General features: G+C 33.9%; 4 protein-coding genes and 1 pseudogene across 9 annotated transcripts in view; 3 read left to right on the top strand and 2 right to left on the bottom strand.

Moving 5' to 3' along the window:
* The window catches only part of LOC143541142 (calcium-dependent protein kinase 20-like), a 3627-nt gene extending 3293 nt beyond the window's left edge, over nucleotides 1-334 (top strand). The window contains exon 7 of the mRNA XM_077034037.1: nucleotides 24-334. Coding sequence (XP_076890152.1) covers nucleotides 24-104 — 81 coding nt within the window. The 3' untranslated portion in view covers nucleotides 105-334. The remainder of the gene's footprint in view (nucleotides 1-23) is intronic.
* Nucleotides 335-32100: 31766 nt separating this feature from the next.
* On the top strand, nucleotides 32101-34633 carry LOC143541168 (fasciclin-like arabinogalactan protein 15). Its single transcript, XM_077034059.1, has 3 exons — nucleotides 32101-33391; nucleotides 34228-34323; nucleotides 34421-34633. The coding sequence occupies exons 1-2, from the start codon at nucleotides 32110-32112 to the stop codon at nucleotides 34290-34292; spliced, it is 1347 nt and encodes a 448-aa protein (XP_076890174.1). The 5' UTR covers nucleotides 32101-32109; the 3' UTR covers nucleotides 34293-34323; nucleotides 34421-34633.
* Nucleotides 34634-42428: 7795 nt separating this feature from the next.
* On the bottom strand, nucleotides 42429-45656 carry LOC143541143 (uncharacterized). Of its 5 annotated transcripts, none has more exons than XM_077034042.1 (7): nucleotides 45270-45656; nucleotides 44381-44706; nucleotides 44005-44051; nucleotides 43822-43903; nucleotides 43654-43725; nucleotides 43458-43565; nucleotides 42429-42855 (listed from the first exon to the last, which is right to left on the bottom strand). In XM_077034042.1, exons 2-7 carry the CDS (start codon nucleotides 44702-44704, stop codon nucleotides 42523-42525), a joined length of 966 nt encoding a protein of 321 aa, XP_076890157.1. In that variant the 5' UTR covers nucleotides 44705-44706; nucleotides 45270-45656; the 3' UTR covers nucleotides 42429-42522. The 5 variants fall into 5 exon arrangements, with proteins under 5 accessions (XP_076890157.1, XP_076890156.1, XP_076890155.1 ...); XM_077034041.1 differs by having other exon boundaries at nucleotides 43822-43906; nucleotides 45270-45654; XM_077034040.1 differs by having other exon boundaries at nucleotides 44366-44706; nucleotides 45270-45650.
* Nucleotides 45657-47017: 1361 nt separating this feature from the next.
* On the bottom strand, nucleotides 47018-50374 carry LOC143541144 (calcium-dependent protein kinase 26-like). The gene is made up of 7 exons (XM_077034043.1): nucleotides 49516-50374; nucleotides 48943-49086; nucleotides 48700-48852; nucleotides 47812-47927; nucleotides 47570-47737; nucleotides 47261-47485; nucleotides 47018-47185 (listed from the first exon to the last, which is right to left on the bottom strand). Exons 1-7 carry the CDS (start codon nucleotides 50372-50374, stop codon nucleotides 47063-47065), a joined length of 1788 nt encoding a protein of 595 aa, XP_076890158.1. The 3' UTR covers nucleotides 47018-47062.
* Nucleotides 50375-63229: 12855 nt separating this feature from the next.
* On the top strand, nucleotides 63230-67470 carry LOC143541180 (uncharacterized; annotated as a pseudogene). The gene is made up of 4 exons (XR_013136718.1): nucleotides 63230-63983; nucleotides 65300-65455; nucleotides 65723-66366; nucleotides 66476-67470. The product of XR_013136718.1 is annotated as an uncharacterized LOC143541180 (transcript).
* The last annotated feature ends 2401 nt before the right edge of the window (nucleotides 67471-69871 follow it).

The following is a 69871-nucleotide window of genomic DNA, read 5'->3' on the forward strand; positions in this document are numbered from 1 at the left end:
TTAACCCGTTTTTGTTGGTTCAGGATGGAAGGATTGATTACAGTGAGTTTGTGGATATGATGGAAGAGAGTGAGTTCGGAAAGAACATCAAACCCGGAGGCTAAGTTATGGGAGTCTTTAATGTTGTCAAGATATGTATTTTTTTAATCTAATGTTAGGCTGATTTTCAATAACTTTGGTTCTTCAAGAACCTGGCTTGTGTTTTGACACTTGTTCTGTTGTAACTATTGAAATGATTTTGAGAGAAGAATATGAATGAAATTATTAGATAATATTAGAATATATATATCTTGTATAAACTTTGTTTTTGTTGAATTCCTTAAGTTATAGGAGTTTTTATTGTAAATCCGTTTATGTGGGTGTTTGGGATTGCTTATTTTCAACAACTTATGACTTATAAACTTTTTGAAAAGTAATAAGGTGTTTGGAATTGCTTATATTATGAGAGGAAAAGTTCCATAAGTTACACTTTTGTAACTTATTAACTTAATGAAAAGTTATAAGAAAGTAAAATAAGGAATCTCAAACACCCCCATATATACTACATCAATCCTCAATAGTTTGTGAGGTTGATTTACCAATACTCGACCTACAGCGTATCGACTGTTTAAAAGTCTTTTCTTGGGCATATCTTCATGTCGACTTCTTCTTCTCAAGATGGTCGCGGCGTGATATATACTCTAATACTCTTGCTTCGGACGTGACTATAGGAGCGTTACAATTAACTCATTAATACCATGGGTCAAGAGTGGCAAATGGACAAATCACGATCCCAAAGACAAAACCTAATGGATGCGCAAAGGCAACCTAGGAAATGGGCTACGGACAAAGTGAGTGAGTAATCACTCGATAATCAGTGTAACGGGTTAAGCCAGGGAAGTCGCAATGTTGGAACTAGTTGGTATGAAAGTTTTATTAAATCGCAATCTAAGGCCGCACGTGAATCAAATAAATCACTCCGGCCATGACACTTAGCGTATTTCTAAACGCTATTGAGCTGACTCGGTAAATATCAGATATTCAATTACTAATTTAGCCTTCACATACATTTGATAATTTTAAGTTTTAACAACCTTAAAGCACCCTAATTTGTTTTAAATATTACAAAATATATTAATTAATATATTCAATTTTAATGTAGAAAAATAAGTATGTGTCGGTTTTAAAGACGAATATCACCTCATATCATACACATCCTAAACTCGTAAAAGGAATTGTAACCAATTATTACCGTACCCGAATATCCATTCAAAAAATGTTGCAAGAAAACATTTACAATTTTTTTATTGTTTCATCATAATATAGATATATTTTCTTCATATATATTAAACACGTATATTATAAGAAGTTTACTCAACTACTCATTCATAAATTTAGTAATTCTTTAACGAGAAATTTGGCAAAACATGAAATGTATGAATGACACATGTGTGGTTAACCGGAACCTACTTAATTGGGAAGTAGTTCACTCCTCATGACTCTTGCCTCACATTATAATATTCGAACAACCAAAACAACAATCCGGTAATCGGATATGGCTCTCCGAGTTGTGTATGTTGTCGCGTTCATCTCAGCATCGTATGCTTTCTTCACGCTACTCCACCTTGCCCTCCAACCTGTCTTCTATTCCACCGATACATGACCAATCACATCAACCCACCGCACTTTTCTTCTCCAGCAGTGGTGACTCGGATGCTTCTATATTTTCTTAACATTTTGTTTTGATATTGATTGTCTCTGTTGCGCATTGAACACGTATAATTGTTACTATTATTTGTGTGTTTGTTTGTCAAATTGAGTTTGATGTTGCATATTTATTAGAATGAATTCATGAGGTTTTTGAGTTCATGTGGAGCCAATGGCAATGATTTTGAAACATTATTGTACTTGCAATATCTAACCATAACTGCAGGTTCAATTTCGGTATCCAGGTTACAAAATGATAAACTTGAGGGACCAATATTAACAAATAGATTATAGTTGGTTATCTTTTCTAATTAAAATATGTAATCTAATTGTATTAAAATAAAACTGATAAAATCTTACTAGCCAGTTAGATTAATCTATATAAATCAAGCCGAGTTATGTTAAATATTAGGGCTTGACGACGTGTAGATATTATTTTTAAACGGTGAAAGGGGATCGACACTAGCAATGAACTAGATAAAAAATACAGTTAATAAAAAATTACATGTTGGATTGTTGGCTAGCTCGTGCAATCAATAAAAAAAGATCTGTGTTAAGCAAGCTTTGTAAATTAAGAAATAGTGGTTCTCCAAGAACTACGATAGGACGTGGATCAACCATTACGAGAATGGAGTTCTTTATAATATAGAAAGAGTCACAGACCAATTCTACAGGCTTTCTCCCTTATCTACCAAACGAAAGAGATATGAACTCTATTAAGGCGATTAAGGGCTTGGCTTGTTCCTGTGTTCTCGGGTAAGAGGCGAAAAATGACAAAGTCCGTCATTCAATGGTGGGCGTATTGTTATAAAAGAAGGCGTCATCCTAAGAGTGGCAGTTTTTATAAGAGTCTCGCTTGGATGTTGAGAAGATCGATAGATCTAGTTAGGGTCCCCTTTAAACAAATAAATTTACTAATTGATGAGCACCATAAAGTGTATATTGAGTCCCATTTTTATTAGCACCTCTTGTAGTTTCACTTTTGTTGAAATTTTGTTAAGAAAAACTCTCCAATATAAATAGTGACATTTTTTCAACAATGTGCATGGTTCTCCTTATAAAACAAGCTTTTCATTTAAAAAAGTGAACATAAAACCAAACATTTGTAGGTAGATTTACCACCAAATTACAAACATATAGTGTTCCAATATCTAAAATAAAATATGATTTAATATAAAAGTTATTGGTTCTTAAACCTCCATGATTTAATATAAAAGTTATTGGTTCTTAAACCTCCACCCCTCATTTCACCACCACCCCTTATAAACCTATAACATGTTCTTTCAAACCTCTCATCACCTCCATTCTCCATTTAAATGCAATGCAAGTTCGTCAATTCCCAATCATGATTTTCCCTAATCTTTATTTCTTTAAACCCCAACAATTTCCATTTTTTGTAGGTTTATACCCGAAGATTTGACGGGTTATTTGAGAGTCGAAAAAAATGGATATACGAACAGGATTCATGACGGTTTTCGTTGTATCCAGAAGTGTTGTGATTCTTGCTCATCAAATTCATAAGCGTCTTCTATCCGATTTCATGAGAAAGATAGAATTTGAACTGGGTATTCGGTTTTATGACCAATTTCATTCACTTTATGATCATATACATATGTTCATTATTTTTTAAAAGGGAGGGTTCCTAGACAAGGTCATTTGTTCTTGACTTGCATGCATGATTATGACATGCTTTTATGGTTTTAATTATAATTGTTGAATCCACGGTCATCTTAGAGATTTCAGATGTCCCATACAAGTACAAAAAAGCAAGGTCATCTTAATCTTTTTGGAGACCTAAACCGCCTAATAAATTAGGGCCTTTTTTATATGAAAAAATGCTTTTGATCATGTGACTCCTATGTCTCTATGTGCATATATAATTAAAGACTACAAACCCTGTTGTTAAACAATCTTAAAACCATACATACCTACGTATCATTTTTTTACTTTCTAGATTTTAAGGCACAAAAGAAGTGTGGGCCTAAAGCCATAACAATAAACAAAATCCTACCGTGGGCTTAAGTTAATTCAAGCTCTGAATAAATAGTTGCCCATATATGTTATAAAACGATTGAGTTTAAGTTGGTTAAATAGTTATAGAAATAGGATTAAGTTACTTATAATTTAAATAATGGTCTAATCTCTTAGTGTTTTTTTTTAATTAAATAATGGTCTAATCTTTTAGTGTTTTTTTAATAATACCCCCCCCAACCCAACCCAACCCAACGAGGCAGGCCCTAGACGGTGGCTAAGTCTTGTGTCCCTCCCAGACGGCCCTGGTTGAATCAAGCAAAAATATAAGTTAAATTATTTAAATGTATCAAAAGTCTTATATGTGCATGCATTATAGGTCCATCCAAGAGCCAAACAAAGAAGAAAGTGAGATTTTTTGATGAAGAATTATTGGACGGAAAAAAAGTAGACTCGGTGAAGTTGACGTCAAACGTGGTGGTTTCCACCATGGAGCGTGGCGGCGACAATAAGAAATGCAGGAAGACGATGCCTCTCAACTGGCAGGTTATGTATAAAGGGATCATAAACTACAGGAATTCAATTTATATTCAGTAAAATGTTTTATCGTTAAAGAAGGTGGTGGTTTTTGTGGTGGAATATCAATGACAGGGAAAATTGTATATTTATTTTATTATATGGTGGTGTGTTTTCTATTTTAAATGAGTGTATGTATTAAACATTGTGTTTTGATGTTGTAAATACATTTAAATTTAAAAGAAAAGAAAACCAATTATTATTTTACTTTGGAAAATACTTATAGGCTTATGTAATTTTAACCCATAAATCTCAGCCCACTGCTACTTGCAACACAAGATCGTTAGAGAAAATGCAAGTGCAACAAAACATATGGGGTCGCAAAAGTTATAAAACCAAGTAAACATTACAGATATAACAATGGAAAAAGTTCATGAGAATATGGTTAAAGAAATACATATTGAGAATTCCTTAGGCGTTTACGAAGGGGTTGGTGATAATGTGATATTAGTATCATCAAGCTATTTTGAGGAATCGCATTTAACTTGAACATCAACATATAAATTATGATAACGGTTGGGTTTCAACGGTGGTTCGGAACGAAAACGGTCAAATATTTTTAAACCCGTTTTAGTTAATTATTTCGTTTCGATAAACATTAATCAATATTAATATATAAATATATAAACGAACTATAAAACGCAGCGGATTAATAAACGATTTAAACGAACCAAAACCGAAACCCAAAACCCGGATCCGATTACAACGTTACACGAGTAGGATTAAACAAATAACAAACAACCATAGATCCAGTTAAGTTATTGTACCTCGGTTATCGAAACCGGGAAGACACCGAGGGCTTAACGAACTAAGCTAGATGGTGACACAATCAAACAACCAAGAATTCCGGTGGCTGCAGGTGGTCGTGGCTGGTGGCGGCACTCCGGTGAACGGCGATGGCGCGGCGGCAGTCGGCAATCCACGGCAGCAACGGAACAGCAGCAGCTGAGCGGTGGTGTTCCATGGTGGTGCAGATCCAGTAGCCGGTGGTGGCAGTAAACAACAGCAGCAACAGATCTGGCCGGAAAATACTGACGGCCGGAAAACCGGGTCACCGGAAAAACGAGCTACGGTTGTTAGCGGTGATGAGGAGCAACACCGGTGGCTGTAGTAGAGCGGTGATGATGGTTCCGGCGGCTAGGGACCAGCGACTGTGGCAGGGAGGCGGCGGCCGGAAATTGGCTGCCGGCGGCGGTGGTGATATATGGTGGCTGCTAGGGTTTTTCCTTTTTGAGTTAAGGTTATCTTTAATAATAATATCTTATACTTTATATAGTAATAATATTAGGGTTTAACAATTAAACCCCATTGGGCTTTAAGCCCAAATGTTAAACCAAAGCCTAATCCACCAACTTATCCACTTGATTGATTGTGTCGGTCCCAGTTAACGTTAACGTTTAAGTGGGTTTATATTTCGTTAACCCCGGTGTAACTCATACCGGGTCACATTCGGGTCGGTCCGCGTTGACTTGACCCGAACCGACCATTAAATCCAACAGTCTCCCACTTGGACGGATTTGGGTCAAGTATCACAACGCTAACAGCTAGAGGCGTTCTAGCTACACATAGCTGTCCCCAACCAAATATGACATTTTTAAATCCACAACCAAAGTATCTTGGAATACCTTATTGCAAGATAATGAATTTATAGTAATCGTTGTCATCTATCCTTTCTATATAAGACATCAATTGAACAATGAGACATGGATCAAATCAATCTCATATAGTGTTCAATTACTATAGTTCTCGATATAGAGTCAAAGTGGTCCAATCAAACACACATTTAGTTTGGGTGAGGCCTCACACTTTACCATTTTGAATCAACGATGGCGCCAATATGTCTAATTGTTACATTTTAATGTAAGAGTACAGAATCCCATCTTGACTACATACAACTCCCACTGAACTCCAGAATTCCCAATTAATGCCTTTATGGCTGGCAGTTACGCAACAGCGGTTGACATGATCAAAGAATATTCCTCGGTAAACGAAAGTTCTAATATGTATCTCAGGTCTAAGGATACTAAATGAGCATACTATTATCAAAACATCTTATGATCAAGATCCATGAAGATTATTTGATGCGAGTTACATCCAACATCATTCATAATGATGTCTGTGAGTTTGGAAGTCAACTGCTTGAGTCCAAAGTCAGAATAGTCTTAATTCAGAATCGTTCCCACGAGTCTAATCGACTACGGATAATTTAGAATACAATATTCATGGATTAAACGTATTAAAATGAACACAGTTGTATTATTCAACGTTTGCATTTAACCATTAAATCAAAAGTGAACAGAGAAGTACAACTGATTAAACGTTCATACATCCAAATACTAAATCAAAATAAAACACTAGCAAGTATAAGCCCGATAGCATCTGTATGCTTGTCCTGAGTCATCGGCTTAGTGAACGGGTCAGCTAGATTTTGATCTGTGTTTACTTTGCTTATTATGATGTCACCTTGTTCCAGTATTTCTAGTACATAGTGTAACTAAAAATGTGCTTGGCCATGTGATGATTACTGGGCTCTTTGGCTTGAGCAATAGCACATGTGTTATCACATATTACGTCGATCTTTTTCCTAAAATTGAAACCAGATCGAGGTTGGCTATGAATTTCTTCATCCAAGCAGATTATGAGTGAGAAACATCTCGGTCATTCTGGAAGCCAGCGTCAGTGTAACACCTTACACTGAGCTCCAGTTCCACTCCTCCAAACACGCATACGAGATGTCTGGTCTATGAAATTGCTTGCATATGCTTCGTCTCAATGTCCGTTTTCGGATATTGCGATTTGCTAATACGGTTCCTTTAGCAATGGAACAACTCCTATCTTGGAGTTGTCCATTGAGAAGCGTGTCATGACTTTGCTTATGTATGTACTTTGACTTAGCCCTAGAAGCCGCTTAGATCTATCTCGGTAGATCTTGATTCCCAGAATATAAGCAGCTTCATCAAGATCTTTCATTGCGAAACAAGATCTCAACCAGTGCTTAACATCCTTAAGCATAGGAATGTTGTTTCTAATGATCAGTATATCATCCACATACAAGATTTGGAATGATATAATGCTCCCACTAGCCTTTCTGTAAACACAGGGCTCATCTTCATTTTTTTATAAAATCAAACTCTTTGATTATTCTCATCAAAATGTAGATTCCAGCTACGAGATGCATGTTTGAAAATCCACTTGCTCCCTATTGCCCGACCTTCGGGGGGTAGCTCAATCAAGTTCCAGACTTGATTGCCATGAATAGATTGCATCTCGGCGTTCATGGCTTCACGCCTTTTCTCAGATTCTGGATCCAAGATTGCAGATTTGTAGTTAGTAGGTTGGTCGTTAGACTCGGCTACTAATAAGAGTTCGGGACCATCTAAATGCCATAGGTATTTAGAATTTGGTACGGAAGTCCTACTACTTTCGTGAACGCTCGTGTTCGTGTCTAATGTATTAGCAACAACAACTTATTGATCAGACGCTCCAACTTCCTCAGCGGTTGATTGTGGTTCTTGAATTTCTTCAAGATCGACAATGTTATCTCCAGTTCCTCGATCAAGAAATTCTTTCTCGGGGAAGTGGCATTTACTCTTGATAGAAATCATATTTGTATCAAGATGAAAGAAGTAATAACCGCTTTGGTAGTAGTATTTGACGAATGCGGGAGGCGGTTATAAGGGCGAAACTCCAAAAGGAGTGAGGTAAGTTAGTTCTACATATCATCGTTGGAACCATGTTTAGCAAAGTTCGATTCCTCCTCTCTCTCTCTCTCACGCCATTATGTTGGGGTGTGCCAGGTGGAGTGAGCTGTGAAACAATTCCACGCTCTTTTAGATGAGTGATGAACTCTGAGCTGAGATACTCTCCACCTCGATCTGATCTAAGTATCTTAATGGTTTTACCAAGTTGGTTTTCCACTTCGTTTTGAAACTCTTTGAACATTTCAAAAGTTTCATGCTTGTGTTTCATAAGATACATATAAGCATATCGACTATAATCGTCGATAAAAGAAACAAAGTATCTTTTATGGTTTCTAGACACGGTTCTGAAAGGTCCACATACATCAGTATGTATGAGTCCTAACAGATCTCTTTCTCATTCACTTTTATGAGTGAATGAGTCTTTGGCGAGTTTGCCAGCTAAGCAGGACTCATAATATCAAAAGAGTCTGGTCCTGTGGATTCAAGAATCCCTTCGGATTGGAGTCTTTTAACTCTTGCCTTGCTTATGTAGCCAAGTCAGCAATGCCATAGAAATGTATCATTGATGCTATATCTGATACGTTTTGAAAGATTATATATACGTTATTATTAGTTTGAACATCAATCTCATAAATACCATTTCGAGGTTTAGCCTCAAAATAAAAGATATCATTTAAGTAAGCAGAAATAGCCATGCCATTAAGAACATACTTAAATCCTTGTTCAAACAACAACGAAACTGAAATGATGTTTCCGGTCAAGCCAGGAGCATACAAACAATTATTCAAAGGAAAAACTAGACAATGGACAAGTAAAATGAAATACTCCAGTTGCCAAAACTGGTACTCTCTTCCAATCTCCAACGATGAGTTCCATACTGCCTTTATTCAGTTTCCTCCACTTCTCAGGCTCCTGCAAGACATTAACGATGTGGTAACCACATCCGGTATCAAATACCCATGTGTTGCTAGAGACAGTGAAAAGTTCAATAACATATATGGAAATACCTCGAGAAGAGCCTTCACCATTGGCTCTTTTCATCTTGATCTCAGCAAGGTATTCGGGACAGTTTCGCATCCAGTGTCCCATTTGGTTGCGTCGGTAGCATTGGCGCTCCTCAGGAGGTGGCGGTGGTATCTTTGGAACCCCTTTGTTAGCATTGGTGGCACGAGGGGCAGCAATGGTAACATTATTCTTGCCTTTACCCTTATAACCCCGGTTCTTGGGATTAGGCTTCTTGACACCAGCAGATCGGATCATAAGAACTTGATGGTACTTGAAGGAATGTTCATCTCAGCCGTCTTGAGCTTGTTGTGAAGCTCCGGCACTGTCTTCACCCAGCCATTCATGTTGAAATTCATTAAGAACTGGTCGTATGAGCTGGGAAGAGAGTTGAGGATGAAATCAGCTGTCATCTCATCAGGCAGGGGATAATCAAGTTTCTTGAGTTGATCGATGTGCCCCTTCATCTTAAGAACATGCGCACTGACGGGAGACCCTTCTGCCATCTTGCAACTAATGAGTTGTTTCATGGTGTCGAAACGTTCTTGACGGGCTTGTTTCTGGAACATGCCCTTGAGTTGCTCAAGCATCTCATAGGCACCAAAGTCTTCCAAGCCTTTAGCAAGCTTAGAAGTCATGGTGGCTAGCATAATGCAGGAGACATCAGTCGAGTCATCCTTATGCTTCTCAAGAACTTTTCGAGCAGCGGCGGTGTTGTTTTCAGGCTCGATTGGAACAGGTCCATCGAGAACATACAGGCGCTTTGCCATAGTGAGAACAAGTCTCAAGTTGCGGTGCCATTCGATGAAGTTGGTACCGTTCAGTTTATCCATCTCAAGGATAGTCTTAAGGGCGTAGGGTGAGTTTTCGTTTGACGACATCTGATTAATTAAGCAAAAGTAAATTTAATTAGTATTTTCGACGTTGTATTCCCAATATTAATGACCCAATAACATTAATGAAATAGGAGCATGAGAATCCGGCTTCCAGTTATTAAAGGCAGCTGTAGCACACAACATTAATAAGTGGTTAGGCAGACTGACAACGATTGCCAATTGTGAATAGAGCACAACTCTCGGTTATGAAGCCTATAGAGACAACGTTTGTCTGTATAGATACGTTTAGCCTCATCTTTGCCCACTTTAAGTCTCCAGACAACTTTAGCACGTAACAGGAGAGTAAAGTAATAGTTGTCCTAGTATAGGGACATGTGAAAGGGCCGAATGTGTCTACGAAACGCTTTCACCTTGATGGGATAGGCTAGAAAACAAGTGCAATGCTGCAGCTCCAAACACTCGAAATTTCGCAATATGCCTCAAGTGTGAATTGGCATAAACTATTGGTTTTAAATTGGGATTAATTTTAAAATTACCAAATATAGTAAAAGTCAAATTTTACTGTATTTATTATCGAGACGAATAGATGAACCATTTCATCTCTCAGGACACTTAGTTTTAAATAACATATTAAAAACTAAGTTTATCGTGATACGACTAACCAATTTTAAGTTAATAGAAATCTATTAAGTTATTAGTTTTGGAAATTAAAACGCTTTTAATTTGCAAAATATAATCGGTTAATAAAATGTTTATTTTCAAATTTATTTGGTATTAGGTCGGTGATATTATAATCATATTATAAACAATCCAAGCAACCACAATAGCAAATAATAATATGTAAATCCTTATGGCCAAAAAGTGATTGGTCTCGCTAGAGCCAATTAGGGAGACCGGTCTGGTCAAGGGGTGGACTTCTTCGTGCATCCCGTCATCTTGCTCGAACTCCCGCTAACTCCAAGAAATCCTTGAGCTCGTCCTCGGTTATATTCGCGTCTTCTTAATTACAAATTTATAAACTAACAATAATTTGCCCTATTACAAATTTGAACCATCTTTATGGCCAAAAGAAAACCGAAAAATAGGTAATAACCGTTTACAACTTTTGAACCATCCATATGGCCAAAAACAAGCTCAATAACCAAACACAACCAAACAAATATAGGTCGGGACCGGATTTACATATTCAAAATAAATAAAATTTCGGGTCGTTTTGACTTGGTCAAATAAAATAAACAAAATTTTGACCAAATCAAAATCACCTGAAAACAAATTTAGATCTATAAACTTTAAACGATTTAAAGTTTAAGATGTAGATCCGGTTTTAAACGAACCGGTATCGACTCGTACGTTGTAACCGCGGCTCTGATACCACTGTTGGGTTTCAACGGTGGTTCGGAACGAAAACGGTCAAATATTTTTAAACCCGTTTTAGTTAATTATTTCGTTTCGATAAATATTAATCAATATTAGTATATAAATATATAAACGAACTATAAAACGCAACGGATAAATAAACGATTTAAACGAACCAAAACCGAAACCCAAAACCCGGATCTGATTACAACGTTACACAAGTACGATTAAACAAATAACAAACAACCATAGATCTAGTTAAGTTATTGTGCCTCGGTTATCGAAACCGGGAAGACGCCGAGGGCTTAACGAACTAAGCTAGATGGTGACACAATCAAACAACCAAGAATTCTGGTGGCTACAGGTGGTCGCGGGTGGTGGCGGCACTCCGGTGAACGGCAGTGGCGCGGCGGCAGTCGGCAATCCACGGCAGCAACGGAACAGCAGCAGCGGAGCGGTGGTGTTCCGTGGTGGTGCAGATCCAGTAGCCGGTGATGGCAGTAAACAACAGCAGCAACAGATCTGGCCGGAAAATACTGACGGCCGGAAAACCGGGTCATCGGAAAAACGAGCTACGGCTGTTAGTGGTGATGAGGAGCAACACCGGTGGCTGTAGTAGAGCGGTGATGATGGTTCCGGCGGCTAGGGACCAGCAACTGTGGCAGGGAGGCGGCGGCCGGAGATCCGGTGGCCGGAAATTGGCTTCCGGCGGCGGTGGTGATATATGGTGGCTGCTAGGGTTTTTCCTTTTTGTGTAAAGGTTATCATTAATAATAATATCTTATACTTTATATAGTAATGATATTAGGGTTTAACAATTAAACCTCATTGGGCTTTAAGCCCAAATGTTAAACCAAAGCCTAATCCACCAACTTATCCTCTTGATTGATTGCGTCGGGCCCAGTTAATGTTTAAGTGAGTTTATATTTCGTTAACCCCGGTGTAACTCATACCGGGTCACATTCGGGTCGGTCCGCGTTGACTTGACCCGAACCGACCATTAAATCCAACAATAACCACTTATACAAGCGTGGAGATGTGGAATACACGTCCATTCAACATTATAATGACTTCGATACTAACTAACTTCTAAGTTTTATGTGGGGCGATGCCCCTAGACCAGGCATAGTTCCGGGTTCCAAGGTGGCACTGCCCTTTGGTGGGGCCCGGACAGCTCCCTGGCGGAAATTTTGGGGCTAGCGCCCCGTGGATCTAAAAAGCAACGCTGACTTAAAGATGCTTCATCGAAAAGGCTTCGGATCGGCAATGGCAAGGATGATCACTAAAAGTTGCATGGAATTATGGAAACTAGATACATTCTCCATACTTTAGACTAGTCTAAATTTCCTACTCTAATTTAATTACAGGAATCAGGATGATATAAGAGCTTTCTAACATAATTGATGGCCAAATCAATTCAGCTTTCTAATATGTACAATCTTATTTACAAAGTGGCACTAACCGTAAATTTTAAAAACCGGAGCATTGCAGATATAAAATCAGGCATCGACACTTAATTCTAAAAACAAGGTCAAATTAGAATCATGCTCCGATCCTAAATGTCTGAATTTAGAAACTGAAACCATAAAATGCAACAATGATATTCAAGTCCCGATCGATAGACAAACACGGACTAAACGGCTAACTCTCGTTTAATATTAATCAGAAAATATAACTCAAAAAACTTATTACAATATCTCAAATCCCGACTTGGGTTTTCTTTCGTTTTGTCTTCACAATCCCTAACTTGGTTGCCCCTATTTATAATGTTGACTCTAAATTAACTAAAGAGAAAACTAATAACCTTAACTTGATGATTAAGCAACTCATTAATAACCTCTTTTATTCTTGAGTTAGACCATACACTCCGACCAAACAACAATTGAGCCAACAGATATCAAATGAAAACAAAAAAGCAGGTAATGAAAGTTAGAAAAGAATAACCTTTTGGTGCATGAACCAGACCAATAGCTTTTGTATCTAATCAATGGTTCCATGCTTCCTCTTTTCTTCGTCATACTTCACACTTCAAAAAAAAAACATTATCGTATACGTGGAGACCGGTAATATTTTGGAAAGTGAAACTATAATGAATCTTGGACCACACTCTATATAATAATAAGAAAAAAAATAGAAAAATAAAAGTTAACTTTAAATATTGTCTTAAAGCACATTTTTATTTGTTTATATTTTATAACACTTGGTCGGCTCTAAAGGCCATAACACTGTTACTATATCACCTTTTTGTAATGTCTTTTTTTATTTTTTAAGGTTTGGTGAAAACTGACAAAGATATATTTACTACTACAATCCTTAGGCTGAGGGGTGTGGGGCTTCAACGGGGGCGCTAGAGCCCCTCCGCTCGCGCCCCCAGGCGCTAACACCACACCACCGGGGCGCTAACCGGGGCGCAAACGGGGCGCTAGCGCGGAAAAACATGCAGGCGCAAGCTGGTTAGCGGGAGAAGAGAGAGAAAAGCACGGGATTTGATGGTTTTTTGACCGTTGGGAGCCGACCAAACCCAAAAAAAAAATACTTTTCCTATATAATTATACCCCATTAAAGCCCCCCATACCAGGCTCCAACGGGGGCTCCAACACCCCCCTTATCTAGTTTCTCTCTCTGCCACACGTCATAATATTATTGGTTAGAGCCCCCACTGGAGCCCTCATTAGAGCCCCCCACACCCTTCAGCCTTATGCTGCAGGCTTTCGGTTGTCTACGTGCAAACCACTTGCACACGTTTGACTAAAATAGGACCACTGTTTCTGTAGCTTCCAAAACCACGTGTCCATCTTATCATTAAATGATGACTCATACATCCACGTCAACCTCAAAATTTTTCTATATTGTACTACCATCAGTTTTTGTTTCAAGGAAGTTTTATACGTGTGCATATTCTTGCCAAATGAATATTAATAGTATTAGAAAATCAGATGTCGACCTGTAAAATAGTTAGTGATCGGAGTTGCAGTCATCAACTACAACCAATGGTTTTAGAGCGTGATTGAATACGAAACCGGTTATTTTATTATTTAACTGATTAATGATCATATCGAATGTTAAGTGAAAAAATTTATTCTATAACGACACCTGACGACCCTCGTAACAAGGAATAAGGACATATTATTGCTATATAGGTTTCAAAACTAATGAAACTTTATGGTGTTGTTGCTATAGGTTAAATTATCTTTATTTCGATTGTCTTTTATTACCGATGAATAAATAATGAAAGAATGTTTCACCTATGACCATGGACGGCTCGGGCATAGGGCGATGCGGGCGACCGGCTGGGGTGGGGGCACAACTTTTTTTATATATTTATCTTTATGAAAAATAAATATGTATATTTAATGTTTTACTCTAATTATACAATAAATAGATTAGTCTAGTAGTAAAGGGGTATGACTTCTAATTAAAAGGTTGCAAGTTCTTTTATCACATGAGACATTTTTAAATTTATTTTTATACACAAAGTTTTTTACACAATCTAAATCATAACCAAGTAAACCTATTTAAAAATTTAATTGTTTGAACCAAAAAAAAACTCATTTACAAAAGGCTTAAAAATTTTTTTGCTTATAATATTTTGTTACTCGTTAAAGGCTACGGGCCTTTTTATTTCGACTCGGCCGAGGCATATAAATTCTCGGAGATGGCCCTGCCTATGACGACAAAAAATGTAGATACAACGTGTTGTTGCTATAGGCCTTTGTTGTATCATTGCTATAAGTCTAAATTCGTGTAGTGTTAAGTTCGTAAATGTACTCTAGTGTCGTAAAGGTGGTGGTCTATATAACAACTCATGGCATTATACCCATGAGGCACGACGTGAGACGAGACACCTCACGAAACCGTAAACATGTTTAAATAATAATAATGTTATATTGAGATATTTAGACCTTCAAACACATAGTTAAGTTCTTTCGAACTAGAACAGAGAAAATAGGCAAATAGCAGATAAACCGAAGTTCAAATTAAAAATGGAAAAGGTGATTTTGTTTATGGCCAAAGGTCTTTGGTTTAGAGACATAATATTTTTAAGGGAAATAATAGGACAATAAATTTCATATATAATAATAATAATAATAATAATAATAATAATAATAATAATAATAAAGCGTGGCGTCATTGTCTTTGTTTTAAATGCATTTTATATAATCAGCTTATGCTTAACAATAATTGAAGGGTCGTAGTCCAGGACTCCATGTCAGCTTATATTTAATAAATGGTTAACATTTGTTAGTAAAAGTCACATATATATTTCGTCATTATATCCGAATTCTTCACGTACCAATTTCTTTGACAATTTTGATTAACAAATATTGATCAGGTCAGTAATTGGAAAGCGATAAAATAAAACAACATAGATGTGTTGGCGCCAGATAATATTAACTATTTTCTGGAGGCATTGAATTTTAGGGTTTAATGTAGTTTTTCCTTCTTATAAAATAATTTTATATTAGTGGTACCGTATTGTGTCACTTCAATTGTTAAAAAATAATTAAACATTTAGTTCATAAAATAATGTTTTACATTTTAATGTATAGAAATTCTCTGTGTAAGTTAAAAAAATTAACAGGTTATCGGTATCACCAAACCCGAATAGTCTTTTAACGGTAACATCTATTTAAGGGCTATCCGAGTTTGATGAGCCCCTTGACACACGAAAATTATTGTTTGGTGATGAAAAAGGTTTACAAATAAATGAGATATTATAACATATTTAATAGCTATCCGACTTTGGTAAAATTCATGACCTGCGAAATTATTGTTTGCTAATGAAATTGTTTCACATATAAATGAGATGTTGTAACTCGTTTAAGTACTATCCGGGTTTGGTGAGACTCGTTATCCGCTTATTTTTTTTAACTTAAACGGGTCAAATGCATAGAAATCTCCATTCATGAATGAAACAACACAATGAATCCCAGTTAAAAGCGAAACGGATAAACACATGTTGATTCACTAAAAAAGTCTTCCATTTTTAGAAACATTGCCTAATTCCGCTTTCAACTCCAATTGGCCTGCAAAAGCTCATCGTCTCTTAGCCCAATAAGAAATGACACTCTTATAAGGTCCACACAAATGTGTTTCCCTCTTGCTCACCCAAACACCAGGACATCAGGCGCCCGTAAAGTAGACCTCCCTTCGAATGAATCCGTAAAAAAGTTCACGAGACCTCCTTTTTAGCAAAAATTCATTCTCGTTTAAAACATTACATAGAATGTCCTTAACCAAATCATGTACTTAAACTCCAGTAACTCATTTCAATAGACGGCATGCTTGCCAAAATAATCCAAAAATACCTTGCGCTAAACTCGACAAGGCTCATCAACCGGAAATTTATTTAAATTACATTTTACATATATTAATATCATAGATTAGTTCTTTTCTTTTTTTAATGAATTTTATTTATACTATAATTTTTTTTACACTTTAACCACATCAAGCACTTCTTAATTAAACCTTTTCTTTCCGAAAATACCTCATATTTGAATTCCAACGTGTTTAGCTATACATGTTAATTCAAGTTCAAAATAGAAATCATCATACACCATTAACTTTCCTTTCAAATAGTTATTAATAATAATAATACTTCCACATTAATGACTATTAAATAATTTTTCATCCAAAAATACTATTAAATAAATCCCATTCCGTTACGCCACACCAACCATTTCCTCTGAAATCCCTCATTTCACAACACTCTGGGCCCCACCGTCTAGTCACTTCTGACTGTGGATGAGGAGTTTGTGGAGTTGGAGAATGAGATGTGGGAGACGTTTTGATTGATTGAATTGGGAAAGGTGACGTTGTATTGTTGTTTGTGCTTGTACTGTACAAGTTGGTGAAGATGGAGATGAAGATGATTAGATGAAAGAATCCGTAAATGTGATTTTGAAATGTTAAATGTACATATTTACCCTAGTTACTGATGAGATATTCTTACGATTTGTATGAGTGAAGAGGGGCAAATCCGCAATTTGGGTTTGTTCCGGGTTAAATCAAAAATTAGATTTTTTGAATTGTTATTTTTATTGTTTTGTTCAATAGTGAATAGGGCTAAGATATTGATGTGCACGGTTTACTTTGAGTCGGGTTTGTGCTTATTAAAAACTAAAACTTAGGTTTTTGAATTTTTAAAATTGTTTGGGTTTTTGATTTTTTAGTTTTTATCATTTGAATTTGAAAATTTTACACTTAAATTTTTTTTTAAAATACTTAAACTACGTAATTATTGAATTATTATAAATTACTCAAAAAGTAAATAAAATTTATATTCGATTTGTTTAACATTTAAAACATAAAATCAAATCATTGGTTTTTGATGGTTTTTTTTCCTGAATGCACACTATCTATACTCATACTTTCTCAAATAATTATTATATTTATCAAATACTTAGGCTGTTGGGTGTGGGTGCTGTTTCACCGGAACTGCCTAGGTGGCAATCGGTGCAGCCGGCAAACACCATTTCCTTTAGATAGGCACCGCTCAGCGGGGAAGATATGGTGGAATATCCACCGCTCAAGCTGCCGCTCAAACTACAAATATATACTATTAATTTTACTATTTAATTTAGCACCTTAGTTCATTTTTTGTAAATAACTTATTTTTTTAGTTTTTGTAAAATAACCAAATACACAGGTTTGTATAACTTTTTTTTATTAACATCACGATATAAATTTTAACGAAAACGGATTCGTTTTGAAAATAAGATATTGCTTATTTTTATTATTATTTCGTAAACGACTTTGACACGCTTTTTGACAAGTGTGGCGAAATATTTACATTTTCTACTACCCGACAACGATGAGAACACGAAACTTAATATTTTTAAATATTACGTTTATACTTTTTTAATCATTAACGAGTGTTTTCAATTAAATTTAGCTGTAATTTTTGTAGCATTAAACTATTAATGAATGTAATTTTATTTATTTTATTATAATTTAATTTTTAATTTTAGTTATATTAAATTAATTTTATTTATATAAATGTTATTATTTTATATGAAAAGGGTGGGAAATAGTAAATTGGTGACCGTTTTCATAATGTTATGAAATATAGTGAAGTGGGGTGAGATATGATATGGCGCTAACGTGACACTTTAAAATGGAAATGTAAAATGGTATGTACACCCTTTAGTCTTAGAGCACCCAAATAGAGGTGCTGAGACTATTTTAGTGTTTTTGATGATGATGTTGTGTTCTAGTTCGCTTTAGCTGCTGTGTTGGTTTTAGTTCATTTTCAGAGTGGTGTTTTTATTATGTAATGGGTTCAAATGACTTTGTAAAAAAATTTAATGTTTTTTAAAGGGTTAGGTTAAACATACCTCCCTTGTGTACTTGTCATACTCCCTCCCTTAGACTTTCAGTTCCTTCAACAATTTTATTTGGCATACTATTACCCTCTAATATTTTTAGTCATTTTAAGTATCCTTTAAAATATCAAATTAAATACTATAAAATTTATTTATTTTTATTTTTTTTTCATTTTCTATCTTTTTTGTGTTTATTGTTCTTTATCATAAATAATAATAATAATAATAATAATAATAATTATCATTATAAAATGTATTTTTAGAATAATGATATAACGTATTTATAAAAACGATAAAACGTTTTGTTTATATTAATCTTATCATATGCCTCACACCCAACAAAAAGATCATTTAGATATTTTTTATAGGTTCGAATGCATGAAATTAATGTCATATGAGAAAAGAACCAACTTGTTGATCAAGTCTTATGTTGTTTAATCTGTTTTATTGATTAAAAAAAATTGTTTTTTTACAGTAAGCGATCTTTAAAAAATATTTAAAAAGAAATACACACCATAATAATATTAAAACACTTATAGAAAAAAAATGTTTTTTTTCTTTTTAAATTAAAAAACGTTTTTTACATAAACAATTTTTGTTATTTAAAAAAACAAAAAAAACCTTTTAATATGCAAAACAAAAAAAGGAAAAGAAAAACTATTTAAATAATCTTTTTTTTAATTAATAATGATAATAAAAAATGATAAAATGACAAAGAATAAACATAAAGATTTAAATTGTATTAATGTAAAACCTGAGGGAGAGGGTACGCTTAATAAAAATAAAAGGGAGGGGGTATGTTTAGCAACACCATTTTTAAATAATGGATGTTTTTGTGATGTAGCATGACACATTTTTATGAGTTTTTGTTTGGGATACTAGCAAACAATAAGCAAATATATCCATTATAAACCTCACATAGGATATGTGTCATAAGAGAATGTAAAAGATAATGCAAAAATTACAAATCTCGACACGTAAATATTGATATGGCAAAGGTGTTTTTACATTTCGCATTTTTAACATGTGTTATTATAAAGTGAGGTTGAGTGAAATAATTGGTTTAATAATAAATTAAAGTTAAAAGAATCACAAAGCAAATGGGCATCGCACGTGACATATTTCATGAGCAAATGGAGGGCACCGTTTCAGTTTCGCGGTGGTGGGTTACGTTGTACCTCCAAATCTTGACCCACGAGGCGTGTGGTGATTCTCATAACAAACACTCTAATAAGTTATTCTTGTAACTTATTGCACATGCTATTTGAATTATATTCGATGCATGTTCTAAAATTAACACTTAGAAAAATATTTATTTAACACGTTTTATGAAAGAATATATCAAAATAAAAAAAAACATATATTTCTCTTTTGTAGTAGCTAATTTTGATGGTTGCAAAAGATGGAAAAGAGATTATTGTGCCATAAATGTGGTCAAACTACCACTTTACATTTCGATCTTCCTTTGTACTTCCTCGTGGACCCCTTTTCACTTTCTAGTACCATTCATTTAAGTTCACAATGAAAATAAAAAAGCGTGTCGACTTATTTTTACAAAAATTTATGTTGCAAGAAAATATGTTATAAATTCTCAAACGTCCATTCTTTCGAGTGGTTTTAGTTGGCGTGAATGATGAACTCGTCTCTAATCAGTTTCATGAGTGTTTTGTGTTTCTTTCGAATTTACTGACAAAAGAATAACATCGATATGCGAACAACGGATATTGTCACATACACATTAGCCATGTATGTTACAACAGCTTAGGGATGAGTGTCGATAATTTAAGGGACCCAAAGAGACGGCTTTTTTTATATATTACATGAGTTATGAGTAAAATGAGAAAAACATGAGTCTTAGTCATGTACATTGTGTATTTACATGTGCAATCAAAAGATAGAATAATTAATAAACAATTCATCATAAGATCAACTAAGACACGGGTTATGCTTATATGAATATAAGACACCTAGAAAATAACTTGCTACGATGTTCTTATTAGTTGCTTATTTCAAACTAGTAACAAACACAACAAATATAAGTTTTCTAAAAAGTTTGAACATTTATATAATTTTTTAACCACTAAACCAGTCATTTTTAACCTTTTTTTTTTGGGAATTTTAGAGCAACTTATTTTAGTATTCTATTAGGCATCGAATTTGAAATAGTTAAAAACATTTGATAACCGGTTATGGACAAAAGTGGTCATCTTTAAATTTCGACCTACGATATGAATCTCCAGTCATCGAAGATACGGAGAGTTTGGTTTTTAATAATTTATTTTCAGTCTTTTAAATACTTATTTATTCTAGTTTAATCCTATAATATGCACCAACTTGTCACACTAAATTAATATTCTCTTAAGGTACAAGAATAACTACTTTTAATACCATCACACTTTTGATTACGAATTCTGATTCTTTTAGACACATCAACTTTATGATGTGATACGTCTATAGCACATTTGTTTCATGTTTTAGTATCTCATTAATGTTACGCGTCTCTCTTCAAGCCGAATAATGTGACATTTTATACGTTTATAACGGCATTTACATGATGTCTATCTTTTTCTAGTAAATAAGTTTTACTTGTGATTTATATTTGTATTCAAACTTTATTTATTATAAAAATCACGTCTATTTTAACCATGTATTACAAAAATGATTACTTCATATTATAAATCGCATATATACTAAAACAAATTATCATTGAAAAACAACATTTTACAATTCTTGAGTAAGACTACCTGACATATGAAAAGATGTTTTATGCAGATTCATTATGTGATGAACAAAATGAATTTACATAACGTATTTTCGTCTTAAAGTGGTAGCGCCCCAGAGTTGGAGTTGGTCGAATCGAAATTTTCCATTGCTTGTGTTTCTCCTCATGACTCGAAACCTAAACAAAATACCCGATCAACAGAGAGATGCATATACGATGAGATGTTTTATAACAATGAACAAAATTTAGAAATGAATTGAAAAATTGGTGGTTTTTAGTTTTCACTTACAACTAAATGAATGAATGAAGATACGAAAGCAAGTAAGCAACTATGAATAATGCGCTTAAATCTTAATAGGCCTAAAAATCGTGGATCTTTCGACTGGGCCTAATGGCATTTCAACTAGTATGGGCCCGGTCTTCTCATGCTTTAGACAAAGATTTGTCACACATCTGCATTTTCTCGGCCCAACTCCAAAGTAACAAACCTTATCACATTGTTTTCCTAGTTGATTTAAGTGGATAAGTGTAGAGCTGTATGAAAGAAAGGGGTTGGGCTCATCAAACCGATTTATAACCCGACCCACTTCATATAAAAATCGGTTTGGCTTAAACCAGTTTTGACATGACCCAACCGGCCCACCAATTCATATACCAGTTCACGAGTCCTGTTCTTGAAACAGGTTTTGGACCCAAGCCGATTTCAAATGCATATGCCAAAATACCAGGGCTTTTTTTGTCCCAAACCGGATTCAACCCAATCCAAACCGGTTTGGATAGGGCTGAACATTCCCCCTCCAAATCGGTTGCCAACCGATTCGGTGGCCAAACCGATTTTGACCAACCTAGATCAAATTTGTACATGGCTAACTTTTGAATCAAATACGTGCCTTTTAGCGAGCACATATTTTGTTTGTAACAAGAACATCTTCATAAAATAACCGGTTTTCATAAATAATTGAAACTAAATGACCGTTTAAATCAAAGCAAGTCGGCCAGCTACCTACGTGTTTGAAACTTCAAACTAGCCTTGTAAACCGAATAAACTTTTAGCCATTTGATTACTTTATATTTTTATTCACAAATAGATTTCATCTTTTAAACTCTTTATAGCAAAAACAAACTATTATGAAAAAGGAAAAAAAAAGTTAGGTTCAATATGTCAAACCACTTAAACTAGTCTGCCCAGCCGACCCATACCGGTTCAATTTAGTTTGCTGTTTCTCAAAATTACCATGGTTCGCTATTTGCTTATGAATTCCAGTCATAACCCGTTAAACCATACCGTGAACTAGGGCTGTCATTTTTATTTGAAACCCAAAACTCAACCTGAAAAAACCCGAACCCAAACTAAACCGAATCGAAAAACCTGATCCCGAGAAAGACTAACCCGAACCCGAACCAAAGTAATTCGAGTTGGTTTTCGGGTTTGATTTATAAGTTTCGGGTCAACCCGAATAAACTTTTAGTTTTGAAATTAAATAGATTTTTAGATATAATTGGCTTAGTCTTAGCCACTAAAGTTATCAAAATCTGACCCTAATCGACTATTGTCATTCCAACTATTATAGATCGATTGATTATTGTTAATTTATGTTTTCCGTTTATTACTTATAGCAACCGTAATCAAACAACCAAATTACGACCGATTGAAGAGATTATAGTTCGAGTTAGTTACTTAGTTTTTTTCTTCTTTTTAATTGTATCATCAAGTTATGTTGGTTTATTATTTGATTATTTGCGTTACGAGCAAAGAAAATATATTGTTTTAATATGAGCATTGCAGTTTTTTTAATTTTTTGTTTTGTTTTCTTGGATACTTGAAACCTGATTGACCCAATCCGAAAAAACCCGAACCCGAAAAACCCATGAGAGATTTGGGTTTCAAGTTAAGATTTAAAACTTGGAAACCCGAATAACCCGACCTGAAAAACCCACCCGAAAAATGAACCCGAAGAACACCCCTACTTTGAACACCTCCGAATCACACATTTCATATCCGCAACATTAAGACCTACCTAACTCCTAAGCTCAAAAACTTTTCATGTTAAAAGAAATATTGACATGATGCAACTTCAACGTGATAAGAGTTGTTAGAATCTTCTATTAGGATGGTGATGATGGTGCAGGTGCTACTTTAAAATAACGTTTTTTACTGGTTTGACTTTTTATCAATTGCATAAATTAAAGTAGTTGACATTGAATGTGAGTTGTGTTTTCATTTGTTTTATATAGATTTTAGTGTATAAGCATATACCCATTTTATGTAGTCCTTTATGTTATTTACCGATCACTGTGAACTGTGAAGTTTAGACCCTTATTAATATTACCATTTTTTTATAAGTTAAATCTACTATATAACAAGATGTTTTTACTTTGATATATATCTTTTAATACTATTATCAAGAGGTTGCGTCCCATCTGGGACGAATCACAATATATAATGATACTTGGCATCCCCAAGACGAACAAACTTGCAAAAGTTGCGTGCAAGGCGTGACTTTCGGGAGATGATTGCCAATAATGCAAACGTAACATTTGAGTAGGAGCCGTATGCTCAACATCATGTTTCAGATAATATTCAGTATGGAACACTCGTAACGAATTTTGGCAGTCATTCATCCGGAAGAAGGCCACAAATGGTCTGTACTAACAAAAAATGGTATAAATACCCCAACATGCAACTAAAGTGATGTAATCACAATCTACTATCTGAATTATGTGCACTCTCTTTTTTACTCTCAAGCTCAATTGCTTATTCCGACACCGTATTGTAGTCGGAGAAAGATGTCATCTTTCTCTCAACGGATTCTGACAGTGTTCTGTTTTGCAGGTTCTCAAGTTCTGTCATTTCACTGTTGCAGGGACTTGAATTCCAAGTGGTTAAAGTTCAAACAATATGAATAACCATTTACCATTATTCATAAGTAAATACTAGAATGTTAAATAATTGAAGGCATTAATTTCTCTTGCATTATTAGAAAACAACAAACAATATTAGATTTGTCTTAGACCGTGCAATATATTATTTTGGAAGGCATACCGCATGTGTACGAAATTAGATGGCACTATATTGTCCAAGCAATATGAATAGTATTTCACATTTAAAACCTTTTAAAATTGTGATGTTGACCATTGATCTCCCAAGTTGTTGAAATGTCCCCCCATTTCTTCATTTACATCTCTTCTGTTATTTGCCAAAAGGTACCCTAAACAATCACCTCTTAAAAAATATAGCCTAAAATCTTCATAGTTACTTATTTCTCTCATTTTTACAAAGAGGGATATTTGATTCTAACGATAGTTACATGTTGAGTTGGCAACCTTGTATTGAGTCATTAAAAGGTAGTTTCTAAATCAGTCAGCATGTTTCTGTAACTTACATGTTAAGATATAGTCTCCTAAGAGAATGATTAAGAGACTACAAATGGCCATGGTGACATAAATTTTTGTTAGCCTCGTCACAAGTAATTATTGTTAGCCTTGATACAAGGATCTGTACATATGGATTTAGCTGATTATGTCAAATGCAAACTTCTTGTTAATAGGGGGGACGACGTAGCTTGTTGCTCGCTTACCTGTCTCTCTATTGTAATTGGATCTTTTTTATTTGAAATGAACAGTTAAAACATAAAACATAAAAAAATGTTGAACAAAATGATGCAACTTTTGTTGACAAATTAGGTGTCATTCGGACCAACATTTATTCGATTTCTAATGGTTCAAGTTAGTTTCATACTTACGAATGTACTTTTGAGGCGGGATACTTAACGCGTTATATACATATTTTAAAATTGCAAAAAAGTTTTGAGAACAAAATGAGAAGAAATTAAACTGCCGCCAGGAAATTGATGCAATGGAGCCAAAGAAATGGAGAAATATATAGCTTGACGTAAAATCAAAATAAAAATTAAAACTTTTAAGGAACAAAAAAAAACAAAACATAAAACACAACGACAACGACAGCTTGCCTTCCAGCTAACCTTTGGACTTTACTCGGCTTATGTGGCTCACCTTAACACAAGCCGTTTTCTCGCAAAATCACGAAGCTTCGAGCCACCGCCGATGTTTAATTGAATTACACTTTATTACTAAAATTGAATTATAATTATAGTTTTTAGATTAATCACACGTGTTTTTTGTAAAGGTATAATGTTATGTTGAATCAAATTTATTATATAAAATATTTGTAGTTTTATTTGGAAGCAAAGGAACGATAAAATTTTTAATATTCTAACTCTCTTAACCAAGTTCATGGTTGAAGAAGTTAGAAGGTGTTTGTTCGGTTGGTTAAGAAAATCAGTTGGTCGGTTTGGGTTAGCTCATGCTTTCACGGTTTGAGTGGCTAGTTAAATGGGTTTGTTTTTTTGTTTATTGTTTTCTCGTTTTTCGGCTCTTGATTGTATCTTGTTTCCAGCCTCCGGCTAGAGGTGATTGCGCCTTTTTTTAATATATCTTCTTGTTCTTGACTTCTTGTGAAAAAAAGGAAAATATATGTAACTTACAAAATAGTTTATCTATGTTGTGAGGCTAATGACTGTTATATTATGCAAGTCAGACCAAGGAGTTTGATCGCTACACAAGATCATCACATTATGAGTCATATTCGAACCAACCTCTACGAGATTTTTATATAACATGTAGCTTTAAAATTAAAAAATAACTATGATAATAATAATAATAATTAAAGAAAGTGAAAGATGGTTTGCTTTGCCTAAAGGTAAAGAATAAGGCAACACAAGATTATTGAATTCATCAAAGCAGTTGATGGATAGTGATTGCTAAACTTTCACAATGTCTTCTTTTACCTGCTATCATGCTGGGTTGATTTATTTATTTACAATTATATATCAAGTATTTTATTTATTTGTAGATATGCAAGTTTTATAATAACTTGACTTGGTATTACCATCATGGTTTTAACACAATAAATATATCAATCAATCACTAATGCTACATTTATAAGTGAATGTTAGCGGTTGTTTATTATATAAATCACTAATCTCTATGTGCTACGTTCCGTGGTCAAATGTATAAGTCGAGTTACAATAATCGGATATGGAACGCGTTTTGTTAATCTTTGTCGCTCACCTATCCGTAAACTTGTATCAACCAAGTACCAATTACTCATCAATTGTTGGTTTTACATATATCGAGTATAAAGTTCATTATCTTATCTGATTAAAAGTTACCCCTTTACCCTTTCGATTCTTATAACTTGAAAATCCATCTCGATATATTCATTTTCGTGTATAAATTTCAAATGGTCACATCTATATGAATCTAAGGAAAAATTAGATAAAGTTATTGTAATCATATTAAAAATATTATAAACCGATGTTTAAGTGATCACTTTAGTAACTCTTTATCTTTTTCTTAATAGATAAAATAAGAACAAGAACATGAGTAGGACCCTTGTTTTATTTCCACATTGAGATAAAGAAGTGAAAGAGAGTTCTATAGACTTTTTAGGCATTTGTTCTCCCACGTTTTTTGTCATGCGATTCTGGCCGTGCAAAGGGTTACATGCTTTAGAGTTGTACATTGTCTTTACTATACTTATGTATAGAGGTGACACCACCATCGCCATCATAGCTAAAAAAGGTGCGACTCGATACAAGTACCCTTTTGTTTAAACGACTTGTTTTAATATGAACTCATTTTAATCATAATATTATTGTGATCATAACCAAATTGAAACCTCTTCTTACACATCCTGTTTTGATCCAAACTCGGTACCTAACCCGACTCGTCTTTCGTGTACTACTAACGTAACCATGTTTTATATCTTATTTAGTGCATAGTACTAGCAGCTACAGGTGTCAGTAAATTGGGCCAGTCAGATTAAGAAGCTCAACTAGGTTGACTCGTTTTGATCTTTATTGTAAAAGATTAAGCTCGGATAGTGAGTTGTGCTACGCGTTTGGATAATTGGATCCGACTTGTTTAGTAGTTATATATATTGTTTAATGTCTTGTATTTATATATGTAAAGCAGTTTTGTTATATATATAGGTAAGGTTCGGGTAAAAAGAAGATATTACTTAAAAAGGTGCAAGAGTGATTATGGGAAAAGTTTAGATTAGATAGATTGTCATGTATCATACCATTCATGTCAATTTTGGTTTGGCAAATAGGTAATAGTGACAATTATATGGTCCACCTTTTGAAGTTTCATTACTTTTATAAAAAAAACGTAAATATTTTTTTATAATCCCAGATGTACGAACTCGTCGAGTTGAAGGAAGATAAACAAACTCGGATATGAAAGTGCTTAGTGCTAACACCGAGTATATGTCTCCTAAGGATTGTGAAATATTTGAGCAAAGAAGAAAAAAACTACCAGTCAAAAATACCGTTTTTAACATATATAGGGATTTATGTGGTGCGTTTATCTTTATTTTTTAGTCTAGTATTGTTTATTGTAAATTTGTGATAATGACATATATTTAAACGAATTTCATTAACTTTCGTCACAATTTTTTTAAAATCTAGCTACAAATTAAAATTATAATAATCAATGATAGATAAACGCCTAATGGTTAAAATAAAATAATATTTCACATTTACAATAACACGTGTCTCTATGTGTGAAATGTGAAAGCCTTACCGTCATGTCACTTTGTTTTTTTACTCACAGTTCGCACCTCCATAATGGATGACTTAAGCTGTAAAAGTTCAAGTGCGTTATAAACTAAAGCTGCGTTTTTAGGAATAAGATTAGAAGCATGAGTTGGTTTTTCTAAAAAAAAAATAGTTTATTTAATGGTTATCGTGTTTTTGCTTTTTTTAAAAAAATAAATAAATTTCTTAATGTGGGAGACTTGAGACACTGTCAAACATAAGATCTGAATTTCTGTTTCTATAAACATCCATATATTTGTTGTGTATAAGTTTATTTATTTTATTATCTTAATTAATTAAGTGAGATCTCAATTACAAGAAAAGTCAACATTTGGATCCAACGTTCTAAAGATATTAATCACATAAATAATGGTGAAGATCATCTTATATAATAACATTTGTGTAATTCTTTTAGTTTATTTATCACGTGTAATTAATTATTTTTAGGTTCATGTAAAATATGAGATTTATTTTATTATAAAAAAAGTAGAATAAGATGTTGCAACAGGCTTCTGTTAAGTTAATATGGAACAAATAATATGCAAATAAAGTCCACAGCAATAGAACCCCATTTGGCCATTTCTAAAAGTAAGAAACGTCATAAAATTAACAAATGCAATTAATTCAATTGATTCAATATTGAGTATATTGTAAGGTAAATACATAAATTATATTTTTATTCAGTCTCACATTATCTTTATACTAAGAAAAATGCATTTGGTTATTAAAGTAAACCTTGTATTTTGTTTGAATGAATTTCACCAATAGTATCTTTGTTATGTACTTATATCCGTGTTAGTTTTGTTCTATAGCTATGTTAAATTACATCTTTGGTCGTTACAATTACGTCAAACGCACCACATTTGTATTAGATTTTTATCTAATAATCAATTATCCTTGCTAGTAAAAATAAACCCAACCAAAACCATCATTACCGTCATAAGCAAATCTAAGCATCTGCCACCACCGTTGTCTTCCTCTAATTAACACCACAAGAGTCTCAAATTCGAAATAATCTATGCATGAAAATTGTTACAAGTTTTAGCTTAAGAAAAAAAATTTAATTACACGCTGTACATCTAAGTATTTCCTATTTTTTATTTTATCCCTTCTCCATCATCGTCACGATCACCTTAATCTTTCATCATCAGGGGTTGGACCATAGCCATCCAAAAAGATGCATTCGTTTTCCTTGAAAATCATCACAAGAAAGCAGCATTTAATTGTTGGTTCCATCTCATCCTTGATTTTTATTTTCTTGTTCTTTCAATTGTTAGTTAGATCGTAGTGTTTAATTTAACATACAATTAGTTTAATCTTCCATATTGTTCTTTCATTTCTCAGATTGTAACAAGAACACTGAATCAAAGTAGTACAATATTTGGATTTCTTCCTTAATAACAAATATTAAACAAATTGATATGTCTTATCGTGGCTTAACATTTATTATGACTTTCTTTTATAATGGTGTTTGTGGAAAATTCTTTACCAAAATGAGTTGTTTGTAAAATAATTAACAAAATAAGTTTTTTTTAACTTATTTTTTCTCATGTTAATTTTATTGGATGAAAAAAGACACACAAAAAAATGAATTGAAAAATAAAAAAATGTACATATTTATATTTCATCTGGAGTTTCTCAAAGTTATTAAAAATATGTGTTTTATAAACTGTCTTGAATTTAATCTACATTTTTGTTTATTTAAGAAAATCGCGTTAAAATAAATTTTGGTTTATATTCGGCAATAAATGTTTTTTTCAGGAACATAAAGGGAGAAAACTGTTGGTAATTAAATGAAAAACAATAAATTCCATTAAAAGCCATTTGTTGAATAATTTGGTGATATAGGGTTGGTGATGAATTAATTGTAAAGTCACCAAATTATTTTCCTACTCTTATTCTACTCCATTACTCACTACTACTCAACCTCTCCTTATATTATATTTTGTATTTTTCAGATCTTTCAAATAACCACACCAAACTCACATTCAGTATCCGTATTAAATTCTGAAATATCTGTAGTAAATTTATAAATTATTAACAAGCATCGATAAAAACAAAATACAAAAACATTGTTTTCTGGTTTATAGATACGAACCGTACACCTGAATTATACAAGTGCAAATGGCACTGGGATCCCATAAATTTTCAAAATGTTGGACCTCTTTTGGTGTTCATATGTCTTTCAAGAAGGATTTGTTGCATTGTTAAGTCATGTCTTTCAAGAAGGATTTGTTGCATTGTTAAGTCGTTGAAATTTTTTTACATGATTAACACAGATTAGAGCATGCACATTAGCTTTCTCATCCTTATTATTATAATTTAACTAAAGATTCATTTCTAAAAATTAAACATCTTTAAAATCCCTCATTCCTCCATATTTATCCTTATTTCATCAAATAATACTTATTTATTATTCATCAAAAAACAATCCATTTGTTTTTCCAAGCTTACCAAAAACGTTGATTACATGTATACGGAGTTGTTGTGTTTGTACAATTGCACACGAGTTGACTAAATGGTGTTGACTTAAGTACATACTTGAAGCCAAAAAAAATAATAGTCAATCGTATTTTAGGAGTTGCTACATGTTTCTTTTCTCTAAACTCATCAATTTCATATTTTCTCAAGCTTAAAAATTAATTACATATTTTACATTCCTAAAACATATATATTACATAAGATCATAAGGGTAAAATAGTTATGTAATAACTTATTTCTATGATATTTCTAGTTATGCAATATATGTTTTAGATTAGGAAAATATGTAATTAGATATATTAGTTTTAGAAAAATATGTAAATGCATATATAAAAATATAAATATAATTTATCAATAATCCTTATCTCAAGTGGTTGAGATGAGACATCAAAAACTTCAATTTATAAATGGGAGGTATTAAGTTCAAGTCACACATATGACAAAAAAAGAAAGAGAAAATTCCCAAAATAAGCGTTTATGAAAACGATTTTCAGGTTTTAGGTGTCACTTGCAAGAAATTCTTAAAATAGGTATTATAAACTAGTCGTGACGAGTAGTTTATGATTACACACGAGTAGTTTGTAGAATCAGTTAAAACTTGCCACGTGCGCTTAAACTAACCGTAACAACTAGGTTCACTAATCATTTGATCGCCACGACTAAATAAGTTCCATGTCTTTGTAATCAACGCCCACGAGTAATTCTTAAGTCATTTAGTCGCAACGACTAGTTTACCTGGTTTACATTCCCCACACAAGTAGTTTATTAGTAGTTAACTCGCTGCGACTAGTTTAACCTTACAATTTACACATCGTGACTAAAGAACTTATGAATTACTTGTGGGCGTTGATTACGAGGCATAAAACTTATTTAGTCGTGACGAGTAAATGGTTAGTAAATCGTCTCGTTACGATTAGTTTAAAGACATGTGTCAAATTTTAATTGATTCTACAAACTACTCTTCACGACTAGATTATAGGGGTGTTTAGGATTCCTTATTTCCACCTCCTTATAACTTATTCTCATAAGTTATAAGTTATAAAAGTGTAACTTATAACCTATTCCCCTCACAACTTTCAATTTTGCCAAACACCTTATGACTTTTTTATGAAAATTATAAGTCATAAGGAAGTAAAATAAGTAATCCCAAACACCCCCATAATACATATTTTGATAAATTCTTACAAATGACACTTAAAACCTAAAAAATGTTTTCATAAACGTTTATTTTGGGAATTTTCCTAAAAAGAAAAAAGGGAGTGGGGATTTCACGTTGCGTCAACGGGTTTTCTCGTTTATAGTGGGTTTTCTCCTAAGAATGATCCATCACTGATCCAATTCATTAACTAAATTAGCTGTTAAATACGGAGTAAAAAAAACTATTACTAGGAAATCATTAACTAAAGAGTTCAACAACAGTAGTATAAATTCGAATATTAATTCATACACCAAAACAACAAATGCCAATATATTCAAAGCTCCAAAAAATCTCACATTTATTACACTCATTAATGAGAAAAAATTATTAGCTTTAGAGCCAAGCCAAGCCGTATACAAGCCGAACCGACCACAATGCTTTCTTACTTTCTTCCTTCCTTCCACTCGTGTACCTCCAGGCTGTGCTCCTTCATCCTAACTCATAAAACGACACCACCTCCGCCGTTTCACGTCTTCTCTCTCCTCCCACCTCTTTTAATCCTTCACCAATATCTCATTCCATCTCTCTAACCCATTTTTTTTATTATCATCATCATTATTATTACTCACATATCCAATACTACTACTTTGGTCTGGTTGAGAGATAATAATAATAATAATAATATTTGCGTCATGAGTTCTCTCAACAAGAACTATGATGCAACGAGACTTATTAATATTATCCTTGTTTTTGTTTTCATAACTCCAATGATATGTTGTTGTTATGCAAGCGCATTACCGAGTCAGACTTCTAAATCGATTAACTCGAACTCGGTTCTCGTCGCCTTACTCGACTCACACTACACCGAGTTATCCGAACTCGTTGAAAAGGCATTACTTCTCCAGACACTAGAGGAAGCTGTATCCAATCACAATATCACCATTTTCGCACCCAACAATGAAGCTCTAGAACAACAAATGGATCCAGAGTTCAAACGGTTCTTACTCGAGCCACGTAATTTAAAATCATTACAGAGCTTGTTACTCTACCATATTGTCCCAAACCGGGTCGGATCAAACGAATGGGCGGGTCGGGTTCATGACACGCTATGTCTCGGTGAGAGAATTGGTACCGGTGCCGTGAAGGTGACCCGACCCGAGGACGTGGTTCGACCCGACGGGTTGATCCATGGGATTGAGAGGTTACTAGTGCCGAGATCTGTACAAGAGGATTTTAACAGAAGAAGAAGTTTGAGTTCTATTTCTGCGGTGCTCCCTGAAGGAGCACCGCAGGTGGATCCGAGAACGCACCGGTTGAAGAAACCGGCGGCGCCGGTTACGGCGGGTGCTCCACCGGTGTTACCGGTGTACGATGCGCTGGCCCCGGGTCCGTCACTTGCCCCGGCGCCGGCGCCAGGACCCGGCGGAGCACATCGCCATTTTGACGGTGAGAGCCAGGTAAAGGATTTTATCCATACGCTATTACATTATGGGGGGTATAATGAGTTAGCGGATATATTGGTGAATTTAACTTCATTAGCTACCGAAATGGGGAAATTGGTATCAGAGGGTTATGTTTTAACGGTGTTGGCACCGAACGATGAGGCGATGGCGAAATTGACAACTGATCAGTTGAGTGATCCCGGGGCACCCGAGCAGATAATGTACTATCATTTAATACCCGAGTATCAAACCGAAGAGAGTATGTATAATTCGGTTAGGCGGTTCGGGAAGGTTCAGTATGATACCCTTAGGTTGCCGCATAAGGTTGTGGCGGAGGAGGCGGATGGGTCGGTTAAGTTCGGGTCGGGTGAGGGGTCGGCGTATTTGTTTGACCCGGATATTTACACCGATGGGAGGATTTCGGTGCAGGGGATTGACGGGGTTTTGTTTCCGTTGGAGGAGACGAAGGAAAAACCGACGAGTAAGGTTTCGCCTTCGACCGCGCCCAAGGTCGTCGCTATGCAAAGAAGAGGTACGATACTACTCCGTATTTTACTACGTTAATAGTAATTAGGTTAGAAACCCGTGTATTACACGACTTAAATAAATAAAATATTTAACATTTAGTCATAAAGATTTAGAAATTATTATAAAAACGATAAGCGATAACCAGAATTTTGTTTTACTATACGTAGCGTAACCTATTATTTAATAGTAATAAATAAATCATTAATTTAGAATGAGAGGTTTTATGTTCAAGTCTCACGCAGTTAAATTTTTATAAAAATACCTTTAAAAAATAATATAAATTATTTATATATTGAATTGATTAATTAATGTCAATTCGTAGCTTGACCGGAACAATGATAATAAAATTTCCGGTGACCGGTTGTCGGTATAAGTTTAAGTTGTTGTCATTTGTGGGGGTGGGTCACATGGTATAATTCCTCCGCGTTTATTGCACTCATTTTACACCATTTTTGCATAAGGTACAACTTAATTACACTTAAAAATCATAATATATGTGTACACTTTTTCATAAGTAGAAAATCATAATATGCAAATCTTGTGATGACTTTGCTTGCATAAGTACACAACTTGGTTACTTTTTCACATTTTATTTTGTGGGTGAGTTAAAAGGTACAACTTAAAAGGCATAGGGTACAAATGTACAATGTTTATAATATTTATAAACTTTATGCCACTTTTGATTGTAGTTAACTCTTCCTTACAAAAAGTCTTGATCATTATTCATTAAGCATATCTTAACCTCCAAGAAAACCATATATGTTTTTAAGTGTTTAATCATCAAGTACACATCTTTTTTAGCTTCTTTTTTTTATAAATTTATTTATTTGGTCAATGCAGGGAAATTATTGGAAGTAGCATGTTCAATAGCTGGAACATTTGGGCATTTTACAAGTTGTTATTGATGTATACATACATATATTTTATGCATAAAAGGTGGGTGTTAATTGATTTGTTAAATAATATAATAAATATTAAAAGTGGGTTGTTGATTAAAAATGGAATAATAATAATATTATTATTATTATTGCAGTTTAATATTTAGGAAAAGTGTGTGGAAATAGGACATAAAGGGAAGCGAATGGTGCAGTTTGGCATTGAAGGAAGTTTCCCCAAAGAATCAGATTCATATTTCAGAATCCTTCAAATGAGAACAAACTTTTTATTTCTTTTTATTTTTTTTTCAATTTTTTTTCTTGATGGTGTTATATAAATACTGTAATTAGTAAAAAAAAAGTGATTTTTTATGTATTTATGTTTGTTTTTTTTTTGCGGAAGTTGTATTTGCTCAAACATGCAAATCTTGTGGCACACTTTTCTTAAGGAAGAATATTGATATGGAGATCGATTTTTGAGAATGTGAGAATAATTTGCTTTAGTATATGATTATTTTAGAATCAATAATATCTCAAAAACAGCATAATATGTAAGAACAAATGTGTGACGTACATATTGCTTTGACAGTATTTCAAAGGAACTATCTCGCCTTATCTTTTCAACTACTAACAATCATCATTAACGTAATATGTACATGTGTATTATATGGTTCTTAAAGTTGTTACCGTGTTTATTGATTTTGAAACAAAAACGTCTTTATTATATGAGTTTTTTTATTACATATTTGTTCATATGAGAAGTGTTTTAATGTCAAATTTAACTTTTACTTATTTTCTATTTATATAGGTGCTTCTTTTTAATCATTAATTTTTTTAGAATCTACTTTTTTTGGTCAAAGGGTTATTAGATTATAGATAATTAAATTTGTATATATGAAGCCATTTTTAATAATTTTTTAGCCATCTTGATTGTAACATGTAAAAGTGTAGTTTTATCTTGTAAAATTGTAAATTTCTCATAATTATAAACCATTTTATTCTAAAATAATTAATATTACGTATTTGTCTTGTAACCATTACCTATAATATTAAATCATTAATAGAAGGGAAAATTCCTAAAATAGCCAATTCAGAGAATGTGTTTCCAAAATTATCCCCGCTAATTCAAGTTTTCAACTTTGTCCCTTTGATATCTCGTCGCCGACGACATGATAGCGAACACCGACGATGCGTTACTGAAACAAATAGGATAACAACACGTGGCCGGAATCTGTGTTGACGATGCGTTATGTTGCTAACGTAGGGTAGCTGCGATGCGTTATGTTGCTAACATAGGGTAGCAGCGATACGTTAGTTGATAATGCATCGCTGCTACCCTATGTTAGCAACATAAACGCATCGTCAACCCTATGTTATGTTAACACATCGTCGGTGTTCGCTAACATGTCGCCGGCGACGAGATACGTTTATGTTGCTAACATAGGGTAGCAGCGATGCGTTATCAGCTAACGCATCGTGGAAACCCTGCTTTAAACATTAACCCATCATTGCTACCATATGTTAGCAATATAACGCATTGTCAAACCTATGTTATGTTAACACATCGTCGGTGTTCGCTAACATGTCGCCGGCGACGAGATACTAAAGGAACAAAATTGAAAATTTGAATTTGGAGAGACAAACTTGAAACCATATTCTATAAATGAGCTATTTTAAGAATTTTCTCTTAATATAACCCTTTTTATTTATTTATTATTATTATTAAATAATAACTTTAGTATTGTATTGTTGTTGGACCTCTAAACAAAATAGGTGTCGGTGGTGTGAAAGGTTTGGTCTTTTTCTTGTTTTGTTAATAAAGGGGACCACCAGAAAAGTATGGTGGTTGATGATTGCCTTGTCCTTTTAATACAAACACAAATATGGGAAAATTCTTAAAATAGCATTTTTTTAGAGAGGGAAAATGTAAAATAGACTTAAATTTCAACATATTTTTAAAATAGCCCATCTAATTTAGATTAAGCAGAAGACATCTGAAAAAAATTCTCCGGCCAATAAAATTAGGCAAGTGTCAAAATTCGACGAGATTTTTAAAAAAATTGGGGGAGCAGTCCAGATTTCCTATTAAAAGTACTTGAAATTATACAGTCTTGACAGACGGTCTTTTAATGTTTCCTAACGTGTCCCCACAACTTCCTAAAACATGGGAAAATGTGCCTTTAAATTTAGTCTTTCAAGACGCATTTAGGGTGAATTTGTACCAATAAGATCATAAATTTATAAATATTGAGGGATCCCTCCATATTTGTGAACTAAAATTTATATTCCAAAGCGTTCTGGCCAGACGGGTTATATAAGTTTCTTATCTCGACCCTATATATTTTAAACTAATGGAAAATTTTGTCATTAAACTTTGTCTTTCAAGACACTTACTTGAAAAATTTGAACGAAGCGGATCATATTTTTAAAAATATTGTGGTACCCGTTCATATTCTTCACAAAATCTTTATATTAAAAAGTTGTCTTGCTAGATGGGTTATATAAGTTTCTTATCTCGACCCTATATATTTTAAACTCATAGAAAAATGTGTCATTAAACTTTGTCTTTCAAGACACTTACTTGAAAAATTTGAACGAAGCGGATCATATTTTTAAATATATTGTGGTACCCGTTCATATTCTTCACAAAATCTTTATATTAAAAAGTTGTCTTGTCAGATGGGTTATATAAGTTTCTTATCTCGACCCTATATATTTTAAACTTATCGAAAAATGTGTCATTCAACTTTGTCTTTCAAGACACTTACTTGAAAAATTTGAACTAAGTGGATCATATTTTTGAAAATATTGTGGTACCCGTCCATTTCTTCACAAATATTTATATTAAAAAGTTGTCTTGCCAGACGGGATTTTTAAGTTTCTTATCTCGGCCCTATATATTTTAAACTCATGGAAAAATGTGCCATTCAACTTTGTCTTTCAAGACACTTACTTGAAAAATTTAAACTAAGGGGATTATATTTTTGAAAATATTGTGGTACCCGTCCATTTCTTCACAAAATCTTTATATTAAAAAGTTGTCTTGCCAGACGGGATTTTTAAGTTTCTTATCTCGACCCTATATATTTTGAAACATGGAAAAATGTGCATCAAAATTTTGTCTTTTAAGACACGAATCTTTGAAATTTTTACGAAGAAGACGGGTATTTAGTATATTCTTACCTGTCCGTCCATATTTACATTATATCTATATTCATCAATCCTCATTCATTCAATATTTTCATAAAATTCTAACTCTTCAAATCATGAAGTTTAAGAGGGGTGATCAAGTGGAGGTTATGGATATGAGTCCCGGGTTCGTTGGATGTTTGAAGCAAGACTAACACCTCCCCGTTTACAGTTGATTGGAACATAATCATAACTTCCGTTAACAGTTTGCCAATTACCACCATAACAAACAACAACATTATCAAAATCCATGGAAGATAAGGTTTAGTGTGGTATGAGAGGATGGTTTAGGGTGATATGAAGTGGAAGATGATGAAGATAACTCATGTATATTATTTGGATGATCATGTCGGAAAAGACGAAATTTCATACTATATTGTCGGTATAGACGGAATATAAATAAATTTTGAAGGTCTAGACTAAATTTAAACACATAAGAAATAAACTACAAACTCGTCTTATTGGTACAAATTCACCCTAAATGCGTCTTGAAAGACTAAATTTAAAGACACATTTTCCCATGTTTTGGGAAGTTGTGGGAACACGTTAGGAAACATTAAAAGACCGTCTGGCAAGATTGTTTAATTTCAAGAACTTTTAATAGGAAATATGGACTGGTCCTCCAATATTTTTAAAAATCTCGTCGGATTTTAACATTTGTCTAAATTTTATTGGCCGAAAGATTTTTTCAGATCTTGTCTGCTCAGTCCAAATTAGATGGGCTATTTTGAAAATATATTAAAATTTAGGGCTATTTTGCATTTTCTTTCTCCTAAAAGAGTTATTTTAGGAATTTTCCCCACAAATATACACTAAGTTAATATAAAATAGAAACTAATTTGTAAATTGTACTTTATCTTGGTAACTAAATACTAAAGTGATGGAACTAATTTATATTTTCTCTTTGGTTTTCTTTTGGATCTTTGTTCGAATATATGTAATGAAATTGAACGGTTGCCACTCTTATTACACATAAAAAAAGAGTATATAATATTAAATAACAAAAGAAATAAAGAAAAACTTTCACACATCACTCTACCTTGACATCCAACATATTTGTCAGTCCTTATTTGTTTGGTGCACCGGTTAAAGCCGTAGAAACCCTCACCGTGGAGGAAACAAGTGTAGATGTGACCCCAAACTGACTTGCGATAAATATATTAGAAAGAATTTACCTGACTTTCACCTCTCTCAAGACATAATCAAGGATAAAACCTCGTAGAAATGTATGACTATAGTTAAGGAAATTTATGGGGAGGGTAGTTGCGTGTCTTAATTGTTTTTTTTCCTCCTTTTTTTGGGACTTAGCTTTTCTTAGATTGTTTGTGGCCGTTGCATGCTAGCTTTCTATTATCGTCGTCTGTCTTTGATGTTTAATATGTTACTATTAAACTTTTGTACCAGGATTCGTAGTTACCATTAATATGTTATTAGTACTTTTCATGCGTTTACTGTTTTTGTTATTTAGATTCATGATTAATAGTTGCATTCTATGTGTTTTAACACACCTTTTATGCCCATATATCATGTTTGGAGCTGAAAATTATTTTGAAAGTAGTTTCTCTATTCCATGGGATAGAGATATAGTTTGTTTATATTTCATCATCTCAGACCCTACTAATAGTTTTGATGCACTTAAGATTATATTGGCCGAGGATACGTTTTTAGATACGTGCATCAAACGAAAGAAGGCTCGCGTTATCCTATAATCAATTTATTAAATAACTTATTAAGTTGTAATATTTAGGAAAATAAGGAAAATGAATATGGGAAATTTCGGGGATGAAGAGTCTTAAAGGATAGTTAGTGTTGATTAGATGTTGCAATGATACATTTAGTTGAATGTATATTGTTAGGTTAATGATTGATGAACACTACCAACCTCGACATAGCTGGATCTATCTTCTTTTTATCCTTTTTTCAACTTTGACTACCTTTTTCAAATTTTGTTTTAGGTGTTAATTGTTTTAGGATTCCAGTCCTATGCACCACCACAGACAACAAAGAAATTTGCATTTAAAAAAAATAAAAAAAATTGAATAACCCTTTCATGTTATAAGTGATCAAATGAGAAAACATTAATGGTAGAGCACTCACTTTACAAGTGAGAGGTAGTGAAATCAAATCTCACTACCACCAACTTATATGGGAGATATGAGGGATGACCCTGGCTTGCCAGGGTTCGAGTCCTGATCTCACCCGGTTTTACTGGCTCCTCGTTGTCGTGCCGTTTGGCGGGCGTGGGGGTCGGGTTTTATCCGGTGAATCCCTCAACAGGTGGACCGCTAGGGACTCCGTCCGTCCGGATTAGTGGTGGGCTCAGGCTACCTTTAGCCAATGGGGGCCGCGTACGACCCGGCGTTACTTAGTTGGCCGTTCAAAAAAAATGTGAATACATAATGATCTTACAATTAATGAAAGCATTAAATTTTTTTTTTTAATTTTTTATAGTGTTGTTTTCTCCTATGTATGCACCTCATCGACGGCTTGCAATCCCATACTTTCTCACAACTAAGGGAAAGTGCATTTTGAGAATGATTCACTTTAATAAACAGGACCCCTAGTAGTTCTGTCACCCATGATCTTTAGCCGTGCTGGTTCAATAGTACATCAGAGTTTAGGTGATGTCGATGTTCACCTAGTTTTCCTGGTACGTGGGGAACCCGAAGAGGTAGAGACTTTAAACTAGTTACGGCTCTGTTTGATCGTAGTTTTTGAACACGAACACGAAGGCCTTCACTAATTCTGGACTAAAGTATGTGGAGCTCAAGATCCCATACCCGCGGCTTACAAAGACCATCGTTAAAGCATAACTTATTCAAGACATTTTTATGCTCATTTGGAGGAGTGTACACTTTCCAATGTATCCGAGGTTCGATCTGCTTTGATGCCACTTGCCACAGGTCAATCTTCATGACTCCATTTGGTGCCCGAAAGCCAACAAAACCATCCTGCTTATGACAAGGGTTTGTTGATTTCGTCTCGCCATAAAGTCATCAGGCGAGCAGCAACAGCTCGCGACCAACGATGCGTTCGTCGTGCAAGCACAACTAGACATCTACGTGTCGATTATCCCGCTGAGGCCATGGGATAAAGTCCGAGATGAGCCAACAAACCCAAACATTCAAGCACACCAAGCAATTTGATCTTTAAATATTTGGTCCGTGACAATAAGCTCTCCTATATGCCAAAAATACGGATGATTGGAAATCAAACTATTTATAAACCATTAATCCCATAGTTAAACTTTAACCCCTCTTATATATAACAAAATCAACAAGTTATGCTCTTAGCTCATCATACATATTTATCATTCCACAAAATAAATCTACCACATAAACCACATGATAAATGCAGATATACACTTTCTCATATTGGTTGTATAGTTACTCATATTTGCTCCAAGTACTTCTAAATTCTAATCCTAAATCAACATAACATACAAGTATACAACATATGGATTTAACCAAATAAATATCTCTTCAAATCATCTAAAGTACACTTACACAAGTTACTAAATCTACTTTGCATAAGTTACCATCACTTGGATCCGTTAGGAATCCGATTCAACAAAACTTCCTCAATCGAGTCACAACATCATTTTCTTGTTACAAATCACATGCATATAAGATTCGAGTCTTTTCCAACTCATTTAATCAACAAAAGCGATAAATTTCTAAGTTTTATTAATTAAAATTCAATAATTTGCAGAACCAGCCTCTCAATATCCAAATGTGTTACCTATTGACTTAAACTTTGATGCCCATCATTAAACAATAATCTTACACATGAGATTTTATTAACCTTTAACTTCAACTTAATAAACATACTTTAATAAAACATACAACGTAAATAAAACCCTTCATATCAAGAGAGTATTTCTAATAAAAACTCGAGTAGGACCCAACACCATAACGTGTTCACAGCGTAAATTTGGTCCTAATATATTGTTAATCACATACTTTCTTCGTCTTAGTTTCTTCCTTAAAAATTAAGTAATTAAGACATACTAACCAGAAACTAAACAAGGAATAGTTATCAATCAATTTAATGTTTTGTTCACTAGGTTGATGGAGACATGGAGTAACATCAACAGGTACATTAATTGTTGATGTGTGTTGATACAAGTAGAGGTGAAAAAAAAACCGAATCTAAGACCGGACCCGAAAAAAAATCTGAAACCGTTTTTTTTTATACCCAGGTTTTTAATATCCGAACTCGTACCCAACCCTATCCGTAGGGTACGGATAGGGTATGCATTTCAGTACCAAAACCCGTATCCGAACCGGACCCGATTTGTACCCGGTAATACCTGAAACCCGGAACTGGGTTTTTCCAATATCCGGAACTGGGTTTTTCAAATACCCGAAAAGTACATGAAAATACCCCTAAAAAGTGCAACCCCTTAAAAATATCCAATATATACCTCAAAAATACAATGAAAAAAACTCAAGAACCCGAAAATAGGGTTATTTAAATACCCGGAAATAGGGTATTCAAACACCCGATTTTATACTCGACCCGAACCCTGTACATAGGGTATTGTTTTTAGAGGCAATACCCGGACCCGGACCCGAACCCGACCAGAGTATTGCCAATACCCGAACTCTGGTATTTGAAAAACCCGATTTGTGCACCTCTAGATATAAGATGTGTCAAGATTAATGTAAAAAAATATTATTATTTATTAAATAAGTGATAACATTTTAAACTAAAATATCTCTGATGTGGTCTAACACCTAAAGTCATTAATACATGTGTTTGGGATTGCTTATTTTAAAAGCTTATTTGTTCATTGTATTTAAAAGAAAACATACAACTTTATATGCACAAATGATGAAAAACAACTATATTTATCAAATTATTAAGGCTGAAATAATGCAATTCCAACCAAACACTTTCTGCAAATTACACACCTCTTGGATATAAAGAGAGAAGCAATTCATACATTATATAAACCAATAGATCATTTAACATAAAGTCTATTCACAACACAAAAAACTTATTAACTTGAAAACCAGAAAAAGAACTCTATTACATATACAGATATTAAACAAATTACCGCGCAATTTTAACCTTCAACTTCAACAGGATTTTCAACTTCAACCGGATTTGGAGACGGGCTTTCATGGGATTGTTCAGCGCATTCTTTCTCATCTTCTTGTACCGGCTTTTCGTTTAACTTTTCAGCTTTGACTTCAGGGTTTGACGGAGCTTTGGATTGAGACTTTCTAATAATCTTTTTAGCAGCAGCAGTGTCTTTCTCACCATTTGTTGTGTTGGCATTGCGTGAAACGGTCTTGTTTTTAGTCACATGTGGGCTAGCCACGGCTCCGTTGGTGGCTGCAGCCACATTGCTCTTGTTCCTGCCAAGTTTGGGAGATTTTGGGCGCGTTGTTGGTATCTGTAGAGGCACAGAGTATACATAAACAAGAACCCAAAATATTAACAAACACGCATGGGGAACGTTCGTGTTTATTCGTTTAACTTTAACTGAACAAACGATTGAACACGAAGAACAAAACGAAAAGAGTTTCTTGTTCGTGTTGGTTCGTTAGGAAAATGAGTGTGCACGTGTTCGTTTATGTTCGTTCGTTAATAGACGAGCGCAAACAATATGTAAACAAACGAACATTAACGAATTCATACGAACAAACGTCCATGAACATAAATGAATGAACGAGACGTGTGTTCATGTTTGTTCATTTAACTTAATGAACAAAAAAATTTGTTCATAAACGAACTTTCTGCCGAACGATTAATAAACGGTTCACTAAATGTTTGGTTCATTTAGATATACAGGTCTACGAAATATATTAAGATCTACAAGTAATCATTACACATAGATATGATCAACAAAAGGAAATATAGCAATAAAGATAATACTTTGAAAAACAAGAATTGAACATGCATTTATATAATTTCATGCAATATGATGCAAAGATATGTTATGAAATTTTGATTACGATGAACACGAAATTATGAAAATTTGGATGTTACAAATACCTTCTTCAAGTCGACTTTTGGAGGGGGCTCTTTGTAAAACTTTGGCATCGGTGCAGCTTTAAACATTAAGGTCTTTCTCAATTGTTTGATCTCGGCTTCTTGGTTTTCCTGCATTATAAACTTAACAAGTTAAAGGTACAATCTGTTTTAAATTCTAAACATTTTTTTATAAACTAAAGATTTCAAAAGCTAAAACCTTTGATTTTTCTATCAAGTTGGTTTTTTCTGCTTCTTTTGCATGAATCTTCTCCTCTATTTTTGAGAAAAACTAGTTCATAAAAAGTCAAACATTGTCAACAAAGTAATGATAAAAGTCAAGAGCCAAATATACAGTAATTGAAAACTTGAAATAACAAATAACTACCTCTTTTCGCTTTTCTGCGCGCTCTTCTAGTCGAGAAGAAAAGCCTACCACACTGTTCTTATGTGGTCCACCCGAGGCAACACTTCTAATCATCAAGATATATACAAGAAAAAGTCAATTCTTGAAATTCATATTTGCAACAAAACATGTACGAAAAAAAGTTACATTCTTGAATTAACGTACGAGGTGTTCGAAGGAGGGCCATCTTCGCTTCCATTCGGCTTCTTCGGCTAAACAATTAAACCAAACAAGAAAACATCAATACATAAGACAAACATGGGCGAAGCTCCTTTAAGGCCCCGCCCCCCTGTTTTTTGCGCAATAGTGAAAATTGACCATTTTTCGCCTAACATGTGTATACGTAGTGTAAATTAACCCGTTTTTAGCCAAAATTTGAGCCCGGCCCCCTCGTTTATGATTTTTATAAAATACATTTTGAGCCCCCCCCCCCCCCCCCCCGAGCTCGTCCAAGCTTCGCCACTGATGACAAACATAACAAACTAAAAGGCTAAAAGCTACCAAGAAACAAAATTTACGAAAATACCCTTGCCACGCGCGCATTTGGGACCGAATCCTTCGCTTTCTCACCAATGGAAGCTCTTCTTACCGACTCATGGTTTCGCGGTTTAGCAGGGAAAGATAAACTTTGAGTTAGTTGGGATTTCGGCCCTTTCGGCTTACGGGCCGATAAACCACCTTTAGGCCCATTTTTGGTCACTTCATTGTTCTTTGAAGTACCCTCATTAGTATTAACATCAACCGAATTCGGAACACTTGGCCCATCAACATCCTCACAAGATTCACTCACTTGGAATGATTCAACTTCATTTGACTTTTCTTGACCATTATCATCTTCCCCATGAACCCCATTACCAGACTCCATCTCTGTTCAATTCCCATCACAAGAAACACAAATTCAAACTCGATTCGCCTTCGAAACTATCGGATCATAAAATTTATAAAAAACCCACAAATATTTAACAAAAATAAACACAACCCATATCAATTTTTGTATAAAGCTACTAACTTTAGGGTTTTAAAGATTAAACCTTGAAAACCCATAAATATTTAACAAAAATAAACACAACCCATATCATTTTTTGTATAAAGCTACTAACTTTAGGGTTTTAAAGATCAAACCTTGAAAACCCATAAATATTTAACAAAAATAAACATAACCCATATCAATTTTTGTATAAAGATACAAACTTTATAGTTTTAAAGATTAAACCTTGAAAACCCATAAATTCTGTACATTTTAATGATACTAACATATCAACATCATGTGTATAAACAATAAACAATGAACAATGAACAATCACTTTCATGTTAATAACTACAAGATCAAGAAAACATGGAATAAAGATTGTATAAATTGTATAAATAAATCAAATTAATTTCAAGAAAATGTTAAAGATTAATAATTTATAACAAAAACACATGTGTACCTTTGTTTGTACAAAAGGGGTTTGATTTAAATTCAAAATGCTGCTATGAAAATGGTGTCTTTTGATGTGTGAGTGAGAAGATGAGTTCAGTAGGGTATGAAAATGGTGGGTTGAAGTTAACTGCAACTGTAATGACCATTTTGTCCCTGTGGTAACTGTTTGGTAAATGTGTTTTTGTTAGTTTTTGTTACTGGTACAGGTTTTGATGCATAGGGTACAAGTGGTTGTGGAGGTTGGTGTTTATGATATTACTGAAATACCCTTGAGGAAGTTTTGTTCATTTCGTTCATGGCTAATCAAATTATTAGCTGGTGTGTGTATGGTGGATGCCCATGTGCTGCCAGCTCATATGAGGGGTAAGTTGGTCATCAAATATAGTGAACATATATTTGTTTTTTTCAAGTTAATATTTACAATTTTCTCTCTTTGTCAAGATTTGGTTTCAGGAATTCAAATTATGATATGTTTGTCATTATTATATTCAACTAAAATGCATTTGTATCTATATTTGTCTATATGTGCATGTGTAAGAGGGGGGGGGGTGTTTATGTGACGTGCCGAATGTTGATTAGCGTTGTAGCTTGTTTTGCGATCGAGCACTGAATATACTGGCTAGTCTGGATCTAATTCGGTACAACATGAGCATGCTTAGATGTATTTACGCGTTGAACCTACCACTTGTTGAGAGCATTGATGAGTTCAAGACAGAAAAAAAAAACCAACGACTCTTATCATACGCTAGACGGATTGATTGACCCTTGAACAAGTGAAGGCACCACATAAGGCCTCAAAAGATGACCCATTGCGTTATGCTCTCTTAGAGTTTACCTGTCCTTTGCTATCTTTGCCTCATTGCTAGATTTGACTTACCATTTTTCTTGGCATATAGATTCTTATAAGCCTTAGAGCTACTTTTTTCAGTCTTTACGTTTATTTTTTTTGCTGTTGCAAATACAAGATTTTAAAGTCCGAGGTTTCAGTTGTAACAACCTATCCATCACTCTCATAAAAGGACTAAGATTGCTCTCATTTCACCCTCTTCAAGCACTATCGGAAGCTTTCCTACGAGTGAAATTTTAACGTGTGTGTTTTTATTGTTTATCATATATAAATGGGTTTATATTGTCTACACTTGGTGCATATGCAACACATTAGATAAGATAGATATTCATATTTTCAAAAGGATCTACCTCATTACCCTTATTGTTTTTGCTTATATAAATTTGAGTTTCTATAATGAGTTCCAATACTTAAAAGTCTAGAAAATAAATATAAGTTACAATAATTATTTATAAGATAAGATTTGAAGGATTTGTTAATTAATAAAATCCAAGTGTCATCATAAATGCCCATATCGGCTATCAGTGACATATTCATGTCTCTTTTTTCTCTTATCTTCTTCATTTACGTGGTAATCATATTATTAAAAGGAGAACACATAAAACATATGAAGATACATATTATTTCTCATTTCTCTTCATAGACATTGTGTTACAAAACTAAACGAACTGTTACTTTTGTACCTAGGGCTATAAATGAACTGAACGAGGACTTGCTCGTTTTAAGTTTAGTGAACAAACAAACATGAACACTAGAACAAACAATTTTTCGTATTTACTTTCTATTTATTTGTTAAGAAAATATGTTTATTCGTGTTCATTTATTTGTTTATGTTTGTCTCTCTCTTAAAATGAAACCGGTCGTATAAAACCAGAACTCTGTGATTTGTATACTTATACTTAAAACATATAAATAATCGCGCAAAAATACACTAAATAAATACTAGACTGAACTCATATAGCCGGGAATGGCTTCTTGAACCCAATGATAAAGTTGCCCCTACTTCGGTTCCTCGCTAAAATCGCAGTTCCTTTATGCATCATTGCAACAAACTCACTGTAATCTATTCTACTATCCTGCAAGTTTCACAAATGCAAGTCAAACATACATTCATGGCATATATATAAAGTTATAAACATCTAAACACTTACATTATTCTGATCAACTTCTTTTATAATTTCTTCCAAATGAACACTATCAACTCCAAACTCCTCACAGGCTTGTTGAAGCTCATTACGTGTAATATAACCGCTTCCATCTTTATCAAAATATGAAAATGCGGCAAATAAACGATCCTCCCTATCAACTTTGTTAAAATGCAATGTTGCAGCCACAAATTCATCATAGTCAATAGTACCACTATTATTAATATCCGCCTGCGACGAAAAACAATATGTTTGTTAATAATATAGAAACATGTAACTTATAGTTTGTAGCATAATGTCATAATATATACTCACCGACTGCATTAAATCATAAATATCGGATTCGTTGAGATCAGTACCGAATCTCTTCAATCCATCTTTCAGTTCATCAAAAGTAATATAACCACTGTTGTCTGTATCAATCATCTTGAACATTTGCTTCAATCCGGCAATTTCTTCTTCGGATAGTTTTGATGCAATGACCTATAGCCACAAAAGTTGAAAACACCATTTTATAGCTTTAATCAAGAATCAAGAATAAGCTTAAAAGTTAATACCTTTAGAGCCATTTTCTTTAGCTTATTCATGGCAGAAAACTGTGTTAACCGAGTCAAGACTGCAGGATCAAGAGGCTTGTCCGGTGCAACACCATCTACACTAATCCATGGGTGTCCTACATCAATTTGAAATCAAGAATTCAAATAATAATCAAGAAAAATGAACTCAAGAAAGAAATAAAAATTTGAGTAAACTACGGTTTTCGTTCCTGTGGTTTGTCCAAATCTGCGGTTTTAGTCCAATAGTTTCAAATTTACGATTTTCGTCCTTGTGGTTTCATTTCACTTGCAACTAAACCCGCATTCATTAACCCCGTTAAGTATGGCCGTTAAATCCATCAGCGCACCCTTCACGTGAGGGGCAGTTTTGTCCTTAATCCCAAATATGCCCTAGCCCCTCACGTTAGGGGGGCTTGTGAATTACGGTTGGGCTTATCTGGGGAGAAAAAGGACAAAAATGCCCCTCATGTGAGGGGCACGCTGATGGTTTTTAACGACCTGACTTAACGGGGTTAATGAATTCGGGTTTAATTGCAAGTGAAATGAAACCACAAGGACGAAAACCGCAGATTTGGACAAACCACATGGACGAAAACCGTAGTTTACTCTAATAATTTGGATGGAGTATAGGCTCAATTTGAGTAGCAATGATTGGTATTTCCGTTTGGGTCGTATACGATCTAAGCAGGCTATAGAAAAGCTTGGGCTAAAAGTCCACAAATCGGATTTTTGGCCCGGCCCGTTTTGGGTTAAAAATGTCGGGTTTGGTCAAAGAAAGTCAAGCCCGGGTGTTGATTTTACTTTGATTATTGATTTTCTTGGGTATATCCCCTCTAATCTATTTTTGTATTCTTTTCTTTATTAATAAAGTTTGCCCGGGTATCATACCGAGAATTTCATGAGCAGTTATCCGTCTAGTTCGGTCTCTAACAAGCATTTTCTTGATCAAATCTTTAGCACTTGAGGAAATAACAGGCCATGGACTAAACGAGAAGTCGATTTCACCCTCCAATATATCGCTAAATACATCATTTACCGTTTCTGTAACCAAAAGAAATAATAAGCATAACAACCCAATATCAGTTACAAAAAATTTTATAAAAAAGTTACACAAGTTTTAAATAATGTCACCTCCCCAAAATGGTGGCACCCCGGAAAGAAGAACGTATAATATTACACCCGCGCTCCATATATCTATTTCAGGACCATAATGTCTTTGCAGCACATCTGGTGCAACATAATAAGGACTTCCAACTACATCTGTAAATATTTCTCCTGCATATTTAACCTTAACATATTGTCATATCATGTATATATGTGTGAACCCTCAGGTGGGCTAAAGTGAAATTGCACTAATTTTGACGATATTTTACTAATTTCGTGAAAATAACGTTAAAAGTGGCGAAAGGTTAATCAGGCATCATGTGGTGGCGTTGATAGCCTAAAGAAAAGGGTACATGCACCAATCAGCCGGTGTCCCGATGGTTGAGTGTTATGTGCCTTATGTCCAAGACTTGATGCAAAACTACTATTGAGTCGGGGGTCTCACCGGAAGCAACCTCTCTATTCCTACGGGGTAGAGGTAAGGCTGTCTACATCTTACCCTCCTCATACCCTACCATAGCTTTGCTATTGGTGGGATTTACTGAGTACGACGATGATGATGATGATGATGATATTTTATATTTTAAACTAAAAACCTACCAGGTTTAAAGAAAACTGATAATCCAAAATCAATAGCTTTAAGAGGCGAATCTTCATCTTTATCCGCAAATAAAAAGTTCTCGGGTTTAAGATCACGATGTATAACGCCTAAAGAATGACACGCTTCGATAACACTAGCAATAGTTCTAAGAAGATGAGCTGCTCTTCGTTCGGAATAATGTCCTTTCTTTGTAATTCTTTCAAATAGTTCACCTCCACCACAAAGCTCCATAACCAAATAGACTTCATACGCGTCTTCATAAGCTCCTTCAATGGAAATCACATTAGGGTGTCCGGACATATGGTGCATAATCTCAACTTCCCTTCTAACATCCTCGACATCATCATCGTTTACTAGTTTCCTCTTCGAAATTGACTTACACGCGTATTTCTTCCCGGTTTTCTTATTAATGCAAGTAGAAGTTGTGCCAAATTGTCCTTGTCCAAGTTTCTTACCCATGGTATAATAATCTTTAAAACAACCAGATCGTGTTTTCAAGACTTTATCAACTTGAAGGCCTGCATTCGACGTTCGCCTCTTATGTTTTGAATTATGTATTACACTATTTTGCACAATCTTTTGTGTTGGCTTGCTTTGTTGCTTTGTTATTACAACTGTTCCTGAATATTTACCGTGTGAATTGGTCGCCGGTTGGGCCGGTTTATGATCTTCTTCCTCTATAGATACGATGTTTGGAGGCGTGTTTTGGACAGGTTTAGAAATCTTGTGATTTTTTAAATGATGATGGTTTCTTGCTTTTCTTTTTACATGACTAGACCACCATAATGAATGCCATATTGTTCTAAAGAATCCATGCTTTAAGCATCTTGAATTTGATGATCCACATGTATTTCCCATCAAAAACAATTTTCTTAAACATTTCTTAAGCATTATATCCTTTTGTCATAACATGAAGCAATGAGATGAACATGTAATAATATAAAGGATTTTTTTTTCTTTTTACGAACGTAAGCAAGATCGAACAAGGAGAGAATTTGATAGATTCCTGGTACCGGATAAGGTTGATTGATCGAGCGGATTATGAGGTTATAATCATAAAGATGATAACTTTATATGGATTCACTAGATTTCCATGCAAAACCTTAACAAGATCGAAAGTTTCCTGAATATTTGATGGATTTTCTGAATGTTTGATGGTTTGTTTCGGGTATGAATTTCTGCATTCAATGGCTTCCAATTAAACATGAGTGGAGGCTAATAGATGGATATATGTATATATGAACCAAACAAATAAACATGAAATATATATGTCATGCAATATATATGCACGACAGATTACAGTATTAAAAGTTGCAGGATATTAATTTAAATTACATAGTTACATTTTCTTATTAACGGCGGAATCTATCTATTCTAATAAAAGACTACAACTTTTGCCACTTGTCAAGCTCATAGCCCTTCTCATCTTTTTTTCAACAAATTTTCATATATGGTCCTTATCTTTTAAGTTATTTCAATATATGAATTCAAGTTTATGTTTATTAAATGTAAATAGTAACTTATTCATTCATCAGCATTAATGGTGAAATAAGAAAATATCAAAATTGAAGTTGTAGACATGTTAGAATAAAATTTGAAAATCACAAGTAATTGGAATTTAAAAAAAATAAAGGTGCATTATTGACGAAGAATTTGGATTTGTATGGTATATAACAAATTGTTTTTAGCATAGATTCAAACAGCCGTGCATAATTTTTTATATAAGATTGGTTTCAAAGTTGGATTTAAAATTTTCTCATAGTGTATTTTCTTAATTTTCTACAAATATTTTGTATAAATATTACAAACATGAAGAATACATATCATATATATATATATATAACTTGGTGTTTAGTATTAAATCATTGAAGTTGAATAGTATAATTATAATTGTAGGGGTATGGTACTAAAACCCGGTTCTACGACCCTAAATCTATTACGTTTGACTTATTTTATTATATGGGCTAATACATTTGTTTTTGGGCCGAGGGGGTTTTGTGGAGGTAACCCTAACTGGGCTAGGCCCATTAGGGTATCATGATGGTGGCCATGAGGGTCCCTATATAAGGAGGTCTCCACCTCCTTATCAAGGGTTGGCAAATTCTCAGTAAGAGCCACCACCATATTTTTGTGTCTGTGAACAAGAGATCTTCAAGATCATCTTAGCGGTCACCTCCACACCCCCCGAAACCATTTGCAGGTCTCAGGCGCAGCCTGAGGAAGAAGAAGATCAAGACGTGGTTCGTTCATCTCGAAAATCCGTGGAAGCATCGTCATGGATCAGGTTAGATTCGTTTTGTGCTTCGACAATAATCTATATGTATAACGATTAACTCTATGAACTATCTGCCATCTATTTATATGGCTTTTTTGTGTAGTATAAAGGGTTATAGCAATAACAAGATCAATATTTAGTTTTTAATATTTTCTTTCATAACTCAGACCAAAATGTTTTAGAAACATATGTTTTATGACTTGATTTATACTTTTTCTATACATTCAAATATATTTAATTTAATATGCCTTTATAAGATAAATTACTTAATTAAAAATATTTGATATTTTAAACCAAAATATTTGTTTCAATCCCATTCCATTATTTTCGTTTTCAAAAAATCATTTAAGATATTGAAACCTTGAATATCGTTTTCATCAGTTATTTACATAATTCCTATATTATATTAACTTATTAGTTTTATATTTATACAAATACAACGAATTGAGGTTATGTTAGTGTTACATGTTGGTTAGTACATAATTAAATTGTTTATTATGGTTTATATTCAAATAATAAAAAAATAAACAATCGATTCATTATATGTGGAATAAGAACAATCGACTTGGACTAAATCCTAATAACGCCAGCGCCTAAGACTTAGCTTTTAATACCTAAAAATATATATTATTTAAAAACTAAAAGTTTATTTTTGTTGACCCGAAACCAAGAATTTTGACCCAAGAACCAACCCGATTTACTTCGGTTCAGGTTTGGGTTAGTATTTTCTTGGGTTCGAGTTTCTCGGGTCGGGTTAGTTTGGGTTCGGGTACGGTTTTCTTTGGTTGGGTTTCAGATAACGGGTAAAAGTGGCAGTCCTACTCCCAACTATTATATATAAGAATCACTACCTTCACTTTATGCAACTTTAAATCTTCTAAAATTCTTCTAACTCAGAATAATCTCTATTATTTGAACATGGTTATAAGGTTAGTATGTATTTGTCATTTTTCTGACAATTACATTCATATGAAATGAAACAAATTATTTTGTTATAGTTTAATTTTCGGTTTTTATGTTGCTTGATTATATATTTTTTAATTGTAAAATATAAAATCAATTAAAAATTTGACAACAAATTTATCATGATTAATCAATTTCAAATTCTAAAGATTTTAAAGATGATTATAAGATCAAAGTGTAGGTATATAATTTTTGGGATAATCATGTTTTTTGGGATAAACATGAGCAGATGTTTTCAAATGACATCATATTAATTGATTAAAATCTATGATATTTTATGTGTATGAATATTTTTTTAATAATTTCATGGATGTATTATCATTTATCTAGAGTTGGTATGTATTTTGATAACCTTTTTTGTCGCACGGACAGCTATACGTGGCTATATCAAGAGTTATAAGCAGACCTATATGTTACCTTATTAAGAGTTACAAACAGACATGGACTAAAAATTTTGATTTTTGATAAACAATATATACCTACTAATACAATCACAAATATAGTGTAAAAGGAATTTTTTACTTATTTGTAACATATTTGTGTAATCTTAGTTATCTAATTTCTGTATTTTAATGGATAAAGTTTAAATTTTTCATCAATTACCCGTGTAATACACGGGCCTCAAACTAGTAAATAAATATAAAAATCTTGCAAGAACCTAAACGAAATACAAACGTACAATTACAAAGCCACAAAGAACGGAGGACAATACCACTCGACCAATTAATATCGCAAAATCTAGCTCTATTTGAATTACTATACCAATTTCATAAAATAGTTAAGCTAAAAAGTAAACTGGGTTAAGACTCATTTTGAGAATTTTGCATATTCTAAGGGCTTAGAATTTTAGACTATAATCGAATGAAATTTTGACATTTGAATAACTTAGAAATATGATGAAATAATTAAGAAATTATACGGTATATAAGAATATATAAATAAATTCATAGGATTTTTAGATACTTAAGAACTATATTTTTTAAACTAATAAATTTTGAAGAAAGGTGTATAAATTAAAATAAGAAACTAGACATCTAACTAAGCCCTTTTCTTTAATAATCGGCCCATTAATCCGGCCAATCGGTTGATTAAGTTGATGAGGGTTAAGTGGTTAACCGGCATTCTCTTTCTCTCTTTATCATTTACTGCTTATTTGCATTTTGAAAGTTATGGTGACCTTGTTAATTAAAATAAACTAGCAGGTTATTTTCTCGTGTCGTGGCAGCTCGGTGTTCAATAAAATTTATATTATAATGTAAGTATCCGTTCAATTCGATAAATATACTTAATTTTGATTATAACTCTGTTTTCAATCAAATTTATATGAGGATCTTCAAATTCTCAACTACTTTAATAGGAATACGTTTCACACACCTTGTTAAAATGGTACCTCTTAACTTTAATAGGAATACGTTTCATACAAGCCCATTGGCATGCATGTGGATATTTAGTAATTTAGGCATGCGCAGAAAGTCGAATTAACCGACCTATAACTAAATTAACCAATAAAATCAAACTAAAACCTAACTATACCAGAACCTAGTGGGTAAATTTAATGATTTTTGAAAATTGACAATAATGAATCAGTTATGATTAACAAGGTTTCCATACTGGTCAAAACAAAACTGAATCAGTTATATGTATTCGTTTAATATTATAGACATATGTATATATCTTTAATGCTATGCATTAGACTAATATATGCAAATGCGTAATATAATTTATTTCATGATGAAAAAATTTCAAGCCCAAATAACACCCAATCATATTGATTTTAGCTAGGCCTAGATTCAGGGCCCGCCAGCCCATAACTAACTTGCTATAACCTTTAAACCTGATTAACCAAAACCACTATAATTGATTGGTTATGGTTATTGATTAACCGATATCTTAGTTATGGTTATGGTTTTGGAACAAAACTAACCCTAACCTATCAATGCAGACCTTTATTTAGTATCCGTGGGGAACTTGTTAAAGTGTATTTATGTAATTTAAAAACATCATACTTGAAAATTTTAATGTTTTTTAAGGAAGCAAAAATACTAACGTTGTATACAAAGATATTGTCTTTCAATCAACTTCATGTTTAGGAATAGAAATGAATCTTGTCTTTTCGTTTTAGCCATGAATTCAAATTTTAGTATATTACTCAATTCAAAATAACGAAATACTCAAATCCTACTAAATCGAGAAAATGACTCATATTAACTATTTCAAACAAAAGTTTACAAAAATCATCATACTATAAATAGTAATTGCGATTAAAAGATAAGACAACAATAGATATCAAGACAACTTGTAAAGGTTGAACAAACCAATTTTGAGATATGCACGTCCCATAACTTAGATACAAACGAATTTTGATCACACACAAATGTTTGACGCAAACCAATTCACAAGAGTAATCCCAAATTACTTATTTTAGGATCTCACAATCACTAATGAAGTATTAGATTGTTAAATCATTTCTTAAGATACGGAGTTTGAAGTTGTTTGACATCTTCTTAATAATAATTATATTAATGAGGCTATCTTTGAATCATTTAAAGATAAAATGTGTCTGCTTTATGATTAATATAAAGTAAGATGATGAATAACAAGTAAATATTGAAGATAATATCTAAAAGATTCAATGCTACCTCTATTTAATGTTTTATAAACTTTCACATTGAAATTGAGGGTAATCGAACAACAAGTTACGACATTAGCTATTTTCGAATGCCGGAGATAGCAATTTAAATAGAATCTAATATTGCATTGTTTTGCTTACGAAAGAGAGAACATAATTGGTCTTCAGGTTTTTCATACGCAAAACAAATAATGTTAAGCAACACGAAACTAAATGTTACAATATACAGTATTAACAAGCGATCTTTATTAAACTTAAAAAAAATAAACGTTTCTTATATTCAAATCTTTGAAAATAGTAATAAAGCGACAAAATAATTTTAATATTGATAATAGTAATAATATTAATAATAATAATAATAATAATAATAATAATTTAAGTGTCAAAATCAGATTTTATGAACAAAAAGCAATGTCAATAAACTATAAACCCTCTCGTCGAGAAAGCGACGTGCACACGGTTGCTTTGTAATTATGAACTGTGAGCCTAAAAATATCTATTTTGCCCCCCATAGTTAGGTGTTTATATTTAATTGTCACACCTCTTCGTATAATTTAAGTCGATTATTTTTGCAACTTATTATACTCATTTATATTTTCAATTATTCTTGTATATATAAGCCACTAGTTTGATCCTCCCATGTTACGAGAGTTTATTTAAATTTTTTTAATTGTTTTGCTATTTTATGATGATTATTTTATTTATTAACGTAGTTTTGTTTTAATTTAATACATATGTATTAGTTTGTTATTATATTTTTTAATATTTGGGTTTTATCAGTTGAGATGGTTTGGTTTTTTAGATTTTTAACGAACAAACATAAACGAACACAAGCATGTTGATTTTTTTAAATGTACAAACATGAACACAAATATTTAATGAAAAAAGAGCGTTGATGTAGTTGACGATGGTGGGTAGTATTGGAAGTTAACCGACGATGGAGATGATAGACCAGCAACGAAGAACATGTAAAGTAGATAAATTAAATTAGGGTTTGATAATGAACGAGTTTATCAATAAACAAGATCTTATAACCCATTTGAGGGCTATTAGAGTTTGGTAAGACACATAACCCGTAAAAATTATTCTTTTATAATTAAGGGGGTTATTTTACAAATAAATGTGATGCTATAACTCGTTTAAGGGTTATCCGGATTTGGTGAGACCCATGACCTGTGAAAATTATTGTTTGCTTATGAAATAATTTTACAAATAAATGAGATGTTATAACCCATTTAAAGACTATCCGGGTTTTGTGAGATCCATACCCGCGAATTCGAGTCAAATGCATGAAAAGCCTCAATTTATAAATCAAGCAATATGGTGGCTTTAGAGAACGGGGGAAACAACCTGAGAGTGACACCTAGGATTTTGTAGTAGACAATTATATACATAGTTAGATAAATAAGATTTATTGGCAAAATTGTTTCTAGAAAGTATGTAATACCGTCGTCGGGACGTTGGCTTATTGTTACAAGTTTAGCTGTTTTATATGATAAACGATGTAAACTTGCTGTGTTGATGATATAGTCGTTCATAAAAAGTAGAGGTTTTTAAAATGTATATAAAAAATATGTTGTATACATGTGTATGAAGTTTATTGTATACATGAAAAGTATTGAAATATGTTTACATAAGTTATTGCCTATTGTTTCTGATCGTCCAATGTTTTCTGTGAAAGTAGTTTGAAAGTTTAGTGTGTCAACATTCAACAACATTAGCATTGCTGTGCTAATAAATGTTTTTGACTTTCTTTTTAGTAAATTGTAGTCAACAAGAAGAGAACGAAGATATTTGAAAGTTCAAAATCTTATCCGGATGAAACATCAAACACGAACCTAAATCTTTGTTATATTATTCTTTTTTTGATAATTAGATTAAAGACATTCAAAAAAAGATAATTGATATAAAGCTTTAATGTGTAGGAACATTTTCATCATATCCCAAAAATTATGTGAGGGGGTTTGCAAATTATATTGTGGAGTTGTGAGTTGTAGGGGTATGGTACTAAAACCCGGTTCTACGACCCTAAATTTATTATGTTTGGCTTATTTTATTACATGGACTAATACAATGTTATTGGGCTGAGGGGGTTTTGTGGAGGTAACCCTAACTGGGCTAGGCCCATTAGGGTATCATGATGGTGGCCATGAGGCTCTCTATATAAGGAGGTCTCCACCTCCTTATTAGGGGGTCATGCTCAATAAGAGCCACCACCACTTTTTGTGTCTGTAAACAAGAGATCTTAGGATTTCTTAGCAGTCACCTCCACACCCCCGAAAAACCATTGCAGGTCTCAAGCAGCTGAAGAAGAAGATCAAGACGTGGTTCGTTCATCTCAAAATCCGTGGAAACATCGTCATGGATCAGGTCAGATTTCATTTCGTGTTTCGACATGAGTGTTTGTGGGAAACAAAGTTTGCCTATATTCTTTGTTGAATTGGTTGTAAGTAAAGGAAAAAGAAAATTATACTGATAAAAGTATAAAAAATATTATTTAATTGAACATGAGAGAGAAACGTAATGTTTTTAATGTAATTATAAAAACATGGATAAAAGACAAGCTGAGAATGCTCTAATCAATGCTATTTTCATGCAATTACCATTTTTCTTAAGTAAATATTTATTTTTAAAACGCAGCCTACACAAGAATGCGACATATATGTCTAGCAGCGACTATATACACTCTCTAGTTATAAATAGGGTCGTTTTTGAGGCATGGCAGGGTAGTCGACGGTCACAGGCCCGACACCCTGCTAGGCCCGAAATTTTATTTTTCAAAAAAAAAATTATATGTATTTTTATCAAAAACGTGTGTATAATCAATGTTTTAACACAATTACATAACCACTAGCTTGGTCTAATGGTAAAGGGGTATGACATCTAACCAAAAGGTTGTGGGTTCTAGTATTATTTGAGACAATTTTAAGCTTATTTTTATACAAAAGTTTTTTACACAACTTAAATCATAATCAAATAAGCCCATTTATAATTAAATTGTTTAAACCCAACAAAATGTTTCTTTTACTTAAGGGCCAAAAAAAAGTTCGCCTTTGGCCCAAAAAAATTTTCGTCTTTTCGAAGCCGGCCCTGGTTATAAATTATAATACTTATGATTAGAATTGGTGCTAACAATGATAGATTCTGACCGGTCCATGTCATCAAACAACGGTTACTTTCACTTTTCGTTTTCTTTCCTTTCCCAAAAAATCAAGTCTATTCCTCCCACTCTCTGCTATCGATCCTCGACGTTCCGTTAAGGGCATCATTAATTGGTTATTAATCACTCGCCTCACTACGACTTCTAAGCTTATTAATTGCATCTCTTACACGATACCACCCTAATCATTAACAAGATTGGCATCCCACTTACCGTAGAACTAAACAACAATAAGAAGAGAAAATTGTCATTTCCCCACTGGTGTACTATCTAAACCGACATGTGCCACCATTGACAACCATCCTTTAACATGTTGTGGTCACCCTCTCAAAACAAATTTCGATTAAGTTAACAGTTAATGTAATCTCATAAGATATAAACTTGAAAACAACCATCATAATCTAATCTTAACAACCATCCTTTAACATGTTGTGGTCATCCTTTCTTAATAACCATCATAATCCAATCTTAAGAGCTAGCGATGCAGCTTGTCGTCTACCTGGTTTCTATTAAGATATAAACTTGAAACACCATATCATTATTTAAATCTTAAATACTTTTACTTTCTCAGTTTGCTGTATGTAATTATTTTATTGAACTTATTGTGTGATTATAATGATTTATACTTCATATGTCCTAGTATGATATTACTATAAAACTGTTCTAACATGCACATCAGCACATGTGTATGCTATTTTATTTTACTGGCTCAGCATAGACATATGCATGATTAAGTAATTATAATTTTAAAAATTTCAACCTTCTTTAAAAAAAGAAGCTAATGGCAAATGTTTACTAACCATAGACAACCTTTAATATGATTTAACAAGCAATACAATATTGCAAGTAGAAATACAGCCTGACCAGAAAATGAACTATATCAAACCACATTGAAGGGGAGGTATCGATCGAGACACACGCAAACTATAATTTAAAAAAAAAAGGATTTTAGATTCAACTATCACATTTGAAAAAAAAAGAAGAGGGTTTTAGATGTGAGTTTTTTCTCATAGTGAAACGCAGATGATTCGACGAGCCAGCGTGGCCTCTCAGTGATCATATAGGGTTGTTAAAAAAATCAAACCACATTAAAGATTTTCATTAAATACTTATTTAATTTTCAATAAATATCACAATATCACACAGTAAACAAGTATTTTTTTAGAACGACATTTTTTTACGTGTTAGGTCATCAAACTCTTTAAATTTAAAGATCATGTTGTCCAATTATGGCTAAATTACGTTGTCTTAACTGAGCCCATACCGGCTTCAAAGTTTAGGCTAGACGTTCCTCCGGGAAACCATATCGTTGGCTGCCATTTGACAGTCGTAGTGCCACAAAAAGAGCATAACTCTCTGGCGTAACCCACGATGGGACGAAAACCCTGGTGAAACTCGGGATTTGAACGAACAGCCTCACAAGAACTAGCTAAATTCGTTAATTGTCATAACCCATTAAAAATAGGAAAAATTCCCAAAATAAGCGTTTATGAAAACGTTTTTCAGGTTTTAGGTGTCATTTGCAAAAATTCCTGTCACACCCTCAAAATCCACTAACGGAGTTTTACCGTCAGAGGGTGTGAACTAACAGGATCGGAATCATTAGTTATAATCAAACCATAAAAACGTTTAAATGAAAATAAGTGCGGAAGCGTAAAAACCAAAAGATAAAAGTTGCGTCACGCAGGACGACTCAAAACCCCATAATAACAGTTTAAAATCAGGTTGCATAAACAAAAGCGTTTCAAACAATGCATGATCCTATACCGCGCGCCCTCCTCGGCTACCTGAGAATAACATACTAAAAGTGTCAACACGAGGTTGGTGAGTTCACAAGTTTATATAAAATAAAGCGTTTAGCGTTTGCGTTCAGCGTTTTGCGTTCAGCGTTTTGCGTTACCAGATAGTGTTATGTCAATTATATATCTATAGGTAGCTAGCCTATAAAACAAGTATTACTAAGTGTTCGACACCGAAGCTGACTGTTTATCATTTGCCTTGCCACCAGGTCTATCCCGACCATGGTATGTGTTTAGCCAAGATTACACCCACTCGACCTCCAGTCGAGTTAAGCGTTGGGTGGGGTTTGTCAAACCCAGTAGTACTACTCAACAATGACTCGCTATTATCCAATACTAAACGGTTCGATGTGAATGAAGGACTTTAGTTATTGCGTTTGCCACTTAGTCTTTACAAGTGATATATAATTTATATTAACAAAATCTTAAATGCGTTTTCGGAGTATGTTATCTCCCCAAGTGAAAAGCGTTTGAAAATAGTTTAGAGGGGTAAGTGAACTCACTGTTTGCGAAGAATTCCCAAAAATAAATCACCAAGTGATGCGCGTCACAGAAAACTCTCTCTAGCGTTCTAAAACAACAAAGAGATTTTCTAAGTGTCGGAACTATTATCGAGTCTCTAGACTCGGCACATAACACCTATGCACAAATTACGTTTCGTGTTTCGTTTGTGAATCGTGTGTGACTTAACAAGTACATTTGTGATACGATACATGTGTGAACAATTATTTACGTATCATGTATTAATAATGTATATCACTAGCAACTATTCCCCGCAGGGGGCAATTTGGTCAAAATACCACACTTATTTAGCAAGCATTCCCCGCAGGGGCAATTTGGTCAAAACATAATAATTAACTAGCAACTAGCACTTTTCATGCATTTTCACAAAGTTCGGCAGTTAACTTTACCGAGACAGAATTCTACTTGAAAGATTATACTATTCCACCGATCATATCATCTCAATTAATTCATCAAAATCATCACAAAACCATACATGTATTAGGTTTTCAGAACATATTTTATTTTATTTTTATTCCACATAGGTTTCTCACATTGATCAAAACATTACAGCAAACTCATAACAGTCAAATTCATGCGCAACAGAATGTTATTTGAAATTCACGTTAAATGAAAAATCCAATAAATGCAAGACCACTTGGGTTAGGTTCCTAACTCAACAAGTCAACTTCCAGAAGTGGAACCAACCCAATTGGTCTCGTAGTTCATGAGATATAACATTTACAAAACAACCTAACAGCAGGTCTAACAACTCAGCTTTGCACAACGTTTTTGTAAAATCATAAAGGTTAACTTTTACACGTCCAAAAATTGCAAATTTATATTCTTTAGAAACTAGACTCAACCTAGTTTACTGTAGTATCAATATTCTCAATTAATTTTCACCTTTACACCCCGTTACAGTCAATTGAACATCAACAACACAATCTGTCCAGAAACTGTTTGCAACAAAACTCAACATATTAACCATCTATAGACCACAATTCATTCATATAACATTCTAGACACCATAACCACTATCCATGCATATCAATTACACCATACATGCATGGTTAGGGTTTTATTTGATCTCAAAATCAAAGACACAACAATTAACATGTAACAATATCAATTCTAGTTATCAAATCATCATCAATACATCATCAAATCAAACAAAAATCATATGAACACAATATATGAAATTTTCGGAATCTAGGGTTTGTAATTAACCCATTAAAAATCGAAATTAAGTATAAAGGATGCATAGGATAGTCGTTTATACCTTCCTAGCACCTTAATCTTCAATCAAACTTGAACAATCTTGATTGTATGTGTGTGTATGAAGGCCGATCGCAAGGGGGGGGGGGGGTTAGAGGCTGCCGTCGGGTTTGGGAGAGAAAGAGAGAAGAGAGTTTAGGGTTTTATAATATTATTAATAATAATAATGTTACATCTAGGTCCCTCCACTTCCAAATGTTACTTTTCTAGCTTAATTAACTAGTTCTAGCACATTGAGTTAACGTTTATAACAATGTTATCACATAACACATAAGTCTAACACATAATTATCACATAATTATTGTTTTGACGTTTTTCGTTTATTCACCAATTGTTTGCGTCAACTCGTTTGCGTTTCGGTGCAATTCCCGAAAGACTACACATGTAGTAAGTGTTAAGCGTCATTTAAACCCTAGTTTAAATGTAATGAGGTGTGCGTTATAGATTCAATGATCTTAAGTTTGAATTGACGGAGTTGAGTTAACGGAGTTAACCTGAAATTGACGATTGTCACAATTCCCAAAATATGTATTTTAATATAATCGTGACGAGTAGTTTGTATAATCAATTAAAACTTGACACGTGTCTTTAAACTAATCGTAACGGACATATTTACTAACCATTTACTTGTCACGACTAAATAAGTTTTATGCCTCGTAATCAACGTCCACGAGTAATTCTTAAGTTCTTTAGTCGCGACGAGTAGATTGTAAGGTTAAACTAGTCGCGACGAATTAACTACTAATAAACTACTCGTGTGGGGAATGTAAACCAGGTAAACTAGTCGTCGCGACTAAATGACTTATGAATTACTCGTGGGCGTTAATTACGAGGCATGAAACTTATTTAGTTGTGATGAACAAATTATTATTGAACCTGCTCGTTACGGTTGGTTTAAGGGCACATTGTAAGTTTGAATTGGTTCTACAAACTACTCGTGTGTAATCATAAACTACTTGTCACGACTAGTTTATAATACACATTTTAAGAATTTCTTGCAAATACCTAAAATACGTTTTCATAAAAGCTTGTTTTAGGAATTTTTCCCTTAAAAATAACACAAATAAATATCAAACTTAGGTCACCAAAAGGACCAAAACACACAAGTTGAGATTAAGGAATATGATTTCAAGAATACAAAATAATAAAAACATAAAAACCAAAACTTAAGAGTTGACTTATTTATTACATTTAACAGGAATACAACTTCCGTACACCCACCGTTATCTCCAGTCATAAATCATTAACTTAACCACACCCCCCTCTGTGTTTTCTTTGACCTTAATTTACTCTCTCTCTCTGCATATTCATCTCTCCCAAAAATCCTTAAGACAAAATAATCCAAAACCCACATCCCAAATTCAATAAAACCAAAAACCCACATTGAATCTTCACTCATTTCTCGAAATTAATCCAAAAAACCCACCAAGATCGCAGATTTCTCTCTCTAGAACACAAACCCAGTTCCAAGATTGCATCTTTCTCTCTCTAGAACACAAACCCAGTTCCAAGATTCATCAACAATGGTGGTGAATGTGATCAAATGGAGGCCATGGCCGCCAATCTTGTCAAAGAAATTTAGGGTTAAATTGGTGGTGAAGAAAATGGAAGGTGGGGTGAATCTTGATGCGGACACAGAGAAGGGTTACTGTGTGGAGATTAAGTGGAAAGGACCCAAGATTAGTTTAAGTTCTTTTAGGAGGACAGTCAAGAGAAACTTTACTAAAGAGGTGGTTGTGGTTCAACCAAACGGTGTCGTTCAGTGGGATGAAGTGTTTTATTCAGTTTGTAATCTTTCTGCTAGTAGTAGTAGTAAAGATAATGTTTTTAATCCTTGGGAGATTGGGTTTACTGTCTTGAATGTAAGTTTCTTCATTTCCCATCTCTTTTTATTATTTTGTTAAAAAAATTTTTTTACCTGAAATTGATTGTGTAAATGATAAATCTTGAATGTGACTGTGAGTTTCTTGATTTCCCCTCTTTTGTTTTTTTATTAATTATTTGTTTTTTTTATTAATTATTACTGTGTTCAGATTTTTTTTATTTTTTATTTTTTACTGAATTTGAAAGTGTAAATGTTAAATCTTGAATGTGAGTTTCTTAATTTCTTCTCTTTTGTTTTTTTATTAATTATTTGTTTTTTTATTAATTATTATTGTCAGATTTTATTTTTAATTTTTTTATTTTACCGAATTTGAAAGTGTAAATGATAAATCTTGAATGTGAGTTTCTTGATTTCCCCTCTTTTGTTTTTTTATTAGTTATTATTTTGTTCAGTTTTTTTTTTCAATTTTTTACTGAATTTGAAAGTGTAAATGATAAATCTTGAATGTGAGTATCTTGATTTCCCCTCTTTTGTTTTTTATTAATTACTACTTTTTTTTTGATAAATCTTGAATTTTGCCTTTTTTGCCCTTTTTAAAAGTTGGGTGATTTTTGTCTGCACACTTTGCTGATGGGATCATGGGAATCTTGTGTTTTCAGTATAGATAGATAGATATACATGTACTGTATCTATGTGTTTTCACATATACATTTAGGGGGTCTTGATTAGGCCATTAGGGTTTCATTTGTGTATTTTTGTGTATGTTATGTATTACATGAAAAGCAAGAGCTAAACATTGACTTTTGACTTTGAATGTCAATTAGGTTAACCGTTCACATATTTGGTTTTGGTTTTTAATCTGCTGTTTATTTGGTCCCACTGGTTTGGTTAGCAGAGTATTGGTGGGGCCGGTGAGTTTTCCTTAACGGGCTCTCATGATCAAAAGAAACCTTTTTAAGATATGGAGTATTTAAAAGAACATAGTAATGCAGATTATAGTATAATGCTAGTTTTGAGTTTTGACTGTTTCCATAATGTTGATATATCATGAAAGTCATTTCATTAACTTAGGGTTTGTTTAATGATGTCGAAAGCCCCAGTTTAGCACAATATATGATTTGTCCGCCAGTGTCGGTTTGATGGCGCGAAATCGCGAATCATAGATTTCCGCATCGTACGTATCATATATTGTTCGTGTATACGTATTCTATATTGTCGCATCATATGCATCAAATATTGTCTTTTGTCAGTATATTTCCTAGTATATCTACGACGATGTATTTATGTTGTTTTTGAAGTTGTGATGATGAAATAATTAGTTTCATATGTCTTCTATTTTATTTTTTAATTCAGGGATCTAGCCCGGGACCGAAAAACAAGATTCCTGTAGTTGGAACGGCATCTTTGAATCTTGCTGAATATGTTTCTGCTGCTGAAGAAAAAGATCTTGACCTCACAATTCCTCTCACCGTCTCATGTGGATCAACCGAGCCTGCCCCCTCTCTTCATGTAAGTGAGCTTTATATTTTAGGATTTGTGTATTTACTCAGGTACTTAAATGATAAAGTTTCATAATTTGTAGCGGTTTGGTGTGATATGCATGTAGGTCCCACAAAATCGTGTCGTTAGTTCTTAAAGATTTGAACTTTTAAAGAAAGGATTACAGTTTCCCTGTTTGCCATCACTTTTGATATACATATAGAAAATATTGTAGAAATGAAATGCCTAAAATACCCTTGTTATGCAAATAAGTAACCCTTGAGGTTGATTATGCAGATTCAACTTAGTTTGATGGAGGTTAAATCTGATCAAGAACCAGCAGACGTGACTCAAAGTCAAAGTCAAACATCGGAAAGTTCGTCGGGACCAGGAGAGAAAGATGAGCTTTCTGCACTCAAAGCTGGATTAAGAAAAGTCAAAATCTTTACAGAATACGTTTCGATTAGGCGTGGAAAGAAAACGTCTCGTGAAGATGATCACGAAAGCAGGAGTGAGGAGGGTGATTATTCCTCATACCGTTTTGACTCGGGATCACTTGAAGAGTTTGAAGAAGGCGAGCCAACTGAAGTCAAAGAAGGAGATGCTAGTTTTAGGAAATCGTTTTGTTACGGTACATTGGCACATGCCAACGGTACCACAGGATCTCTTTATGAAGACAGCTTTTATTACAGTTATAGAAAGTCTGACGTGGGCTGCTCTCAAAACGATGATTTTAAACGTTTCGGTTTCCGAAACCGAAACGTTTGTGATCCAGAATCCGAAACGAGGTATCTTTCCTTGGAAGAAAAGGAAACTAAACTTGAGGTCCCCGAAAGGCGAACCGCTTTTAAAGAAAGGATATGCTGAAGAAGGCGGGTGATGACATCGACTTTGACCGCCGCCAGCTCAGCTCAGCCGAATCTTCTTTGGTAAGTGAAAATGTGAAATCAAAATTCAAAAATCAAAACCCTTTTTTGGTTTGGTATTTTTAAGATGATAAAATGAAAAAAAGTTTAATATTTTAATGTATTGTCATTGTCTTTTTAACAGTGGCATACGATGAACGATCAATCTTTAATATCCGAATTCGGTGACGATAGTTTTTGCGGTTGGAAACTGGGAAGAGAAGGAAATAATCAGCCGTGACACACACATGATGCTTAAGACACAAGTTTTCTTTGCTTCAATTGATCAACGATCTGAACGAGCCGCCGGAGAGAGTGCGTGCACCGCCCTCGTGGCGGTTATAGCCGACTGGTTCCAAAACAACCATGATCTCATGCCAAAATAAGTCCCAACTCGATTCTTTGATCCGTGAAGGCTCGTTAGAGTGGAGAAAATCTATGTGGAAAATGAAGTTTACATGGCCCGGTTTCCCGATAAACACTTTGATCTTGAAACCGTACTCGAAGCCAATTTACGCCCCGTTATCAGTCAACCCCGGAAAATCTTTTATCGGGTTTTTCCACCCCGAAAGAAGTCCACGAGGGTGGTTTTGACTTTTTGCAAGGCGCGATGTCTTTCGATACCATGTGGGACGAGATTAGTCGCGAGTCGGAGCCCCGAGTCTACATCGTAAGCTGGAACGACCACTTTTTCGTGTTGAAAGTTGATCTTGATGCTTATTATATTATTGATACTTTAGGGGAGAGGCTCTTTGAGGGGGTGTGATCAAGCTTATATCTTGAAGTTTGACCGAAAACACGACGATTTATCAACTTAACGCGTCTGAATCCGGTTCTGATGACTCCAACCGAAAGTCAACCGCAGAACCCGTTGACCACCCGGGTGGTCAAAAACTCGGGGTGAAAAGGAGGTTATCTGTGACGGGAAAGAATCTTGTAAGGTGTATCTTAAAAGCTTCTTGGCAGCTATTCCTATAAGGGAATTGGAAGCAGATATTGAAAAAAGGTTTACTTTCGTCTTATACACCGATTCATCACAGGTTACAGATCGAGTTTCACTACACTCAGTTGCAGCAACCGACGCCTGATGTGGTCAATGCACCCAAGGTTGATGACTCGGAAAACGTGGTCGTTACATAGGATAGTTTCACAAACGGAAAATGCGGAGTTTTAGGTTTAAAGTTTTTAAGCTTTTAGGTTAAAGTAGATTTGTTTCAACTCTACAAGAACTTGTTTTTCTTATAGATTTGGTGTTAAAGACTCTTGTGATGGAAGGGAATCCCAAATGTGTAGTCTCTGATTCCATCTTTTGCAAATGAAAAAAGTTTGACTTTAACTTTCATTTTTTATTTTTCATTAGATAGAATTACAAAGTTTGTTCTATAACATAGCTGATTTATGAATTGGGTTTTTTTAAAAAACTTTACTTTCACTCACCCTTTAAGTGACAAGCTGTCTTATTTTTAGTCCTTAACACTAACGATCATCCAAAAAAGGCAGTTTGAAAATGGGTTGGTGGTTGTGGGTGGTCGGAATTCCGTCTTTGATTTTATTATTAAGTTCTAAATTTATGAATGAGTGGAAATTAAGCTTTTGCCCTCACATATATGGAAAATATCATTTTACCCAGTGGCAAAGCTTGGACTGACACCGGGGGGCCGGACTCAAATGTAATACAAAATTTTCACAAACAAAGGGGGGCGGGCTCAAATTTTCGACCGAAAACGGCTAAATTTTACACTACGTATAAAAAATTTCGGTCGAAAAACTACTAACTTTTACACTACATATAAAAAATTTCAGGCGGAAAACGGCTAAATTTACACTACGTATAAAAAATTTCGGACGGAAAACGGGGTAAATTTATACTACCGCGTGAGGGGGGGGGGGGCTCTAAGAAACCTTCGCCGTTGATTTTACCCTTCACATGCTTGCCACATATTAGGATTTAACTGACTTATTGAATGACTATTAGTGTAAAGGACTGAAAACGAGACAACTTGTCATTTTAAAGGACAACGAGGTGGTAAGCAAACTCTTTAAATGACCCCAATCCATAAATCAGGTATGTTTAAAACTTTAAAGGACAAAATTTGTAAATATGCAATTTTGATGGTAATTGGTGTTTCTGAGGATAGTTTTTGGTAAGGGAAAATTACCCAAATAGACAAGTTTGACTAAAAAATTACCAAAATAGACATGTTTATTTAGCCTACATCTCTCCAATCATTGGTTTTTTAACCAATAAACAACTGCCACGTCATCGAAGCCGGCTAAGCCTTAGCCTCCACTTTATGGGCACGGAATTTTATAAAAAGTAAAGGGGTCCCACCTTTAACCAATAAAAATTCGACACGTGTCAAAGACGGCTAAACTTAGCCTACATCTATGGTTATTTAGCCGGCATCTTTGACTCTTAGCCCGGCTTCGGGATACGTGTCTATTTAGTTAGCCGGCTCCAAAAGATTCCTTCTTAGACGGCCTCCAACTCGGCTTGTAGGCTAAGACTTCATTTAGCCGCCTTCAATCTTTTCCTTTAGCCGCCAAAAATTGAATATTTTACCAACCTTACTAAATATTTAGCCGGCTTTACTTAGCCGTCTTCTTAGCCGGTGCAAATTTAGCCTCCAAAATTGAATATTTTACCAACTTACCAACCTTATTAAAAACCTTATTAAATATTTTTTTTAAAAATGAGTATCTTTTGAGAGGGTGAAGTTTTATAAGATGTAGGGAATATGGTTGTTAGTTTTATAAAAAATGGTTGGTGAAAAATTAAATTTGGGTAGTTAAGTATTTATTGCTGATGGCTAAAACGTGCCGGCTAAGAGGAAAAAAAAATTGGCGGCTAAGCGAAGCCGGCTAAATAATTAAGTGAGTAGGTAAAATATTTAATTTTGGAGGCTAAATTTACACTGGTTAAGAAAACGGCTAAGTGAAGGCGGCTAAATATTTAATAGAGTTGGTAAGTTGGTAAAATATTCAATTTTGTGGCGGCTAAATTTGCACCGGCTAAGAAGAAGGCTAAGTGAAGCCGGCTAAATATTTAATAAGGTTGGTAAAATATTCAATTTTGGCGGCTAAAATTAGACGGCTAAATGAAAAGATTGAAGGCGGCTAAATGAAGCCTTAGCCTACAAGCCGAGTTGGAGCCGGCTAAGAAGGAATATTTGGAGCCGGCTAACTAAATAGACACGTATCCCGAAGCCGGCTAAGAGTCAAAGATGCCGGCTAAATAACCATAGATGTAGGCTAAGTTTAGCCGCCTTTGACACGTGTCGAATTTTTATTGGTTAAAGGTGGGACCCCGTTGCTTTTTATAAAAATTCCGTGCCCATAAAGTGGAGGCTAAGGCTTAGCCGCCTTAGCCGGCTTCGGTGACGTGACAGTTGTTTATTGGTTAAAAAACCAATAATTGGAGAGATGTAGGCTAAATAGACATGTCTATTTTGGTAATTTTTTAGTCAAACTTGTCTATTTGGGTAATTTTCCCATTTGGTAACCATGTGATGCATGTTGGTTCATAAAAGACCTAGACATT

This window comes from Bidens hawaiensis, unplaced genomic scaffold (genome assembly GCF_021521415.1).
Source record: "Bidens hawaiensis isolate Kalapana, Puna unplaced genomic scaffold, B.hawaiensis_p1.1 tig00012472_1, whole genome shotgun sequence".
Classification (NCBI taxonomy): Eukaryota; Viridiplantae; Streptophyta; class Magnoliopsida; order Asterales; family Asteraceae; genus Bidens; species Bidens hawaiensis.

Coding starts and splice junctions, on each gene's coding strand:
- LOC143541143 (XM_077034038.1), bottom strand. CDS start 44,704: ATGGAGTCTGGTAATGGGGTTCATGGGGAAGATGATAATGGTCAAGAA. Junction 44,052..44,365: donor CAAATGCGCGCGTGGCAAGG/GTATTTTCGTAA, acceptor TTAATTGTTTAG/CCGAAGAAGCCGAATGGAAG. Junction 43,566..43,653: donor ACTTGATAGAAAAATCAAAG/GTTTTAGCTTTT, acceptor TTTATAATGCAG/GAAAACCAAGAAGCCGAGAT.
- LOC143541144 (XM_077034043.1), bottom strand. CDS start 50,374: ATGGGAAATACATGTGGATCATCAAATTCAAGATGCTTAAAGCATGGA. Junction 47,928..48,699: donor AACTGCTCATGAAATTCTCG/GTATGATACCCG, acceptor AAATTGATGTAG/GACACCCATGGATTAGTGTA. Junction 47,738..47,811: donor TAAAGAAAATGGCTCTAAAG/GTATTAACTTTT, acceptor TTGTGGCTATAG/GTCATTGCATCAAAACTATC.
- LOC143541168 (XM_077034059.1), top strand. CDS start 32,110: ATGAGTTCTCTCAACAAGAACTATGATGCAACGAGACTTATTAATATT. Junction 33,392..34,227: donor CGTCGCTATGCAAAGAAGAG/GTACGATACTAC, acceptor TGGTCAATGCAG/GGAAATTATTGGAAGTAGCA.